Genomic DNA, 72089 nt, shown 5'->3' with positions numbered 1-72089 from the left:
TAGCTACCAGAGTTAGCCTAGCTGAGAGGTGGCCTAGCTACCAGAGTTAGCTTAGCTGAGAGGTGGTCTAGCTACCAGAGTTAGCCTAGATGAGAGGTGGCCTAGCTGCCAGTTTGTTTTTTCATTTCACCCCTTCACCTCTTTCTCTCTTTCCTTACCACTCGTTCTCATTAAGACTATGGAAAACTTGAGGAGCGGATGGGTCGATGTTTTCATTTTTCAAGTGCTTGTAGCCATTAGACGGCACCAAATCATCCATCAGGCAAATGTGTTTCTGGTTAGGGCCTGTCAATTTAACAAGTAGCGAGGCTCAATATGCAAGATGTATTACACAACCATTTCAATAACCTTCATTATTTCTTTCAAGTGTCGTTCGTTTCGTTTTCTATTTCCCTTCTTATCCACACACACACACACACACACACACACACACACACACACACACACACACACACACACACACACACACACACACACACACACACACACACACACACACACACACACACACACACACACACACACACACACACACACACACACACACACACACACACACACACACACATCCTCTTTCACCGACAGCAGCAGAATCTCCTTGCCAAATTCAGTACTTGAGCCGCACACCACTCCGAGCCAGGTGACATTTGATTTGCCTATGATCAATCAGGAGCAAAGCCTCATTCCCATTTCCAAACCATTGGCCACAGACATAAAATGATACCTGCGTGCCAATTCACCCCATCTAGACTTGAGGAAGGGTGCAATTCTATATCTTTGTGGTGCTGCAGAAAATTCCAAACGGATAAAATGTGTGGGATGTTGAATTCCAACTGAAAGCGCCCATAAACCCGAAGTCAAACACACGTAAATGAAAGCTCTCCAAAAATGGCTACCATTGCCATTAACAAACCTGGGCTCATGTGAACCCATATAAACAGTTCTGGAGTTCTCTCAATAATAATAACGAATATAAATTACCGCAGACTACAAATTGTAAAACAAAGATTGCAACAGAGATATGTGTTTTTTTATTTTATTTATAAAAACGGATTCATTCATTTAATCCATGCACACTCTCCAAAACAGCTGAGCAAAACAATTGAAATGTTGCCTAACCACACAAATCTAGTCAAAACACAATTGCGAAATAAATCTTTTCAAAACCATTTTCTCTGTAATTGCTAAAAAAAACAACCCAATCCAAGAAGATATATAAACAACTTATTCTCAACGAGAGCAAAGGACCACATCCTTCTCTCTAGGTCCCAAATGGCACCCTAGCACCTATACACAGTAGTGCACTCCTGTGGGCCCGATAGTGAAAAGTAGTGCTCTACATAGGGAATAGGGTGCCATTTGGGAGACATCCTCTAATTACACCTGCCATGATCACTTTGGCTCAACTGTAGTGGTCGGTCGTTATAACAACAACAGGGAAGGAGCACTTGAGGAAACATGTAGGGCTTGGAATTGTCAGGGATCTCACGGTACAATACTATCAGGATGCTTAGACGCCGATACGAAATGTATTACCGTTCGCTGTTTCAAACGTATTGCTCACTAGATGTCTGCTGCAGAGAGACGAGAGACTATGAGAAAACAAGTTTTTGTCAGTCGGGGAAATAAAAGTGCTGAAAACACGTTGGTTCACTATTTAAAAAGAAGATGGAGAACAAGTCATGAAGGAAAAATACTGTAATTGTGGTGCAGGTACAGCCGACTACGGCAAAAATAATATTGCAATATTGCAAAAACGATACAATATATTATTTTTCAATAAGTAACTGTATGCCCATCACTAGAAACATGTAGTCTGGATAGTGGATAGGTTCTGTGTGTGTGTGTGTGTGTGTGTGTGTGTGTGTGTGTGTGTGTGTGTGTGTGTGTGGGGGGGGGGGGTGGGGGGGGGACTGTGTCTGTGTGAGAAAGCGAGGGGGAAATCCCCCCAGTCTGCTGTCGCTTTAATGAACATATCTGTCCCTGGCTGGCTGGCGGGCTCGGCTTTAAGAGGTTACAGCGTCTCAGTCTCAGCCTCTACCTCATTCTGGTCACAAAGCTGGACTTTGTAGGAATGTTGATCTCTCTCCAAAAAGCGAGGGTGGGTTAGCCTCAGCTCCGGCCTTGGCTCTCACTGAACTGAATGGCTGAATCAGTCCCAGGCTCAGCCACAAAGAAAAGAGAAGAATGATAGCTTGATCAAGACTGCTTCACCGAGAAACACGTCTGCTTCACCGTTCTGTGAACTACCCCCCCCCCCCCCCACCCCCCCGACCGTAAGAACGCCATGGGGGGAAACGCGGTTCATATGTGTTCATGACCAACCGTTTATTTACTGCAGCGGTCATACAAAACACAGCGCAGAAGAAATCACACAGGTCAAACACATATCTGCTGTGAAAAGGAAAAGGTCAGAGTTCAGAGAGATTAAAAGCAGGCATAAATAAAAGAAGCTACGCTTCAAGGCATCAGGTCTCCACAAGACTACTGTAATATCAGCCGTGCTGAAAGGGAAATCGCCATTTTCAATAACTGAATGTCAGAGGAATTTCTCCGGCCTATTTTTAAATACGGTATTATAGGTCAATTCTTCTAGCCTACCTGAACACATTCAAATCAACAACACCATATATCAAAGTACGTGCGGTCTATCTGGTGTCTGAAACTAAGACATTACATTCAAATTACAGAGAGAATAATCACTACATTACCTTCAAGCTGAGCTCTTGTCCAAAGCGTTTTTTAATCAGTCACTCACACAGTTTTTTCATATACAGTATTGCCAAGACTGTAGGCTACTCATATTCAGTACAGTACTCCTGTGACTGTACACAAGTTGCTCAGCCGGGTTCCTCTGTGAACGAGCAGCGCCCACATTTTAAACAGGTACGGCAGAATAGGGGCTAGGGCACATGGTGTTGAGCTGACGTACCCTACACGCCTGACGGAACATTGGGCAGGCGGCACACCAGCAGCCAATCAGAAATGGTTACGGAGGGAGCATGGTAAGCGAAAGGAGCAGGGCGGTGTGAGGAAAGCACACTTCACATACCGTGCTATGAGGAAACATCCGTCACGAAAATACAGGAGTCAATCATTGAGAGGTCTAAAAAGCCATACTAGCGAAGCCATACCAGTTCTTTAGAACACAGACAAAGCTGACACAGAAACATCACTTCAACCATAACACAAAAAAACTAAGAAATTCCTTTACATTTTTCAATTATTATTATAATTATGATTATTGTTTATCTTACTGTACATCTCAGACACTTGGGAGAGATACACCACTAGACCTTTCAGTAAAGGATGTACATGTCGTACATCTTTAATCATTGGGATTTATAAATGCAACAGCTGGGGAATGGAACATTTTCTGCTTGATGCTGGAGGGTCAATTAATAATGGCGGAACTCGCGCTATCTCACGGATGATACTCATGAACGCACACACAACCAAGAGACCAGACCGGTGTGTTGGCCCATTTGGCAGACACAACTCATCACCAACCCTGAAGCAACTGAGCAGCAGTGGGACACAAACACACACAAACAGTGGAGTGACACACACACACACACACAGTGGAGTGACACACACACACACACACAGTGGAGTGACACACACACACACACACACACACACACACACACAGTGGAGCAATACACACACACACAGTGGAGTGACACACACACACAGTGGAGTGACACACACACACACACACAGTGGAGCAATACACACACACAGTGAAGTGACACACACACACACAGTGGAGCAATACACACACACAGTGGAGTGACACACACACACACAGTGGAGCAATACACACACACACACAGTGGAGCGATACACACACACTGTGGAGTGACACACACACACACACACACACACACACAGTGGAGCAATACACACACACACAGTGGAGTGACACACACACACAGTGGAGTGACACACACACAGTGGAGTGACACACACACACACAGTGGAGCAATACACACACACAGTGGAGTGACACACACAGTGGAGCAATACACACACACAGTGGAGAGATACACACACACTGTGGAGTGACACACACACACACACACACACACACAGTGGAGCAATACACACACGCACAGTGGAGCAATACACACACACACTGTGGAGTGACACACACACACACACACACACACACACACAGTGGAGTGATACACACACACAGTGGAGCGATACACACACACACAGTGGAGTGACACACACACACACAGTGGAGTGACACACACACACACACAGTGGAGCAATACACACACACACAGGGGAGCAATACACACACACACTGTGGAGTGACACACACACACACACACACACACACACACACACACACACAGTGGAGTGACACACACACAGTGGAGAGATACACACACACACAGTGGAGTGACACACACACAGTGGAGCGACACACACACAGTGGAGCGACACACACACACACACACACACACACAGTGGAGCGACACACAATGCATACATTGTCTCCCCAGCTGGAGGAAGTATTGGGAGCTGGAGGTGAGATGTGTGGGGAGTCGGAGGTGAGACGTGTGGAGAGCCGGAGGTGAGACATGTGGAGAGCTGGAGGTGAGACGTGTGGAGAGCCGGAGGTGAGACGTGTGGGGAGCCGGAGGTGAGACGTGTGGAGAACCGGAGGTGAGATGTGTGGAGAACCGGAGGTGAGACGTTAGGGGAGCCGGAGGTGAGACGTGTGGGGAGCCGGCGGTGAGACGTGTGGGGAGCCGGAGGCGAGACGTTTGGGGAGCCGGAGGCGAGACGTGACTTGTGTGGAGGAAGGAAAACGGGGAAGGTTCAGGACAAATGATCCAGGGGTCGGATTCGGGGCAGCCCCATCCTGCCCCCACTGGCGTCCAGACACACACTCACGCACACTTCATTACATCCCCATCACAGGTACATGGATGGTCCACTGACATAATATGTCAATAAGTAGTGTCTTAAGAGCTGTATCACATGTTGAATATTATGTTACAGGTTTTTCATCAATGAGTTTGTATTGAAAAAGTGAATTATGAAATTGGGTTTTTAAATATTTTTAAGCAGGTTGTTACCTGAAAATAGCATTTTGCAACACTTTGTTAGTAAGCACCAAAGCAGGCATTCTGCAAGGGAGAACCAGGATGTTGTGTTCCAAACACCATCAAATTCACAGAGCGAGAGGGATTGAGTATTGTCGAGCCAACGGAAAGAGTACATATTTTATTTTTCGCACCAAACACACATTCACACCTCCAGATCTCTATTCATTGTCAGTTCACAGACCACATGTTCATTTCACATCAAACCATATGGTTCCAACTAATACAAGAGATTCGGCAAACATCTGGAAGAAACATCATTTGAACCATATTTTACACATAAAAGTTATTGTCAAACTATAATTGTCCAACCAACCACATAAATCCACAGTGAAACAACCAGTTTACAGTGGGCCTACATGTACCAGAGCCCCCAAAAATGATCCTACATATTTAGATATTGTGAAACAATGTGTGTTTACAGTGAGCCTACATGTACCAGAGATGGCAACAACAACAAAGCAATCCATCATAATTTTAGACGCTGACAGAATGCCATCATAGCCTGTAGTGCCTGGAAAGGGAGGAGTCCATTAATATTTTAGTGAGGTTCATAGGGAAAGACAATTGGCTGATGTTAGGAAGGGCAAAATAAATCTGAAGGCGGTTGGAGTCCGACACGGGGAAAAACGATAGAGCCAATAAAACCACTCTAAATAGTGTGTGTGTATGTGTATGTGTATGTGTATGTGTGTGTGTGTGTGTGTGTGTGTGTGTGTGTGTGTGTGTGTGTGTGTTTGTATTCATGTGTGTGTGTGTATTTGTGTGTATTTGTGTGTGTGTGTGTGTGTGTGTGTGTGTGTGTGTGTGTGTGTGTGTTAATCCCTTTGAAGTACTTCACATTCTATAAAGAGAGGTGGAGAGGGTTCTTAAAATGTTCTTAAAAAGGGAAAATAAAATCGAAAACATACAGAGGGTCTGGGTGTGTGTGTGTGTGTGCGTGTGTGTGTGTGTGTGTGTGTGTGTATCATTACAGAAACATACAGAGAGGTTTCCATTCTAATAATACGTTGACTCTCTGCAGTGGTGTTCATTGCATCAGCAGCCATCGGACTCGCAACAGAGCAAGACATAAATGCATCAATACAGCCTGAGTGTTTTAGCAGGTTTATTGGGGAGTGTGTGTGTGAGGGGGGGGGTTCACTGGGCCAGAATAACATCCCCACACACAGCTGCCTTTCATTAAGGTTCACATGCTGCTATCATAACAAATCGCCTCCCTCGAAGAGTGGGAGGGAGGGAGGGTTGGGGGACGGCAGGCGGGGATGTGTCGGGAGTTTTTATGTGTGTGGGGGAGGAAGTGTTTGTGTGTGTGTTTGTGGGTGGGGGGCGCGTGTGTATGAAATAAATCACAAACATTCACCTTTCCCCTCTCCAATCTCTCCCTGTGATATGTTGTGATTGACAAAGTCCCAGACAGACAGAGGAACTGTCCTCCCTTTCCCTTTCCTCGTCCCACCACGCCACCACTTCACAAGTGCACTCAACTCAGTGAGCTGGGAGCTGCTCGGAGCTTGGCTGGGGCTGGTGTGCACTGTTTGCCCGTGGCGGAAGGGAGCCTCTCCTCTAACCCCATCTCCTCCTCCCTCCCTCTCTCCTCACCCTCGACCCTCCCCCGTTTCAGCATGGCTGGGCTGCAATGAGCCCTGCTCCAATGAAACACGCTATTCCAGGCAGAGTGTGGCGCTCGGTGCCGCCGCTCCTCTCCTCTGCTGCACTGCTCACGCACCACACTTAACAAGCTGCTGGTGAATCAGCCTTGTGCATGCCCTTGGTGGCTATTCCTTTACTCCCTTCTCTTCTTTACATCTGTCGCTCTACCTTGGCCTCGCTTCCGTTTTCATGGTTGCTTTACCACTGCCACCATCTGTCTAAGGAGAGGAGGCATTCTCTTCTACAGGCCTCGACGTATCTCTCTTGCCCTATCGTTTGGCCTCTGAGGTGAAGTACTGGGTCTTCTGTTCAAACGGCATTGATCTGATAGTATTAATGAAGCAAAGGCACATTTGACAGAATTAACACTTCAATATGTCACTGAAAAATGAATTAGAGGCTATATTTACACAGAATAAACCATCTGGTGCACACAGGGAAGTAACGGTGACTCCTGAATAAGAACACACACTGTTGATGCGATCAGAATGACAAGTGGCAACCGTCTTTCAACCGGTCACACCTGGGCATGGATTTAGAGTGAGGATCACGACGGCCAAACGGGACTTTTTTTAACATCATTATAGTAACAAATGATGCATTCTCTCCTTCCAAAGTACCCCGCACAACCGCCACCAAAGGCCCTGTCATGAGGTTTTTTTTTTTTAAATCACTGGCTACGTATGAGTAACAAATGAAACCTCAGATATCCAAAGTGATCCCATCAATCATCTGAGAGTTAATGTGAACTAATAAAATCAGATTTTTTTGGACATGGGAGATCGACGTCCCCTAGTGCACCGAACTATGTCAGAAATTGATTACGACTGCACTTCAAATGAATTTGACCCGCTCCACTCCACCCCACCCGGCTCCATCCCGTCTCACTCCACCTCACCCGCTCCATCCCGTCTCACTCCACCTCACCCCGCTCCACCCCACCTCACCCGCTCCATCCCATCTCACCCCGCTCCACCCCACCTCACCCGCTCCATCCCATCTCACCCCGCTCCACTCCACCTCACTCGCCTCACTCCACCTCACCCGTCTCACTCCACCTCACCCGCCTCACTCCACCTCACCCGCTCAATCCCGTCTCACTCCACCTCACCCGCTCCATCCCGTCTCACTCCACCTCACCCCGCTCCACCCCACCTCACCCGCTCCACCCCACCTCACCCCGCTCCACTCCACCTCACCCGCTCCACTCCACCTCACCCGCTCCACTCCACCTCACCCGTCTCACTCCACCTCACCCGCTCCATCCCGCCTCACCCGCTCAATCCCGTCTCACTCCACCTCACCCGCTCCATCCCGTCTCACTCCACCTCACCCGCTTCATCCCGTCTCACTCCACCCGCTCCATCCCGTCTCACTCCACCTCACCCTGCTCTATCCCGTCTCACTCAACCTCACCCGCTCCATCCCGTCTCACTCAACCTCACCCGCTCCATCCCGCCTCACTCCACCTCACCCGCTCCATCCCGTCTCACTCAACCTCACCCTGCTCCATCCCATCTCACCCAACCTCACCCCGCTCCATCCCGTCTCACTCCACCTAACCCGCTCCATCCCATCTCATCAAACTTCACCCTGCTCCATCCCGTCTCAATCCACCTCACCCGCTCCATCCCATCTCACCCAACTTCACCCTCTCCATCCCGTCTCACTCCACCTCACCTGTCTCACTCCACCTCACCCGCCTCACTCCACCTCACCCGTCTCACTCCACCTCACCCGCTCCATCCCGTCTCACTCCACCTCACCCGCTCCATCCCGTCTCACTCCACCTCACCCGCTCCATCCCGTCTCACTCCACCTAACCCGCTCCATCCAATCTCACCAAACTTCACCCTGCTCCATCCCGTCTCACTCCACCTCACCCGCTCCATCCCATCTCACCCAACTTCACCCCGCTCCACTCCACCTCACTCGCCTCACTCCACCTCACCCGTCTCACTCCACCTCACCCGCCTCACTCCACCTCACCCGCTCAATCCCGTCTCACTCCACCTCACCCGCTCCATCCCGTCTCACTCCACCTCACCCCGCTCCACCCCACCTCACCCGCTCCACCCCACCTCACCCCGCTCCACTCCACCTCACCCGCTCCACTCCACCTCACCCGCTCCACTCCACCTCACCCGTCTCACTCCACCTCACCCGCTCCATCCCGCCTCACTCCACCTCACCCGCTCAATCCCGTCTCACTCCACCTCACCCGCTCCATCCCGTCTCACTCCACCTCACCCGCTTCATCCCGTCTCACTCCACCCGCTCCATCCCGTCTCACTCCACCTCACCCTGCTCTATCCCGTCTCACTCAACCTCACCCGCTCCATCCCGTCTCACTCAACCTCACCCGCTCCATCCCGCCTCACTCCACCTCACCCGCTCCATCCCGTCTCACTCAACCTCACCCTGCTCCATCCCATCTCACCCAACCTCACCCCGCTCCATCCCGTCTCACTCCACCTAACCCGCTCCATCCCATCTCATCAAACTTCACCCTGCTCCATCCCGTCTCAATCCACCTCACCCGCTCCATCCCATCTCACCCAACTTCACCCTCTCCATCCCGTCTCACTCCACCTCACCTGTCTCACTCCACCTCACCCGCCTCACTCCACCTCACCCGTCTCACTCCACCTCACCCGCTCCATCCCGTCTCACTCCACCTCACCCGCTCCATCCCGTCTCACTCCACCTCACCCGCTCCATCCCGTCTCACTCCACCTAACCCGCTCCATCCAATCTCACCAAACTTCACCCTGCTCCATCCCGTCTCACTCCACCTCACCCGCTCCATCCCATCTCACCCAACTTCACCCCGCTCCATTCCGTCTCACTCCACCTCACCCACTCCATCCCGTCTCACTCAACCTTACCCTGCTCCATCCCATCTCACCCCGCTCCACCCCACCTCACCCCGCTCCACCCCACCTCACCCCGCTCCACCCCACATCATCCCGCACCTTCCCACTCCACCCTCCACCCACCCGGGAAGCATTTGTTTCGCAGCGATAGAAACCTTTGTCTGATTTAGGCCTACCAGGGGCGTTTCATAAAGATAATACCTTCTGCAATGAAGGTGTGCCAAATACATCATGTTCCGATCCTCACATCTAGACCTAAATAATAGAAATGTATTTTTCGTTTTTCACAAACTAACTTTTGGTGTTTGCTTATTACCTTCAAAATAGTGGTCTTAAAAGTTATTGTTTAGGGTGCGAATTTAAATGCAGCAATTTCCTCACTAAAAGGCAATTAAATACCTTTCATTATGGTTCTTGATTACCTAGTTCCCCTTTGCAACAATTTCAGTTATATAACTGAAGGGTCACAGGATCAAATGACATCCAGCAGGCATCTAGAGGACGCATAGCAGTACTGTATGTGGATGCCAGTGCCAAACGTTATGTAGGCTGGACGTAGACTACACTAAACCAAACAGACGCGTTTACACTGTACGACAACCCAGTTGTCTGCCCAACAACAGCCCTGTGCCTGCTCAGAAGACCGGCAGGCTCCCTGTGCCTGCTCAGAAGACCGGCAGGCTCCCTGTGCCTGCTCAGAAGACCGACAGGCTCCCTGTGCCTGCTCAGAAGACCGACAGGCTCCCTGTGCCTGCTCAGAAGACCAACAGGCTCCCTGTGCCTGCTCAGAAGACCGGCAGGCTCCCTGTGCCTGCTCAGAAGACCGACAGGCTCCCTGTGCCTGCTCAGAAGACCGACAGGCTCCCTGTGCCTGCTCAGAAGACCGGCAGGTACCCTGTGCCTGCTCAGAAGACCGACAGGCTCCCTGTGCCTGCTCAGAAAACCGGCAGGCTCCCTGTGCCTGCTCAGAAGACCGGCAGGCTCCCTGTGCCTGCTCAGAAGACCGGCAGGCTCCCTGTGCCTGCTCAGAAGACCGACAGGCTCCCTGTGCCTGCTCAGAAGACCGACAGGCTCCCTGTGCCTGCTCAGAAGACCGACAGGCTCCCTGTGCCTGCTCAGAAGACCGGCTGGTCACAAACTAAAGTTAAGCTATCAAAAAGAATATAAAACTTCCTCGCACAATGAAAGTGAGCACAATCATTTGAGAAAATAGAGTAAAAATACCACAAAAGATGTATAATACTTGAGTAAAAATGAGAGACAGCTTGAACAGAGCAGAACAAATATCTGGCCTCTTTCTCTCTCAGAGAAACACACAAGACTGAACTATAATAGTTTAACTGTGTATCAAATCCCTCTATGCAGTGCCACATTATAGCCTGGTTCAACTCCATAAGACCCAGTCCCTGTTTAAACAAAAGCCTATTTAGGAGGATCCAGGAATCTTTCGTCAGGCCTCTCTCTATCTTCAGTCTCATTTTTCAGACGCAATTACAGAACATGAAGATACCTCGGCTCTTTTTTACCTACACTGGCTGTCTGCACCATGTCCAGGCTGTTTAGAGGGCACTGGTCTGAACCTACTGGAGTCAACCACTATAAATGGTTTATAATTTTTTTTATTATTATTTTTTTTTACAAGAGCGCAATCTAATTTTACAATGTTTCGAAAAAATGAATTATGTTATGTTGAATTATATGAAATGTTTTAATGGAAAATACTAGTGTGTGTGTCCCTCTATTGCTACTTTAAAAAATATGAAAAATTATTTCACCTTTATTTAGCCAGGAAGGCCAGTTGAGAACAAGTTCTCATTTACAATTGCGACCTGGCCAAGATAAAGCAAAGCAGTTCGACACATACAACACAAAGTTACACATGGAGTAAAACAAACATACAGTCAATAATAAATAAATAATGCTACTGACTAACGGTGGTGTGCTGATTCTGAGAACAAGATGCAACATAACCTTATGCACCTTTTCAATGAAATAATCTACAACTGTAAAGTGGTAGCGCTGACCTTTAAGAAAAACTGAAAACAGTCCCTATGTACTGAAATAACTACAAAATGTTTCATAGCATTACACATTTAAACTGGTGTTTCTGATGTTCAATAAAGTATCTATTGACTGTCTAATAAATAATTGTTACAGGCCTGCTGTTTCTTTAACCAATATAAACCCTTAAACAATGTTTCACCCCATATCTTAAAATAGCCTAACCTGGGTGTTACATTAAAACGAACGAATTACGGAACATTTTATTTCTGCTGTAGGCTAAAGGGACCTCCAGGTTCAGTGCCTCCGGGGAAAAGAAGGGCACAGGGTAAAGAAGTGAGCCAAATCACACACTACACACTCTGCACCATATCTATCTAAGGGACAACGACATGATTCATAGTCCTTTTTAAAATGTATGTGACCTGGAAGCTTTTCAAATATTTTGGTATACCGGTAGCGTATTCTATTATATCGCATTGTTGGCATCCCCGTTGGATAAAGACTAGGGTCTATATTCAACCCGTAACGCTGAAGAGCCGCTTTATAGCGCAATTGAAAATGAAAGGCAATGTTCCCGCGGTCGCATAGACTGCATTCACGGTAAACGCGGCATATGTTGGCTCAATGTAAATTATATGTATATCTGCAATCTGTAACGCTTCAGCGATACACATTGAACAAAGCCCTAAAACTACTTATATGGGGATAAATCTGTCAGGCTACAGCTTTAAGGACCCGAAGCCAGTCCCTTATAATAAACCAATACACGTTATTGATAACCAGCACCGTATGCCCAGAAATGATGACAAACTGAAAGCTTTACAGTGTTCTGTCATGTGTTTTGAAAGGTCCTAGATAAAACCGTAATGATACAGCCTATTAATAACACAGTGGGGCGACATATCATGTATATGTCGCCTTTGTCGAGAAGGAAGACAACGATGTATTATTTTCTACCTGTGCCCGTGTCGCCAAAGAGCACCTGATACAAACGAACACTGGCAGAACAATTAAAGGACTAAATACATCTACATGAGCAACAACAATGGCACTCATAATAGGCAGAAATGTCTCCCAAATTTGCGAAATAGCAACAATGTCAGAGAACTGAATACATTTTTTTTTAAATAACTGACATATAGTTGTGTGGATGGATTAAATACAACATAAAATTACTGTAGGCCTTCAGCTGTACGCAATCAAATGGCAATTTATATATATATACATTGTTGCTTATTTTAAGCACGTGTGCAGATACCAGGTGAACTATTGTAATGTGTCCAACAACGCGTAATCAAATAACATGCACATACGCCAGTTTATCCTGGTAAAAGTAGTTCAGAAGTTTCACAACACACAACAGACATAGACGCTACGAACGGTACCTCAAAATATTAAATGGGATTTTTCTATGGCACCTCTCATGTCAAGCGCTTGTAAAACACGGACGGCGCGTAATTTATCAACAACTCTCACAGGAAGTAAACACTAGCCATACCAATACCCGCCTAATAAATGTGTTTATCATTTGGACAATATTAAAATAAATAAATTACAACAGGACAGTACAGTTTAGGGCCCTACCTGGTGTGGATTTGTCCGATTAGAATCCCATTGTTGTTCAGTACCGGAGGGTCAAAACTTCACCAAACGATGCTCCAACTTCTAGGGAATTCGTCGCTGTTTTCTGAATGGAATAGTCGGTGGTAAAACAAAGGTTCTGGCAAACACAACTCTCACTCCAGCTATTTCAAAACGATAGGATAGTCCCGTAGCTCAATGGAAATATAAAACATACCAATGTCGCCGACGGGGTGTTGACAGGTATTCACTGCCCGGGAACAACAGTGAAGACTGTCTGATCACTCAACAGAAGAGGACAGCGCAGTGCAAGAAGCAGAGGATACGAGCATGACACCGTCCAGCAGTGACAACCACACATGTGTAACTACTGAGGACCCTACCAACCACAAACGACACAAAACGGGGGGAGATCGAGTTACGATTGTTGTAGCCTATTTGCGCCGAGAGAACCACTGCCTCCGTAAACTTCAGTCCCCTTGACGTAAACAAAACGAGCAAAAGAAAGGCACTCTCTCACACTCTTCCGACCGTCAACGGTACAAGCAAGGTGGCTATTTTGTATTTTCAAAAGAACGGAGAGGTCTCCGGGTCTACATAGATATTGTTGTCCTGCGCGCGATGGAGCCTTCTCCCCCTTCTCGCAGTCAGTCGATGTAAAGACCCAGTGTTCCCCCTGCTGCGTCCAATCAGTATGTATATCTAGCACTATATGATAATAATTTAAGGGGCATCCATGAGTTGCGTCGCGGTGTGATAAATGACTCCTCGACGGATCTCGAAGCAGATGAAGATGTCTGCGTTGGTACTGATTAGGCTGCACACTCAGATAATGGATTTAGGGCTTCGATTAGGAGAGGATGGTGTATAGGCGTAGTGTTATTTGTTTAGTACAGAGCAGCTTGCAGCCGACATCAGTTGTTATGACATGTTAAGAAATGCATCATTTTGTTGTTTTATTTTACGGTCACATATTTGTATAAGTAGGTTGCCATAATTAGGCCTGCTTAGAGATGGCATGGTAAAATGATTTGGAATTCCGTCAAACAAGCAGTACTGTACCATTTGGTGCCAGGTACAGTAATAACCGATTGTGTACTTTTTCCAGCAATATTACACGATGAAACTGAGGACAAACAGAGCATAACAGCCACCCCACTAGAAAGTAAAAATAATGACTAGAATCAGACTGTTTTTCTATTCCTGCCAACATGCAGATGCAGCCCATGGTTGCACATGTTCTTCTGCTTTGCCTTTGATACCAATGTTAATAGTCAAATGTCAGGAGGTCATGTCTGGGTCAAACAGTTGACTGAAACTGAAAATATGCACATAATTTACAGCCTTTGTACAAAACATAATGATCACCTGCTCTTTCCATGACAGACTGACCAGGTGAATCCAGGTGAAATGTAGGATTCCTTATTGATGTCACTTGTTAAATCCACTTCAATCAGTGTAGATGAAGGGGAGGAGACAGGTTAAAGAAGGATGTTTAAGCCTTGAGACATGGATTGTGTATGTGTGCCATTGGGGCTCTCGGTGCAAGAGGCGTCACTACAGTACCTGGTTCGAATCCTGGCTGCATCACATCCGGCCGTGTTTGGGAGTCCCTTAGGGCGGCGCACAACTGTCCCAGCGTCATCCAGGTTTGGCCGGAGTAGGCCGTCATTGTTAATAAGAATTTGTTCTTAACTGATTTGCCTAGTTAAATAAAGGTAAAATAAAAAAAATTGGGCAACACAAAGGCTTTAAGTGTCATTTTAGTAGGGTATGGTAGTAGGTGCCAGGCGCACCGGTTTGAGTGTGTCAAGAACTGCAACACTGCTGGCTTTTACACGCTCAACCGTGTGCATCAAGAATGGTCCACGACCCAAAGGACATCCAGCCAACTTGACACAACTGTGGGAAGCATTGGGGTCAACGTGGGCCAACATCCCTGTGGAACGCTTTCGACACCTTGTAGAGTCCATGCCCCAACAGGAGGCTGTTCTGAGGGCAAAAGGGGGTGCAACTCAATATTAGGAAAGTGTTCCTAATGTTTTTTACACTCAGTGTATAAAGCCCACAAATATTTAATAGAGACCAATATTTCTTGCAACTAACCAAACCAAACACACATTTTGAGAAGACCAAATATGGTTTAACCAGCATTGTTCTTTGACCCTCTCTCCACAATATAATGACCTGGGAAAGAGCCAAATATCAGACAGTCCACCTGTTCTACCAGTAATAGAACTTCTGCCTCTTCTTTTTAACTGTAAAAATCAGACAGACAAGCTCAGGGGGAGAGTCATAATTTTAATAAGGGTCAAGTTAGAGTTGAAACAGTTATGTTGTAACTGCCGTTTGGCTTTGCCACTGAGCCCCACCTCTGAGTCCACATACCCGTGTCTGTCTTTTCCTGATTTGAAAAACATTTGACTGAATCTCATGAAACTAAAAACCCTGTTGAGACAGACCTACACCCAGACACACAACCTGTTACAAGCCAAGCAAAAGGGATGAACTTTTAACAAGCTTTGCTCTCGTTGCCCTCGTCTGATACCTCACCTCAGACTGAGTGCATAGATAGACGTGCACAGCTCAATATCCCTACTCCCTTCCTGGTTGGGGTTGGGTGGAGTGAAGTGGAAGCCGGTGGGAGGGTGGTACTGCCTTGCACCAAAACCAAAGGAAGCATGCCATGTGTTTCTGGTTGCCATGGCGGCGTGGTGGAGAGCTAGTGCATGTGAGCGTGGTGCAGTGGTCATGACATCATTTGATTGTAACATCTCAACCTCTCTCACGTCTCCTTATACGAAACATGGTCTTGCCTTGAAAGGACCCATTTCAGGTTTAAAGGTTTAAACACGGGTTGGATTCAAAGTAATGGCCGGACTGAAAATAGCCCCACCCTGCAGTGTCGAGGTGATAGGTTAAAAGGCAGGACATTATTGCGCACATTTTTTTTTAATATCATTTGTTATAAAAAATGACAACTGGACATTATTCTGTTAAAAAAATAACTATTTAGGGAAGCAAGGAATACAAGAGGATGCAATGTAAGGACTGTACAATACAATATAGCCGTTAGCTCGTACTCAAGTCATTCTTTTTGCTATGAGTTATAAAAGTGTTTTCTCTTTTTGTCTTTCTCTTTATGTATTATTAATTTAGCTGACACTAATCTGAGGGACAAACCCGAAGAAAGGACATGTCTTTGGAAAGCAGGGCATAATGGACATCGCGCTGCTACGGCTGTGTTGCCAACCACGGGGAGAACTGCGGCATAGCAGTTAGCATTTTCACAGCAGGCCCACTCAATCTGAAACGTTTGAAGCTAGTTCAATGTTTTTCACATTGATTTGGGGGATTTAATTCAATGCCCACTTTACCTTTGAAGTCCGTTTTTGTCTGTTTAATGACATAGTGAATGAACGATGGAAGGAAACACTATAGCCCGGTAATACAAATGCTAACTGCTATTGTGGAATAATTTCACAGCAAAACTAAAAACACCAGCATAACTAGTGGAACTAACGCAGATAGAAAATGAATATTGCAGCACGTATCCCAAAATCCGGAATTCATATCTAGCGTTAATCATTTCAGAATTCTTATGTCAACTTTGTTTATTTCTTTCTAGGCCAGTGCCAGTATTTCAATTATTGCTCGATTGCTCTGAGAAACCAAACAAATCATATTTAGTATTTTCAGAGAGCACTCTATTCTCAACAAGTTACCACTATTAAAAGCCATTATCCGTAACATTGTTCTCTCTCTCTGGTCTAAAGCCTCACAATTATGGATATCAATCATTCCGTACACTCCGATATCAATCATTCCGTACACTATTCAGAATAAAAGGACACGTCCATCCACTGATTCTAACAGCCTAATCAAGAAAAAGCGCTGGGCAATGCCGGTAAATAGACATAGATGGGCTCTGGCTGAAAGAGGAGATAGATTGATAAATACATAAGTGTGAAAGTAGAATAAAGAACCCCTGGTGTTTGAGATACGGTCCAATCACACAGAAATCATTCATACCAACTGTGAGATAGAAGACACATCAACATCATCAAAGCACTTCATCTCTCTATCCCCCTCCCTCACCTTGTTCCTCCCTCACTACCACACATTAACACACACACACACACACACCTGGGGGGACATTTCTGATTTTCCAACCAAGAGAATGCAGATTTATTCCCCGTTCCCCATCACCAGAGAATAAGAGATAAGTCAAACTGAGGAACAGACGGGCAGACGGACAGAGAGACACACACTGACATGTGGAAGTGACACGTGTGCCATCACTGATCCCAGAAGCTGTGCCTCTGGGGCTGCCCAGATCCAGGGATGGAGCAGAGCTGCCTACAGCTTGGCACAAGACCTCTGGGGCCCCAGACAGGGGCAGAGACACAGCGAGAGGCACGGCTTCACGCCTGCCCAGAATGGAGTTACTGACCATAGGTCACAGGGCAAAGACCTCGGCCTGTATTTTCAGAAAGGTAGATCAGATGCACTCAAATAAGTAGCCTAAGTATATACATACTGTTACAAACACATGACCAGACATTAGACACATGTATAGTGCAGTAGGTAATGGTACAGTATACACAGCTAAATGCACATGACACACACAGAATGACGGTGTATTTGTAGCTGTGAGGCAGTGAGTCTGCCCTCCTCCTCTCTTTCCCTCCTGCAGGAGCATCTTTCACATGACTGGTGAAGTGTTAGGACAAGTCAATGTCAACAGCCTGCCCGGGCGCTCGCTCGCTCTCTCTCTCTCTCTCTCTCTCTCTCTCTCTCTCTCACACACACACACACACACACACACACACACACGCTCCCTATTTCTGTCCATCTATCTTCATCACCTCGCTCTCTTTCCCTCACCCTCAACCCTCCCTATCTATATCTCGCTGCAACCTGATCTCATAGTTTCACTTCGGGATTTGACGTAATTGGATTAACGTAGATTTTTGATTTTGACCCATTAATTCATTGTGGTTACAGGGTTTAAACATAAACAACTAGTTTGCATTCAGAGTGGTTAAGTTTAGGGCTATGGTTTGGGGAAAGCATAAAACGAAAGCATTTTTAAAAATGCACTGTCTCCATTTATATAGTGTCATCAAGTACTCTCCGTGCTTACAAGAGCATTGTGGACCGCTGTGATGCAGCTGTCTAAGCAGCATGCTCTGGCTCTGAGTGTGGTGAGTTTGAGCCCAGTGGTGTTTTGGTGAGCGCAGAGGGTGGTATGTATCGTTGTTTTGGTGAGCGCAGAGGGTGGTATGTATCGTTGTTTTGGTGTGCGCAGAGGGTGGTATGTATCGTTGTTTTGGTGAGCGCAGAGGGTGGTATGTATCGTTGTTTTGGTGAGCGCAGAGGGTGGTATGTATCATTGTTTTGGTGTGCGCAGAGGGTGGTATGTATCGTTGTTTTGGTGTGCGCAGAGGGTGGTATGTATCGTTGTTTTGGTGTGCGCAGAGGGTGGTATGTATCGTTGTTTTGGTGAGCGCAGAGGGTGGTATGCATTGTTGTTTTGGTGTGCGCAGAGGGTGGTATGTATTGTTGTTTTGGTGAGCGCAGAGGGTGGTATGTATTGTTGTTTTGGTGTGCGCAGAGGGTGGTATGTATCGTTGTTTTGGTGTGCGCAGAGTGTGGTATGTATCGTTGTTTTGGTGTGCGCAGAGGGTGGTATGTATCGTTGTTTTGGTGAGCGCAGAGGGTGGTATGTATTGTTGTTTTGGTGTGCGCAGAGGGTGGTATGTATTGTTGTTTTGGTGAGCGCAGAGGGTGGTATGTATCGTTGTTTTGGTGAGCGCAGAGGGTGGTATGTATTGTTGTTTTGGTGAGCGCAGAGGGTGGTATGTATCGTTGTTTTGGTGAGCGCAGAGGGTGGTATGTATTGTTGTTTTGGTGAGCGCAGAGGGTGGTATGCATTGTTGTTTTGGTGTGCGCAGAGGGTGGTATGTATCATTGTTTTGGTGAGCGCAGAGGGTGGTATGTATTGTTGTTTTGGTGAGCGCAGAGGGTGGTATGTATCGTTGTTTTGGTGTGCGCAGAGGGTGGTATGTATCGTTGTTTTGGTGAGCGCAGAATGTATTGTTGTTTTGGTGAGCGCAGAGGGTGGCACGTATGGACGTCCTCAGGACCTTTTCAAACATCCGAAATCAATGTGCCTTTCTAGTGACCAGGCTGCTCTCTCACCCTCGCTCTCTCCACCACACCTCTCTCTCACTCCACCACTCTGTCCATCCCTCTGGGCTTCAGGGTCCCCTCTTCTCCAGCCAACTCCCAACTAGGGCACCCACACATGCACACGAACAACACACACGCATGCACAGGCACAGGCACACACACACACACACACACACACACACACACACACACACACACACACACACACACACACACACACACACACACACACACACAGTGCTAGCCAGATGAGCATTTCACACGGCCCATGCACACACTAATGCAGGCCAGATGGAGCGCTGCACATGCAGGATATACACTTTAACATGTACTTTAAAGTGTATGTCCTGTACTGTACATGTTAAAGTGTATATCCTGTACTGTACATGTTAAAGTGTATATCCTGTACTGTACATGTTAAAGTGTATATCCTGTACTGTACATGTTAAAGTGTATATCCTGTACTGTACATGTTAAAGTGTATATCCTGTACTGTACATGTTAAAGTGTATGTCCTGTACATGTTAAAGTGTATATCCTGTACATGTTAAAGTGTATATCCTGTACTGTACATGTTAAAGTGTATATCCTGTACTGTACATATTAAAGTGTATATCCTGTACTGTACATGCTAATGTGTATATCCTGTACTGTACATGTTAAAGTGTATGTCCTGTACTGTACATGTTAAAGTGCATATCCTGTACTGTACATGTTAAGGTGTATGTCCTGTACATGTTAAAGTGTATATCCTGTACATGTTAAGGTGTATATCCTGTACATGTTAAAGTGCATATCCTGTACTGTACATGTTAAAGTGCATATCCTGTACTGTACATGTTAAGGTGTATGTCCTGTACATGTTAAAGTGTATATCCTGTACATGTTAAGGTGTATGTCCTGTACTGTACATGTTAATGTGTATATCCTGTACTGTACATGTTAAAGTGTATATCCTGTACTGTACATGTTAAAGTGTATATCCTGTACTGTACATGTTAAAGTGTATATCCTGTACTGTACATGTTAATGTGTATGTCCTGTACTGTACATGGTAAAGTGTATATCCTGTACTGTACATGTTAAGGTGTATGTCCTGTACATGTTAAAGTGTATATCCTGTACATGTTAAGGTGTATGTCCTGTACATGTTAAAGTGCATATCCTGTACTGTACATGTTAAAGTGTATATCCTGTACATGTTAAAGTGTATATCCTGTACTGTACATGTTAAAGTGTATATCCTGTACATGTTAAAGTGTATGTCCTGCACATGTTAAAGTGTATATCCTGTACTGTACATGTTAAAGTGTATATCCTGTACTGTACATGTTAAAGTGTATATCCTGTACTGTACATGTTAATGTGTATATCCTGTACTGTACATGTTAAAGTGTATATCCTGTACTGTACATGTTAAAGTGTATATAATGTACTGTACATGTTAAGGTGTATATCCTGTACTGTACATGTTAAAGTGTATATCCTGTACTGTACATGTTAATGTGTAAATCCTGTAGTGTACATGTTAAAGTGTATATCCTGTAGTGTACATGTTAAAGTGTATATCCTGTACATGTTAAAGTGTATATCCTGTACTGTACGTGTTGAAGTGTATATCCTGTACTGTACATGTTAATGTGTATATCCTGTACTGTACATGTTAAAGTGTATATCCTGTACTGTACATGTTAAAGTGTATATCCTGTACTGTACATGTTAAAGTGTATATCCTGTACTGTACATGTTAATGTGTATATCCTGTACTGTACATGCTAAAGTGTATATCCTGTACTGTACATGTTAAAGTGTATATCCTGTACATGTTAAAGTGTATATCCTGTACTGTACATGTTAAAGTGTATATCCTGTACTGTACATTTTAAAGTGTATATCCTGTACATGTTAAAGTGTATATCCTGTACTGTACATGTTGAAGTGTATATCCTGTACTGTACATGTTAATGTGTATATCCTGTACTGTACATGTTAAAGTGTATATCCTGTACATGTTAAAGTGTATATCCTGTACTGTACATGTTGAAGTGTATATCCTGTACTGTACATGTTAGTGTGTATATCCTGTACTGTACATGTTAATGTGTATATCCTGTACTGTACATGTTAAAGTGTATATCCTGTAGTGTACATGTTAAAGTGTATATCCTGTACATGTTAAAGTGTATATCCTGTACTGTACATGTTGAAGTGTATATCCTGTACTGTACATGTTAATGTGTATATCCTGTACTGTACATGTTAAAGGGTATATCCTGTACTGTACATGTTAAAGTGTATATCCTGTACTGTACATGTTAAAGTGTATATCCTGTACTGTACATGTTAATGTGTATATCCTGTACTGTACATGTTAATGTAAGACACAACACAACAGCCTTCCAGATAATACTGGAAACACATTTAGAGGTGTACTTTGCTGTACAAGTGTACTCAGAAATGACACCTGAACGTCAACCTAGTACCAATTTCACCATTGATATGATCCATACTACGTCTATGCTGTTTACTACACCTCCACACAAATAAGAAAAACAATGAAGTGGAAAACGTACACCGTCCATCAGCACTATAACTAATGGGTCCACAGCTTACTCTTGTATGTCCAATGGCCTTAAGATAAGCAATGATAGGTGTGTACTGTTGGTTTACTGTAGGACATTATAAACATTGATACTAGGTGGGCTGTACAGTTGGTTTACTGTAGGACATTATATACATTGATACTAGGTGGGCTGTACTGTTGGTTTACTGTAGGACATTATAAACATTGATACTAGGTGGGCTGTACTGTTGGTTTACTGTAGGACATTATACACATTGATACTAGGTTGGCAGTACTGTTGGTTTACTGTAGGACATTATAAACATTGATACTAGGTGGGCTGTACAGTTGGTTTACTGTAGGACATTATAAACATTGATACTAGGTGGGCTGTACTGTTGGTTTACTGTAGGACATTATAAACATTGATACTAGGTGGGCTGTACAGTTGGTTTACTGTAGGACATTATAAACATTGATACTAGGTGGGCTGTACTGTTGGTTTACTGTAGGACATTATAAATATTGATACTAGGTGGGCAGTACTGTTGGTTTACTGTAGGACATTATAAACATTGATACTAGGTGGGCTGTACAGTTGGTTTACTGTAGGACATTATTACTAGGTGTGCTGTGGCATGTCTCGAGAGAGGTTATCTACGGTGATGAATTCCTTCACTTTATTTCCCTCTAGCTCCATCACTTCAACAATAGGCCACCATATATTTCAGGCCTGACCTCATCTCTCCAGACATGTCCTGCTTGGTGCGAGAGAGTCTCTAGCTGTGTGCCATTTATAGGGAGGGAGGTGAGGGAACAAGGCCCAATGATTAATACTGTACCCCTCCCTCTCTCCCCCCTCCCTCCTTCCCCCATTCTCTTCTATTCTCTCTAGTATACTGTCTAGGTTACTGTGATCCCCTCCCTCCCTCCCCCATTCTCTTCTATTCTCTCTAGTATACTGTCTAGGTTACTGTGATCCTCCCTCTTGTCTTTAGACAATTATTGATGGGAGATGAGACACGTCACCTCCTCTGTCCTACTCTGTGACCTCAGTATGATAGAGGGAGACAGAGCTTCTATTTTAGTTCCCATTCAAATACTATTCCTTTTTTCCACCACTCTGTCTTAGTTAAGATGTACCAATCCCAGTCTTCCTGTGTTGATTTCCTTTACCCAGGATACCAGGATCTCCTCCTTGACTTTACCCAGGATACCAGGATCACCTCCTTGACTTTACCCAGGATACCAGGATTACCTCCTTGACTTTACCCAGGATACCAGGATCTCCTCCTTGACTTTACCCAGGATACCAGGATCACCTCCTTGACTTTACCCAGGATACCAGGATCACCTCCTTGACTTTACCCAGGATACCAGGATCACCTCATTGACTTTACCCAGGATACCAGGATTACCTCCTTGACTTTACCCAGGATACCAGGATCACCTCATTGACTTTACGTAGGATACCAGGATTACCTCCTTGACTTTACCCAGGATACCAGGATTACCTTGACTTTACCCAGCATACCAGGATCACCTCATTGACTTTACCCAGGATACCAGGATTACCTCCTTGACTTTACCCAGGATACCAGGATCACCTCATTGACTTTACCCAGGATACCAGGATTACCTCCTTGACTTTACCCAGGATACCAGGATTACCTCCTTGACTTTACCTAGGATATCAGGATCACCTCATTGACTTTACCCAGGATACCAGGATTACCTCCTTGACTTTACCTAGGATACCAGGATTACCTCCTTGACTTTACCCAGGATACCAGGATCACCTCCTTGACTTTACCCAGGATACCAGGATCACCTCATTGACTTTACCCAGGATACCAGGATCACCTCATTGACTTTACCCAGGATACCAGGATTACCTCCTTCACCCAGGGCAGCCTCCATAGAAAGAGACTGATGGAGGGGTATGGGTTAAACAAGTGGATTCAAGCTTTACATGTACTGTATAATGTGTAGGGGATTTACTTATTCACAGCTGTAGACTTTGAGATTGTAACATTTGTTACACGCCAAGCACACACACACACACACACACACACACACCTCAGCAGATTTTCAAAAAAGAGTCCTGCTAATGTAATTCATACTTCAGGATGGAGGGAGGGTTGGAAGGAGGGATGCTTGGGATGGAGGAAATGAAAGCGTGCTTCTGCTGCCTGGGATGTGGGGATGTGCTGAGCGCCCAGCCAGACTAAACACAGGAAATGAACTAAGGAAACACTCCCCTTCTCCTATCATACTGTACGCTCATCCCCTCATCCTCTGTTGCCCTCTTCCCTCAACTGAAGAAGGGGTTATGGACACACACACACACACACACACACACACACACACGACAATTATATGTTTGATCAATATTTTGCGTCACCGTTCTCATCCTTGGAAAACATCCGATTTGAATCAGTCTACGCTGTACTGCAGTATAATTGAGAGTAATGAGAGTATAATGTGAGTTCTCAGTAGGCCTCTGTGTAAAGTATGTCAGTCTACGCTGTACTGCAGTATAATTGAGAGTAATTAGAGTATAATGTGAGTTCTCAGTAGGCCTCTGTGTAAAGTATGTCAGTCTACGCTGTACTGCAGTATAATTGAGAGTAATTAGAGTATAATGTGAGTTCTCAGTAGGCCTCTGTGTAAAGTATGTCAGTCTACGCTGTACTGCAGTATAATTGAGAGTAATTAGAGTATAATGTGAGTTCTCAGTAGGCCTCTGTGTAAAGTATGTCAGTCTACGCTGTACTGCAGTATAATTGAGAGTAATTAGAGTATAATGTGAGTTCTCAGTAGGCCTCTGTGTAAAGTATGTCATTCTACGCTGTACTGCAGTATAATTGAGAGTAATTAGAGTATAATGTGAGTTCTCAGTAGGCCTCTGTGTAAAGTATGTCAGTCTACGCTGTACTGCAGTATAATTGAGAGTAATTAGAGTATAATGTGAGTTCTCAGTAGGCCTCTGTGTAAAGTATGTGCTTGGAAAAATGATACACCAAGAGAGGCTATGTTGATTGTGCTAAATGGCCTGGGCTTCCATCCATCCTCTTCAAAGTGGTGATGACAGATATAGTCTGTATCTCTCCTGGAAACATCCCGGAAACATTATGTGCCCGATGTGCTTCTCTACATAACGACAGTAACTAAGGAGTGTTGAGAACAGCATAGACGGACAGCTGCTTAAAGGAGCAGTCGGTGATAAAATAAAAAAATAAGCTGACACTTAGTTTGGTAAACAGCTGATGGATGTAACCACTCTCACATACATAAAATAGCAAATTCTGAACTAAGTTGTATTCTCCAAGAATAAACAGCTATATGCCCTTCATTTACATATCCAAAAACAGATGTACCAATCCCAGACTACAGCTTGAAACCAAAGTGATATAACTAAGCAGTGTTAAGAACTGCATGGCCAGTGAGCCTCTGAAACCAAAGTGATTTAACTAAGCAGTGTTTAGAACTGCATGGCCAGTGAGCCTCTGAAACCAAAGTGATTTAACTAAGCAGTGTTTAGAACTGCATGGCCAGTGAGCCTCTGAAACCAAAGTGATTTAACTAAGCAGTGTTTAGAACTGCATGGCCAGTGAGCCTCTGAAACCAAAGTGACATAACTAAGCAGTGTTTAGAACTGCATGGCCAGTGAGCCTCTGAAACCAAAGTGATTTAACTAAGCAGTGTTTAGAACTGCATGGCCAGTGAGCCTCTGAAACCAAAGTGATATAACTAAGCAGTGTTTAGAACTGCATGGCCAGTGAGCCTCTGAAACCAAAGTGATTTAACTAAGCAGTGTTTAGAACTGCATGGCCAGTGAGCCTCTGAAACTAAAGTGATTTAACTAAGCAGTGTTTAGAACTGCATGGCCAGTGAGCCTCTGAAACCAAAGTGATATAACTAAGCAGTGTTTAGAACTGCATGGCCAGTGAGCCTCTGAAACCAAAGTGATTTAACTAAGCAGTGTTTAGAACTGCATGGCCAGTGAGCCTCTGAAACCAAAGTGATATAACTAAGCAGTGTTTAGAAGTGCATGGCCAGTGAGCCTCTGAAACCAAAGTGATATAACTAAGCAGTGTTTAGAACTGCATGGCCAGTGAGCCTCTGAAACCAAAGTGATATAACTAAGCAGTGTTTAGAACTGCATGGCCAGTGAGCCTCTGAAACCAAAGTGATATAACTAAGCAGTGTTTAGAACTGCATGGCCAGTGAGCCTCTGAAACCAAAGTGATATAACTAAGCAGTGTTTAGAACTGCATGGCCAGTGAGCCTCTGAAACCAAAGTGACATAACTAAGCAGTGTTTAGAACTGCATGGCCAGTGAGCCTCTGAAACCAAAGTGATTTAATTAAGCAGTGTTTAGAACTGCATGGCCAGTGAGCCTCTGAAACCAAAGTGATTTAACTAAGCAGTGTTTAGAACTGCATGGCCAGTGAGCCTCTGAAACCAAAGTGATATAACTAAGCAGTGTTTAGAACTGCATGGCCAGTGAGCCTCTGAAACCAAAGTGATATAACTAAGCAGTGTTTAGAACTGCATGGCCAGAGAGCCTCTGAAACCAAAGTGATATAACTAAGCAGTGTTTAGAACTGCATGGCCAGTGAGCTTCTGAAACCAAAGTGATATAACTAAGCAGTGTTTAGAACTGCATGGCCAGTGAGCCTCTGAAACCAAAGTGATTTAACTAAGCAGTGTTTAGAACTGCATGGCCAGTGAGCCTCTGAAACCAAAGTGACATAACTAAGCAGTGTTTAGAACTGCATGGCCAGTGAGCCTCTGAAACCAAAGTGACATAACTAAGCAGTGTTTAGAACTGCATGGCCAGTGAGCCTCTGAAACCAAAGTGTTTGTGACGATGCTGAACATCTTCACACATGATGGGAAACATGATGAACCGCTGAGCAGAAAAACTGTAATGAAACACTGCTCTGTAAAGAAAGATTCAAAGCAAAAAGGAAGAGAATCTGTTAAATTTATAGCCTGGTCCCAGATCGGTTTGTGCTATTATTCCACTCCTTGCCACTCTTGCTTGGCATACAAGAAGGGGTGGAATGATCGCACAAACAGATCTGGTACCTAAACTAATAAATTCCTTCAAGAAGCCCAAAAAAAACGTTGAATCTCGTCAATTGTCTCGCAACTCTCAACGCCCAGCTCTCAACTCTCCACGCCCAGCTCTCAACTTTCCACGCCCAGCTCTCAACTCTCCACGCCCAGCTCTCAACTCTCCACGCCCAGCTCTCAACTCTCCACGACCAGCTCTCAACTCTCCACGACCAGCTCTTAACTCTCAACGCCCAGCTCTCAACTCAACTCCCAGCGAACATTTTAGTAATCTGTAATACAGTAACAGGTATTAAATTAAATCAAATGATTAAGACCACATTGCAACGTAATGGGAACATTTCTCTTTCTTTCCTCCAGGAATAATGATGTTATTGGGTAATAATAACACATGTCAGTGATACTTAGGAGCCAACAGGCCTCCTCCAGGACCACCTAGTGGGGCCCTGACTGCCTGGGTGTGTATGTGTGTGTGTGTGTGTGTGTGTGTGTGTGTGTGTGTGTGTGTGTGTGTGTGTGTGTGTGTGTGTGTGTGTGTGTGTGTGTGTGTGTGTGTGTGTGTGTGTGTGTGTGTGTGTGTGTGTGTGTGTGCATTTCTACCTACCAAGCCAGGAAACACCATATTTCATTCCTTTAAAAGGCAATGTATGAAGTTTCTGTTTCATTTTCCCCTTAGTGAGGGTCTCTTTCTCAAATAAGTGTGTCAAATAAGAAAAGTGAGTGGTAAAAAAAAGTGGTTTTGTACACTTTGGGCATATTATGTTTGAAAATCCAGAACACAAACACCAGAATGTTGTAGTATAGTAACAGACGATAGAAGAACAGAATTCCATTAAAGACTATTGGCCCGAGTCCGACGTATCAAAAACGAGCAATAATTCAAATCGTACGGTCCTTGGCTGCATGAAAACAGATAGCTGGAGTCACTTTAGAACACCGCTTAACAGCAGTTTAATCAATTGCAGGTATGCGCTCGAGGTGATGTCATTCATCTGTGGTTTGGGGAGGGAAACACTACGCCTGTTTTCTCTTGCTAATGCTCCAGGTTGAGTCTTAAGCTGTGTCCCTATGGTGGGGCTACACACACACACACGCACACACAAACACACACACACACACACTGAGAGAGAGTGCTTATAGTGAGGCTAAACACACACAACCATACACAGATCAGATCCACTTACTGACTAAAAGCCCTGACAGGCTGTGTTCAGTGGCTGGTGAATATGGCTGGCTAGCCAGAGGGTTTTCACCTGTTATTTTCATAGACTCTAGACTCTGTAAAGCATACAGGTCTGCTCCCACAGACCCTTGACCCCTCTAGCTCAGTCCAGGCGCATGTGAGTGAGACCAACGCGATGCTATCTCATGACAGAGGGCGTCTTTCAAAATCAGGTTATTTTTCCTCTCTGGCCGAACTCCTCGTTTACATGACATTCCTGGTCATGATTCACATGTGCTGTCACAGGCCAGATATTTCACACATGCTAACTGACCTTGCTTGTCACGTTACTGTGAGAGGTCAGAGAGTTGAACGCTTTAGGAGCCAAGTTACCCTTCAGAAGAAGAAGCCAAGACACAACTCTATTGCCCCTTTAAAAGGTTTTGATGACACTGAAGTAAACACAGACAGTGTCCTAAATTGAACCCTATTCCCTCAATATGAAATGTATATCAAACCATTTTGAAATGTTGACCCAGATGTCAGACATTGGCCCCTTTATTTATAGAAAGACCAATACAGTGCACTACTTTTCACCAGGGTCCATAGGGCTCTAGTCAAAAGTAGTGCACAAGATAGGGAATAGGGTGCTATTTAGGAAGCGCACAAATTGACTGTAGTACATCTACAGTATTTAGAGGCGTCCATTGGGACCTGACTAGTTCATCGCCAGAGCTTGACACAGGTAAATCTATCCCGGCCTATTCACTGGTTTCTGAAAGTATAGACGCTTGTTGCGGTCAATGCTGGTGCCGTTCATTCGATCCGCGATAAATACATTTCAGAAAATGCCTTGGAAAGAGAGGAGAGAGTGAAAGTGCAGATGGGCCTATCTTCAGATGTGCAAGTGCTTTTCCTGTTTTAAAACCACACGCCTATCTTCTTGAAACACTGCAAGTTCACCACGCCTTCCTCTCCCTGACACCATCAAACTCGGAGTACTAAATGCATATTTCATGAGATATAAAAAAAAAATCCCAGACAGTTTGGTACAGGGGCGACGGCACTGTTTTGTTTTTCCCAAAACGTATCAAATGTATGGATGGAGGGACTCTGAAACTAAGCCTGCTTACAAAGCGTTTTTACAGAACGGAACAAGCGATGAGAAACTCTGAAAGGGGACTATTTGCAGTTTGCAGTTCCCTGCGATATGTCTCGGCTGGATCTGGGGTTTATAGCATGAGTTAGCCTGCCTTCTCCCATAGTAATGTCTACATTAAAACAACACTGGCAGCATAACTGTATTACTCTACTTCGGCTCCCTCGCTCTCTCACACACACACACACACATACATACACACACACACGCACGCACACACACACACGCACGCATGCACGCACACACACACACACACGCTCACCTCTGAGTGTCTCAATAACATCACTGAGACTTGCTAGTCACGGCCAGCCCAGTATTACAGTCCATATATATTTCAACACCTTCTGGAAATAAACCACTGTATAATGACATGTGTATGCAACATTAGCATCCATAGGGTAATCAGCGTTTTGAGTAATGGAGTAATCTCTTGGTCTGATTGGCCTTAACATGTGGAACCAATACACACTATAATGCTTCTGGGTCTTAGTTAGCATTAGCATCACCTATTAGAAAGGGAGGGTGTGATTAGCATGTAGCACTAGCTATCAGATGTTATCAGAATAGAGGGACCTCAGGTGTGATAATGGTTGATATTTCCCTGAGACTGCTTTGGGGGATAGGGGGGGGGGTAGTTTTTCTTTTTTCTTGATGAGGGGGAGATATTTTGACGTGACACACGGAGACAGGAACTAAAGAGCTGAGGCAGCTGTATTGTGACCGCGGGTCCTGGGAGTCCCGCTCTAAAAGGTCACCTTTCAAACAGTTCTCATCCATTTCCATAACTCTGTCAGTCCCAATCACAATATTAGGCCACTTTTGGGACCACTAACTGGGATTAAAAGAAGCATAAAGGAAAATCAAGAAAGATAATTCAATTATGCAGTTTTCATTCAGCCAAGCCTATGAATGGTCCTGTGTGGTTCAGTTGGTAAGAGCCTAGCAACACCAAGACCGTGGGTTTGATTCCCGCTGGGGCCACCAGCACAAAATGGTACGCACTCACTGTTGTAGGTCGCTTTGAATGAAATCATACGCTAAATGCCATATATTATGATGTAAATATATCACTAGCCACTTTAAACAATGCTACCTTATATAAATGTTACTTACCCTACATTATTCATCTCATACGCATACGTATATACTGTACTCTATATCATCGACGGTATCCTTATGTAATACATGTATCACTAGCCACTTTATACTATACTATGCCACTTTGTTTACATACTCATCTCATTTGTACATACTGTACCCGATACCATCTACTGTATCTTGCCTATGCTGCTCTGTACCATCACTCATTCATATATCCTTATGTACATATTCTTTATCCCCTTACACTGTGTACAAGACAGTAGTTTGGAATTGTTAGTTAGATTACTTGTTATTACTGCATTGTCGGAACTAGAAGCACAAGCATTTCGCTACACTCGCATTAACATCTGCTAACCATGTGTATGTGACAAATAAAATTTGATTTGATTTGATTTGATTATTATGAATCGTGACCTTTCTGCTGTCAATATGGAGTTGATCAGTCTGAAAGTGATTCAAAAACATGGATACATATTCATGAGTATGTATCTCTATTCATACTGTTCAGATGGATTCAGACAAAATATTTAGGCTGGTCACTGGCGGGCTTGGGAAAATGGAGTCTACGATGATGAAATGACATGATATGTCTGTGGATTTTCTAAAGAATGGACGACTGGACATTGAAATGGCTCATCTTTCTAATTCATGGTTATCAACAGAAAATATATACTACTGTAATATTTGTGGTGGCTTGAGACAGTATGTGGGATCATCAGTGTTGGACTTTCAAACAGCCGAATTCGAATGACCAAATATTACAATTGAGTAACTTAAATCATTATGGTTCATTAATAAGTAAACAACCCCAATATTCAGATAGCCTTGGCCATTTCAATTTCCTGATGACCTACACAAGCACAAGAAACGACAGAGAAGGGATATGTACCATAGAAAGCCTATATGCTGGGATGACATAATTATCATTATTAAAACCATCATACAGTTGTAGCACATTACCTGTCACAATAATAGAGAATAGTCTACAGTGTGGCTGCCCACTGCCCCCCACCCCATAACAATGGTGTCTCAAGGGGGTGTTTGTGTGGCCAGCGGCCCGGGTCTAAGTCGATGATAATGTCAACGGGCTTTACCACTGACGCCAGGGAACAGTCCCAACCCTGTTCTCTCCTCTATCCTCCCAGCTTCACTATAATAGTTTGGCCTTAGCATCCAACAACGCATTTAAAGAGGTAAACAATCAATCATGACCAAAATCCTACTTCTGGGAGGCTGGGAGCCCTGAGCAGCGGGGGGATTTTCTGTGTTTTATGTTCGAAGCAATTAAAGGGAAATGTGTTTTTTTTTAAACAGTCGGCCATCTTAGAACAATAGAGTGTGGATCCCTTCCTAGCCTCCGTCTCCATTCTGAGCCTGGTATGTTCAGGAAAGGGGTGGCACTGCAGAGGACACAGTTCACTTTAGTTTAACTCCGTGCTAAATGGTCAGGTATCTTCTCTGAAGGCTCCCAGTTATTGGACAAGACCTTGTCGCTTGGGGACGGATTAACAAAGAGTTCAACGGTGACGAATAATCTATGCTAAGAGCAGTGAAAAATATGTCTTAGCATTTTTGTTTTACAACTAATCCTGTCTGCAGTCAGACAGGCGAGGGGCAGAAAGAAAACGTGAAAGACTGTTGTAATCCCTTCAAGTACATGCATTTATCTGAAAAGACAGACAGGGATATACTGTAGCAAACCACAGAATTGTACAAATGCGTACAAGTATTATTGTTTAATTCTTACAATGAATGTATTAATAATCTTAGTGGTAGTTGTAGTTGTAACCGTTGTGCGCTTGAGAGTCATACCACATTACCACAAAGACATCAACATTGTGTGCATTCGAGATCATTTTTCTTCTCTAAACGCATTAGGTGGAGAATGATTACATCTCAGACATATTATGAGACATCTGTCTGAATCTGCAGTGATGCAATTGTCTAATTGCCCATGTGGAGCTCTTTCCAGGAACACGCTATTTAGGGTTGGCAGGAGGGATCCGCAAGCCTCTCTGACCAGTCTCTAGCGGAGGGGAGAGGGACACATTGATATGAGGAGGTTTGAAAAACATTGTCCGCGCTAATCAAAAGACCGACAGGCCAATTAAGTCCTTCTCGTGGTTGGAGAGAATGTCCTCCGCTGACTGCAGACAAGGCTCAGCGAAACACGCGAAACGCTACAGAGAGTATGACAAAAAGGCCTCAAATAAAACCCAAGCAAACTGAAATGTTAGTGTTAACGTGTTGGGAGGGTTAGATGAATCCGTCAAGGAGCCACAGTTGTCTTACATTCTACTGGAAAAAGGCAAGACAAAGAGTTTAATGCATAAAGAGAAAACAAAACTCTTGTGAGACGCAACAATCAATACACAACCCAAACTAGGATATTGAACCCCGACTTACTGCACTAAACATCTTGGAGATATCATTCTTGACCTGCTGAATTTGATGGCAACTCTCCCAAAATCTCTCCAAATCTCATTCTCTCCAGGGAGAGGGAGGCGCCCCCCCTCCGCACATTACCGATGTCGTGCGAGCGTATAGCCTAAAAGGTATTGGCGTCTCCCCCTGCATGCTGGGTAAAGTGGAACCAGACGTGGTTGGACACCTGCGTGGTGTACGGTGGCGGGTGTCCTTCTACGGTCTCCTCCAGCTCGCAGTCCTGTAGTCATTTATCACCACTGTTATGTATGGAGCAGGACATGCTAGAGGAAATGACTGAACCTGACTCCCTTCCATCAAAGGACCTGACCTCCTGGCTCCCATGAAACATGCAATACCGATGCATCTACAGCTGGTGTATATCACAAGACCTATAGGATACACAAGGGGATGTCTGCTCACTGTTTGGCTGCCTCCCCAATGTGATCTTCTAATAAAGCTTTGGTGATACAATAACGTTTGGACAGGTCACGAGACCCAACCTCCAGCTGTTTAACATGCCCAATATCCATAGCCTCGTTTAAGGAGTATGAACCTCCTATTTAGGTCAATAATAGCTTTGTACGGTATGACATAATTGTATATATATATATATATATATATATACTGTATATTATGTTAATACTATGAGTGACTAACTCAAACTGAGGCTAAAAACGGAGGCTTATGAAGGAAGGAAAAATCGAAATAGAGATGTTTTATTAAAAGCTGTTAGCCAACTTCCATGCTTTCTTGTGCCGAGCCAAATATTGTAACGTGACGACATTGTAAACGTAAACTACTGCGCCATTTGATAGTCATCTTCAGCTCCCAAAAGCTCCCGCCTGCGGTGACAGTAAAAAAAAGAGTGCTTTCAGATCCCCTCTGTCCCCCAGATGGAGAAAAGGCCTTAGTCAGATAGACTCACAGAGGGCGGTTAACCCTCTTCCTCCCCTGACAAACCATTAGTTCCAATTCACAAGAGAAAGAAATGTGGCTTTTTCAAGATTTGACCCCTCCTGTAGATAATTATCTTTTAATGGCTTTTTTCTTCTTCTCTTTTTAAAAGTTGTATTTTCAACTTAAAGTTCCTCTCTTGTGAAAAAAAAGGGAGGAAGAACTGGGACCGGACACATCTACAATCGCATAGTTCATGCTCTTTGTACATGTCACTCTCTATGGCAACCGATAGGAAAATGGATTCTTCCTTGGCATCGCTGAAAAGGGGTAGAATAAGATAAATGGCCACCGGCTAATCCTTCCTCATGAAAGGGGAAGAAACTCTCTCTTCTCTTACAGAGGGGTGGGGAGGGGGAGAGAGAAAGAGAGAGAGAGAGAGAGAGAGAGAGAGAGAGAGAGAGAAAATAGAGAGAGAGAGAGAGAGAGATGGAGAGATTGAGAGAGAAGAAAGAAAGAGACAGAGAGGGAAAGGGAGCGAGAAAGACAGAGAGAGAGGACGGAGATAGGCAGGCAGACAGACAATAGAAGAACTGATCAGAAACATTAGCTTTAGTCCAAGGCACTGTGACTCAGCAGGTGGTCTCCGGGCTGAGGTTCCACACTGCAGCGCTTGCCTTTAATCCCCTTTTCCCCATGTTCTCTCTCTCTCTCTCTCTCTCTCTCTCTCTCTCTCTCTCTCTCTCTCGACTAGCGTTCTGACCCCACGCTGCGATGAAGTTATCAGAGAATACAGCCTCCCTATCGCCCTGGCTGTGGCCCGTCGGCATTCTTCTCTCCTTCGCACATCAATACAGTGCTTTCATCAACCGGTATTATCTGCATGAAAGCCCAATAATATATACTCCAACTCTTGCCATTCAATCGAGTGAAAACATCATTTGAACCATGCCCCCTCTCTTTCCCCTCAACGGCCACCACCCTCACCCGGCTCTCTTCTCTCTTTCTTTGCAGAGAAAGAAACTCTTAACCCAACAATATGTGTCGTTTCCAGAGGAGCCCTGTGAAGTGAAGACTGTTAAATAAACGTCGGTCCGGGTCACAACTTGAGGAAGATGCGCTTCTGTGGCCAGTCAGAAGAAATTGCAGTATAGAAATACGGTATATAATTACAGTACATCAATAGTGAGGAACTTAGACGCGCTATTGGTGACTTTTAAGGAATAGCCTATTCATAACACTTCAGCACAAAATGTCTTGCATTCTAAAATTCATATTCCGTGAATGCAGACCCCGCCATTTTATCCATTGCCCTACTTCGCTGAGTTACTCCTCTATTCATTGTCAAACATTTTTTTTTGAAAGAAAGAACAGAGGGGGTATACTTTCAAAGTGATATGTGGGACAATGTTATTTCAAACACTTCTAGTACACTGAAAAACTCTGTTCCCCCCCCCCCCCCCCCCCCCCCCCCGCTCTCTCAATGGCGTGATGTGCACTACGCATCCACACCAAGGTGCCGGTGTGCATAATAATATGGTAAGAAGGTGTTGGCTTTGATTCGCTTGTTGCACACACGCTGATTGGCTAGTTGAGTTTGACATCAGCATTTTATTGGGTCTCGGAGGGCTGGGGCTTTCTCAACAGGAAGTGGCGTAGGCAGAGGGCGAAGCCACCCCGGGAGTCTCAGGGATTACGAGTTGCCATGTGAGTGCAGGCAGAAATATGGATTCTACAACGACACTGCATACTACCGGGGTTTTGAAATGCATGTAGACATTTTTTCAAATGTACATTTGTTATAAGCATGAATTAGAACAATCTACTAAATAATTTTTCAAACATTGTATTGCATTTGATGTAAAGTGTCAAGGAATTACTTTAACAGGATGGAATGAATGAAATGAAATAATATAGAAACGTTCTTACCAGGGAGTCGGTATGCCGCGTAAATGGAAGTCATCTGACCAATCCGGTCCTCTTCAAAATCAAAAGAACCAATGGGAGTTATATATATTTTGAAAGAGAAAAATCCATTGGTCTCTCAGGAAAGCCCAGGATGGCTGCTTCGCTGTGCGTCTGGCGATCAGCTCTTCACCCTCCAATAAAAAAAAAGAAGATAACAAACACTTTTAGGTTTCTTTTACAACAAATCACCAGGCCAAAGTAGTAGGAGAAATGTTTGTCTACATGTACACATTCCCCTTTACCATAATAACCTGGAATAATGGGCGCAGTACAGTATTTAGTGTCAATAATGTGGGAAACAGGTACTTTGTGTTCAGAAAAATGAATGTGCAGACAGAACTGTGCTCCTTCACAGCATCCTTCACAGACGTCGTTAGAGTGTATAGTGGTCATGTGACAGTTACTGTGCAGGATAGAACCTCCCTCCCCCTGATGAGGACACACTAGAGGGAACAGATACAGCCCCCCACACAATTGTTTTTGATTAATGATCAGATTTGTGGTAGTATGCTGAAATAGTAAGTTATTTTCACAGCTCGCTCTTTTAGCACAAAATGGTATGCTATGAGGCAAACGAGGCCCTGGGATGCTACTTAGGACGGAGGACACTGGGGAGCCAATGGGGAGAGTACAGTATGAATATGTTCCCTATAGTGTGTCCTCATTAGAGGGTGTTCTATCCTCCCCAGTCTCCTCCTCACTAACTACATTCCAGGGCCTCGGCGCCCTCATGGAACGGCCATTTTGTGCCAAAAGGACAAGCTTTGAAAAGACCTTAATATTTCAACATACTGTGCAACATACTGTACATCTGATCATTCATCAAAAAATTCATCAAAAAACCATCTAATTCAATTTCAGCAAAACATTTCAGCAGCTGCGTTCTATCTGTGATGATTGCGCAGCATTTTAGAGTCCATTGATTATGGTTTGTGAGGATATCCCGATGGTGTCTTTAATGTGATGGTTATCTTGCTGACGGTAGTTTCTTCGGTGGTAAGAAAGGGAATAGATTTGGGCAACATTTACCATCCATTATATCTAAAGGGATAAAGAGAGACGGGGAAGAGATGAGACAGGGATTTATTTACATCAGTGTGCTTTTTGGGCTCTTTTTAAGGAAGGCGAGTATGAGGACAGTGGGGAAGGGGGAAGGGGGAAGGGGGTTGAAGAGTGGTGGGGTGGGGGGTGCGGGGAGGTGAGGTAGGCAGGGTTGGCTCAGAGAAACCGTTGGCACCCCATGGGGATGGGATTTGAGGTTCCATGGAGGTGGCAGGGGAAAAGGGGTAGGAAGGGGATTTGGGGGCGTTAGGAGAGAGACCCCTGCTAGGCTGAGGAGAACAGGAGAGGCACTGCTCTCTGCCTGATAAGGGAGGAGAACGATGCCTCTATTAGCAATAACCCACTATACCTACAAGGCAGATAGACTGAAAAAAACGAAATGGCCGCTAAGAGTGTGCACTGTTTTCTGGGAGAAAGGAAAGTACATGCTGTTTGCAGTGTGGGTGTTGAGGTTTTATCGTTCAGAGTCATAAAGAGAAAATATCCCCTCTATATACACTGGTTTTGAGCCGCTGAACCACAGAAGAAAGAAACGTACCTCAGGGACCAATATAAACTACGATAATAGATTATTTGACATTAAAACACATACAGCCCTGACTTCAAAATGACTGAAAATAATCAAACTTTTTAAAGTCTTATAAATCCAACTTAAATCCACAGTAAAGCAGCCATCTCAACAATTTGTCGAAAATGGTCTATTTGATACGGACCCCTAGTGTCTATGCCCTTATAGGGTGTATATGTGGCGATTATTCCTGGGTTTTCTGTAAATAGCTCTCTCTCTCTTTACACTCAGTGTTTCTCATTTGGGAAATACAACAAATTCTGACACAAGGGGCGACCGGAGCGTACCGGAGCGCTGGGAACGCAGCTTCTTGATTTTCTGCCTGGAAGAGGTATGCGGCCGTGAATCCTGCCATAAAAATGTGGATCACTTCATAAAACCGATGGGATTCGCGACCGGCCCGAGGTGTCGACATGGGAGGCACTGAGGAGGCCATTTATGGAGGAGTACTAAAATAATGCACAGGGACGGGGATACACGGTGGAACACACTCTAGAGATGATAACCGCACCGCTGAGGAGCCTGGGAGATAAGAGTGGATACATACGAACACACACACACACACACACACACACACACACACACAGGGGAGTGTTTTAACAGGCAAACAATAAACAGCTCAGGTATTTTCTAGACTAGCCTACTAATAATAGACTATTATTATGAAACCAATCGAAGTGGTAACTACAGTACCGATCAGTTATAGAGCATGGATAGAACTTTAGATGGCTCGTTGTGAGAAGTGGTGTCGGTGACATGAAATTAGATATTGTTTGCGTTCTCTGGGTAAATATTTAATGGTCCTTTTGGTATTTTGTTTGCATAAAAATATCACAACTACAGTCATAAGCGGCTCGCTGATTGTTGCCAAACGGGTTTGAGAAAGCCAAGTCCAAAACAAATATTTCCCTCCCGCAGAAAATGAAACCACAACCCCTTTAATTATCAGAGCAACGTTGCACCGCGCATAAGTCACTGTCACAAACCAATGATCATTGTTGGTGAGCTGTGTAATATATTTCCTACAGTACATTCTTAAAGGGACGCCTTCTCTTCTCCCCTGGCTGTGTCTCACCGTGGGGATAGCAAGTATCCCACCCCTTGTTATGTCCTGCTCAGCAGTTCTCAATCCAGAGACAGTTGAGAGATTGGGTGTTGGGGTGACACACACACACACACACACACACACACACACACACACACAGAATAGTAAACTCATTCACTGCTTTTAATCTGACCTGCTGTCCCCGTCTGGAAGAAAAAGAGGATGAAGGGATAGAGGGGTGGAGGGACAAAATGAGCGTGTGAGTACAAATGTGTGTGTGTGTGTGTGTGTGTGTGTGTGTGTGTGTGTTTAGTCATCAAATCAGCATGTTTGGACTGGACTGTGTAGGGGCCTGGTCAGTATCCATTCAAACTCATCAACGATATCAGACTCCCATCTCGTACCCCATCCCCTAACCAAGCTGGGGCCCATTCTTAGTAGCCAGCTCATAGTTCAGTCTGTACACTAGAAATAGACTTTGATTTCAGACATTTGAAAAGTTCCTGAAAACATCTAATTAAAAACGATTGCCCAGCACGAGGCACAAACTGGTGATGCTCAGAGCCGAACAGCACTGCTCAGACCACTGAGCTCCGGCAGTTCACAACGCTCTGAGCAAGACGCGAGAATACTAAGAATACTGATGAAACCTGATGGTAATAGCACTTTGTTTTTCATTATTTCCTTTTAGCGTTCCCCAATACATAACCATAACCTTAACCACTCGGAATGAAACTGTCAACCTTTCAGTTGTTTCTGTTCTAGCCCTGTAACCACGCAGAATTAATGTATACAAATAGACGTTCATCCATAATACGTCACATTTTTGTTGCATAGTTGCATAGTTGGCTTGGACTTAGAAACTCCTATGTTAGCACTAGCCATTAGAGCTCCAGATACCCACTGATTAGCAAGCCGTGCTAATGAATTCAATAAAGTGTCTAAAACCCATCACCGGTGTCTTTGTTTGCACTGGCCGGCGAGCTGTTGACACGGCTAAAATAAACATACACACTTCAACACTCTACGTGGGAACGCAGTCTCACACACACGCACGCACACACACACACACCCACACCCACACAGTCTGGGCCTGATCAATGTGAAAACCATCACGCCTGTGTTAGAATGTTAGAATCATTATACCCCCTCCACCTCTCCTTCCCTCCCTCCATCTCTCCCTTCATCTCTCCCTCCTTTCCGGAAGCTGTAACTTCTCAGTTCATTACGGGTTCATAACAACCTTTTCCATTACTGTCACAGCCGTTTCTACATGTTAACAAATCAGACCCCTGTGTTCCTGCCGAGAGGAGTGTGTGTGTGAAAGGGGATGTTTTATGCATCAGGGTAATGTATACAAACCCTATCCCCATGAACACGATACTGCAATGCTGTGCTGAGGTGGGACTCACAAGGTTAATCACATGAATTACAATGGGAAAGAGACTGCAGTTGGATGTGTGTGTGTGTGTGTGTGTGTGTGTGTGTGTGTGTGTGTGTGTGAGAGAGAGAGAGAGAGAGAGAGAGAGAGAGAGAGAGAGAGAGAGAGGGTGTAAGTGTGAGCGTGTGTGTGTGGGAGTGTGTGTGTGTGTGTGTGCATGCGCATGTGTGTGTGTGTGTGTGTGTGTGTTAAAATCCACTAGAAATGAAATGACAATCTACTCCTTAGATTCTCAACACAAACAATTGTTGGGAAGAACACGAGCTGCCTCTAGCAGGGAAGCATAGGGTTTCAGAGCCGTGCCTGGCCTTGGCTGTCTGTTCTCCAACTCGCCCAGTCACCACACCTGGAAGCAATACTGAGTAACCCTATTACGTAGAATAACAACAGGCTATTTACACCCGTATATCACACATACTTTATTTTTGTAATGGCGCTGGGTGTTCAGTTGCAAATTGCTTGTGTCACTTTCCCCTGCAACTTGTAAGAAGGTGTTTCTGACTTGCCCAAGAAAATAAGAGAATATCAGTGGGTGTGTGTGCATGTGTGTGTGTGTGTGTGTGTGTGTAGGGACAGAACAGGATGAAAATGTTATAAATTACATCTCCTCCTAAGCACACACACAAGGGGCCCAGGTAGGTAGGGAGAAATAGGCCAGAGGAACGAGAGAGAGAGAGAGAGAGGACGTCGAAAACTCAGACTTCATCAATCTGTTTCTCCAGTTTAGGGCCAGCTGAAGCACTCTGTTGACCCCGATCCCACCCCGTCACAAATGCCCGTTACTTCCTGTGTGGCTTATTGCAGTGTTGTAATGTTCACACATCTGTCTAGTTATTCAGTGTCAATACGTCTCTAACCCTTTATTGTGCCAAGTACACTCTGTATGAAAAAGCATTGGCAAGAACAATGTACTAATAAGTTAGGTCTATTGTAATGAACATCAACTTCAACCATTAACAAATGAACCAGCCTGCTGTACACAGCACAACTCCAGAGTCCATTTCCCTAAGGGTCTGTTTCGGTTTTGTTCCTCTGAGGCTGAATCCTCTGTCCCCAAGGAGCCGGCCGCTTGTTCTATTTCTGAGTCGAAGCATGGGGTTCTACTTTTGCTTTCATTTTTCACAGTCTTTAAGGTTTTTAGTCTGTAAATATGATAGTACATTTTTTAAGACTCTTGTCACAAACAATGCACCCTAGAGACAGCAGGCAAACAGGATTTGGGCCCTCTCGAATATAAATCACTACATTTTGTTTATTAAAAAACACTAAATAAAAACCCAAGTAATCCCCTATGTAGCTGCTGGAACGAATGTGAGGAACGCAACAAGATGCAATCAAGGTACAACATCGGTTGGTTTGCCACAGCAGTGCATAGCATGCAAAGCTCTCCAGAATGAATCTCGGTCTGATTGTATTTAGTCCTGTTATTTTCACATTTCTTAACTCCTGACTTGTATTTGTGAGTGTGTCTGAATACTCGTACTAGCTTGCTAAATAGTATGTCAAAATAGAAATCTTTATATACTGAACAAAAATATAAACGCAACATGTGAACATGCGAAGCACTCACAAACTTCTACAGATGCACAATCGAGAGCATCCTGTCGGCTGTATCACCGCCTGGTACGGCAACTGCTCCGCCCACAACCGTAAGGCTCTCCAGAGGGTAGTGAGGTCTGCACAACGCATCACCGGGGGCAAACTACCTGGCCTCCAGGATACCTACGCCACCCGATGTCACAGGAAGGCCATAAAGATCATCAAGGACATCAACCACCCGAGCCACTGCCTGTTCACCCCGCTATCATCCAGAAGGCGAGGTCAGTACAGGTGCATCAAAGCACGGACTGAGAGACTGAAAAACAGCTTCTATCTCAAGGCTATCCGAATGTTAAACAGCCACCACTAACATTGAGTGGCTGCTGCCAACATACTGACTCACCTCCAGCCACTTTAATAATATAAATTGATTTTTAAAAATGTATCACTAGCCCCTTTAAACAATGCCACTTAATATAATGTTTACATACCCTACATTACTCATCTCATATGTATATACTGTACTCTATATAATCTACTGCATATTTATGTAATACATGTATCACTAGCCACTTTAAACTATGCCACTTTGTTTACATACCCTACATTACTCTTCTCATATGTAAAGACTGTACTCGATACCATCTACTGCATCTTGCCTATGCCGCTCTGTACCATCATTCATTCATATATCATTATGTACATATTCTTTATCCCTTTACACTTGTGTGTATAAGGTAGTAGTTTTGGAATTGTTAGGTTAGATTACTCGTTGGTTATTACTGCATTGTCGGAACTAGAAGCACAAGCATTTCACTACACTCGCATTAACATCTGCTAACCATGTGTATGTGACAAAGAAAATTTGATTTTATTTGGTTCCATGTTTCATGAGCTGAAATAAATAAATAAATAAATAAAATACATATGCACAAAAATATTATTTCACCCAAATGTTGTGCCCAAATTTGTTTACATCCCTGTTAGTGAGCAATTCTCCTTTGTCAAGATCATCCATCCACCTGACAGATGTGGCATATCAAGAAGCTGATTAAACAGCATGATCATTACACAGGTCCACCTTGTGCTGGGGACAATAAAAGGCCACTCTAAAACATGTGAGTGTCTGTGATCGTTTAGATCTCTGATCACTTGATCCCAGTAAAATAAATCATTAATCATTTTAAATCATTAAAAACCCAACTTCATTCAAGAAAACGCTTTTCCCTACTAAGTCCCATGGCATACATATAGATACAGGGAGAACCAAACTCTGCTCTGCTGCGCTGTAATTGGTGGGTTTCTGAGAAAAGGAAACAATGTAATTGGAGGGATTCAGACTGCTGTGGTTTAATCGGCAGAGATGTAGACTTTGGGAGGGATTCTAGGGTAACTGGAGGGTGATTGTGTGGAGAGAGCCTGATTGCACAGTATGCTGCTCACAGATTGACCACTCTGCAAGCTCCACACACTCTCTCTATCTCAGATTCAGAGGGTTTGAGAGTCACATGTACAGGGTTGCAGGTGTGGTTGCAGTGAAAATCTTAGCATGCAGGAATAAGTGAAATAAAATAACGAAAAGGGAATAAACAACAACAATATAAACAGAAATAGCAGTATATACATCATAACTGACTAGTGGTGACTGCTCAGCAGCCTGTTGGTCTGAGGTTAGAGTAGGTATCTGACTAGTGGTGACTGCTCAGCAGCCTGTTGGTCTGAGGTTAGAGTAGGTATCTGACTAGTGGTGACTGCTCAGCAGCCTGTTGGTCTGAGGTTAGAGTAGGTATCTGACTAGTGGTGACTGCTCAGCAGCCTGTTGGTCTGAGGTTAGAGTAGGTATCTGACTAGTGGTGACTGCTCAGCAGCCTGTTGGTCTGAGGTTAGAGTAGGTATCTGACTAGTGGTGACTGCTCAGCAGCCTGTTGGTCTGAGGTTAGAGTAGGTATCTGACTAGTGGTGACTGCTCAGCAGCCTGTTGGTCTGAGGTTAGAGTAGGTATCTGACTAGTGGTGACTGCTCAGCAGCCTGTTGGTCTGAGGTTAGAGTAGGTATCTGACTAGTGGTGACTGCTCAGCAGCCTGTTGATCTGAGGTTAGAGTAGGTATCTGACTAGTGGTGACTGCTCAGCAGCCTGTTGGTCTGAGGTTAGAGTAGGTATCTGACTAGTGGTGACTGCTCAGCAGCCTGTTGGTCTGAGGTTAGAGTAGGTATCTGACTAGTGGTGACTGCTCAGCAGCCTGTTGGTCTGAGGTTAGAGTAGGTATCTGACTAGTGGTGACTGCTCAGCAGCCTGTTGGTCTGAGGTTAGAGTAGGTATCTGACTAGTGGTGACTGCTCAGCAGCCTGTTGGTCTGAGGTTAGAGTAGGTATCTGACTAGTGGTGACTGCTCAGCAGCCTGTTGGTCTGAGGTTAGAGTAGGTATCTGACTAGTGGTGACTGCTCAGCAGCCTGTTGGTCTGAGGTTAGAGTAGGTATCTGACTAGTGGTGACTGCTCAGCAGCCTGTTGGTCTGAGGTTGGAGTAGGTATCTGACTAGTGGTGACTGCTCAGCAGCCTGTTGGTCTGAGGTTAGAGTAGGTATCTGACTAGTGGTGACTGCTCAGCAGCCTGTTGGTCTGAGGTTAGAGTAGGTATCTGACTAGTGGTGACTGCTCAGCAGCCTGTTGGTCTGAGGTTAGAGTAGGTATCTGACTAGTGGTGACTGCTCAGCAGCCTGTTGGTCTGAGGTTAGAGTAGGTATCTGACTAGTGGTGACTGCTCAGCAGCCTGTTGGTCTGAGGTTAGAGTAGGTATCTGACTAGTGGTGACTGCTCAGCAGCCTGTTGGTCTGAGGTTAGAGTAGGTATCTGACTAGTGGTGACTGCTCAGCAGCCTGTTGGTCTGAGGTTAGAGTAGGTATCTGACTAGTGGTGACTGCTCAGCAGCCTGTTGGTCTGAGGTTAGGGTAGGTATCTGACTAGTGGTGACTGCTCAGCAGCCTGTTGGTCTGAGGTTAGAGTAGGTATCTGACTAGTGGTGACTGCTCAGCAGCCTGTTGGTCTGAGGTTAGAAACTATTGGCCAGTCTTCCAGTTTTTGCCATGACTCTCTCCCTCCCTCCCCAGGCTGGATGAGTCACTATAGCACACTTTGACTGCTTTACACCCTCTACCCATAATCCAACAGTTTAATTCAACCCCAGGCAGTACCAATCAGATCTGCTGCTCGTTGAGTTTTGGCAAACATGCCACTGACTGAAACAAACATGTTAACTATGCAGGCAGAGTAGGGTAAGAATGATGGCATTCATCCCTGCTGCCAGCATGAGGAGCTGTGTCCTGTCAACCCATGCCATGGTGATGCCATGGTGATGAATCGCAGATGCTGTAGGGGGGCAAGAGCAACCTGCTGCTCAGCTCACACACGAGTGGGCGCTATGTGTGTGTAAGAGGAAGGGATGTGTGTGAGGAGTTTGGTACAGTCTGATCATGCTACATTCAGCCAAGGGCTCAGGGCAAATCTGATCAATCAGACGGACCATTGTCACAAGTGATCCAACAGGTAAATAATGAGCAGACCATCTCGCCCGTCAGATGATTTCATGTTTCAACAGCCATATGGAATTGAGTCACAGAGCCTAGAACGAACTGCAAAAAACATATTGGAATGACCGGAATAACTATCACACTTGCTTCTCTGAAGTAATACCACATTAACACCAATATGAACACTATTATTCCCTCATTAACACAAATATTAACACTAGGATTACTCCATTAACACCAATATGAACACTATGACTACCTCATTAACACAAATATTAACACTATGATTACCTCATCAACACCAATATGAACACTATGACTACCTCATTAACACCAATATTAACACTAGTAATATATCTCATTAACACCAATATTAACACGATGATTACCTCATTAACACCAATATTAACACTAGTAATATCTCATTAACACCAATATGAACACTATTATCCCCTCATTAACACCAATATGAACACTATGACTACCTCATTAACATCAATATGAACACTATGACTACCTCATTAACACCAATATGAACACTATTATTCCTTCATTAACACCAATATTAACACTATGACTACCTCATTAACACCAATATGAACACTATGATTTCCTCATTAACACCAATATTAACACTATGATTACCTCATTAACACCAATATGAACACTATGATTTCCTCATTAACACCAATATTAACACTATGATTACCTCATTAACACCAATATTAACACTATGACTACCGCATTAACACCAATATGAACACTATTATTCCTTCATTAACACCAATATTAACACTATGACTACCTCATTAACACCAGTATGAACACTATGATTACCTCATTAACAACAATATTAACACTATGATTACCTCATTAACACCAATATTAACACTATGATTACCTCATTAACACCAATATGAACACTATGACTACCTCATTAACACCAATATGAACACTATTATTCCTTCATTAACACAAATATTAACACTATGATTACCTCATCAACACCAATATGAACACTATGACTACCTCATTAACACCAATATTAACACTAGTAATATCTCATTAACACCAATATGAACACTATTATTCCCTCATTAACACCAATATGAACACTATGATTACCTCACTAACACCAATATGAACACTATGACTACCTCATTAACACCAATATTAACACTAGTAATATCTCATTAACACCAATATGAACACTATTATCCCCTCATTAACACCAATATTAACACTATGACTACCTCATTAACACCAATATAAACACTATTATTCCTCCATTAACACCAATATTAACACTATGACTACCTCATTAACACCAATATTAACACTAGTAATATCTCATTAACACCAGTATGAACACTATGATTACCTCATTAACACCAATATTAACACAATGATTACCTCATTAACACCAATATGAACACTATGATTACCTCAATAACACCAATATGAACACTATGACTACCTCATTAACACCAATATGAACACTATTATTCCTTCATTAACACAAATATTAACACTATGATTCCCTCATCAACACCAATATGAACACTATGACTACCTCATTAACACCAATATTAACACTAGTAATATCTCATTAACACCAATATTAACACGATGATTACCTCATTAACACCAATATTAACACTAGTAATATCTCATTAACACCAATATGAACACTATGACTACCTCATTAACACCAATATCAACACTAGTAATATCTCATTAACACAAATATGAACACTATTATTCCCTCTTTAACACCAATATTAACACTATGATTACCTCATTAACACCAATAAGAACACTAGTAACACCTCATTAACACCAATATGAACACTATGATTACCTCATTAATACCACTATGGACACCAGTAATACTTCATTAACACCAATATGAACACTATTATTACCTAATTAACACCACTATGAAAACTAGTAATACCTCATTATCACCAATATGAACACTATGATTACCTCATTAACACCACTATGGACACTAGTAACACCTCATTTACACCAATATTAACACTATTATTCCCTCATTAACACCAATATTAACACTATGATTGCCTCATTAACACTAATATAAACACTATGATTACCTCATTAACACCAATATTAACACGAGTAAAATCTCATTAACACCAATATGAACACTACTAACACCTCATTAACACCAATATGAACACTATGATAACCTCATTAACACCAATATGAACACTATGATTACTTTATTAACACCACTATGGACACTAGTAACACCTCATTAACACCAATATGAACACTATTATTACCTAATTAACACCACTATGAACACTATTAATATCTCATTAACACCAATATTAACACTAATAATACATTATTAACACCAATATTCACACTAGTAATACATCATTAACACCAATATTAACACTATGATTCCCTCATCAACACCAATATGAACACTATGACTACCTCATTAACACCAATATTAACACTAGTAATATCTCATTAACACCAATATGAACACTATTATTCCCTCATTAACACCAATATGAACACTATGATTACCTCATTTACACCAATATGAACACTATGACTACCTCATTAACACCAATATTAACACTAGTAATATCTCATTAACACAAATATGAACACTATTATTCCCTCTTTAACACCAATATTAACACTATGATTACCTCATTAACACCAATAAGAACACTAGTAACACCTCATTAACACCAATATGAACACTATGATTACCTCATTAATACCACTATGGACACCAGTAATACTTCATTAACACCAATATGAACACTATTATTACCTAATTAACACCACTATGAAAACTAGTAATACCTCATTATCACCAATATGAACACTATGATTACCTCATTAACACCACTATGGACACTAGTAACACCTCATTTACACCAATATGAACACTATGATTACCTCATTAACACTAATATAAACACTATGATTACCTCATTAACACCAATATTAACACAAGTAAAATCTCATTAACACCAATATGAACAATACTAACACCTCATTAACACCAATATGAACACTATGATAACCTCATTAACACCAATATGAACACTATTAAACCCACTCCTCTCTCTCACCCCAGTCTCTCCCTAAACCCCGCTCCTCTCTCTCTCTCACCCCAGTCTCTCCCTAAACCCCGCTCCTCTCTCCTTCTCTCCCCAGACTCTCTCTGAACCCCTCTCCTCTCTCTCTCACACCCCAGTCTCTCCCTAAACTCCACTCCTCTCCTCTCTCTCTCTCCCCAGGCTCTCTCTAAACCCCGCTCCCCTCTCTCGCTCTCTCTCACCCCAGTCTCTCTCTAAACCCCTCTCTCATCTCTCTCTCCCCCCAGTCTCTCTCTAAACCCCTCTCTCCTCTCTCTCTCCCCCCAGTCTCTCTCTAAACCCTTCTCCTCTCTCTCCCCCCAGTCTCTCTCTAAACCCCTCTCATCTCTCTCCCCCCAGTCTCTCTCTAAACCCAGCTCCTCTCTCTCTCTCCCTAGTCTCTTTCTAAACCCCGCTCCTCTGTCTCTCTCTCTCTCCCCAGGCTCTCCCTAAACCCCGCTCCTCTCTCTCACCCCAGTCTCTCCCTAAACCCCGCTCCTCTCTCTCTCACCCCAGTCTCTCCCTAAACCCCGCTCCTCTCTCCTTCTCTCCCCAGACTCTCTCTGAACCCCTCTCCTCTCTCTCACACCCCAGTCTCTCCCTAAACTCCACTCCTCTCCTCTCTCTCTCTCCCCAGGCTCTCTCTAAACCCTGCTCCCCTCTCTCGCTCTCTCTCACCCCAGTCTCTCTCTAAACCCCTCTCTCCTCTCTCTCTCCCCCAGTCTCTCTCTAAACCCCTCTCTCCTCTCTCTCTCCCCCCAGTCTCTCTCTAAACCCCTCTCCTCTCTCTCCCCCAGTCTCTCTCTAAACCCCGCTCCTCTCTCTCTCTCCCTAGTCTCTTTCTAAACCCCGCTCCTCTGTCTCTCTCTCTCTCCCCAGGCTCTCCCTAAACCCCGCTCCTCTCTCTCACCCCAGTCTCTCCCTAAACCCCGCTCCTCTCTCTCTCACCCCAGTCTCTCCCTAAACCCTGCTCCTCTCTCCTTCTCTCCCCAGACTCTCTCTGAACCCCTCTCCTCTCTCTCTCTCACCCCAGTCTCTCCCTAAACCCCGCTCCTCTCTCTCTCTCTCACCCCAGTCTCTCCCTAAACCCCGCTTCTCTCTCTCTCTCCCCAGACTCTCTAAACCCTTCTCCTCTCTCTCTCTCTCCAGACTCTCTTTAAACCCCTCTCCTCTCTCTCTCTCACCCCAGTCTCTCTCTAAACCCATCTCTCTCTAGCCCCAGTCTCTCTCCAAACCCCCCTCTCTCGCCCACTCTCGTCTTTTGGGGGGCTGAAACATACGTTGCCAATTTGTCTGCAGTTTAAGTGAATGGAGAGACAGGTTCTTGGGGTTGACTATAGAGAAGCAGAGGGAGAGTAAACCTAACAATTTACAAAGCAAAGAGAGAGCGAGAGAGAGAGAGACAGAGAGAGAGTTTGTGTGTGTGTATGTGCGTGTGTATAGACAGGAGGGGAGTGAATGTCTGTCTCAAGAAGTCCACACGCGGGGTGTAAATTGGGTTTGCTTTTGCTCCCCTCTCTCGCTCTCTCTCACCCCAGTCTCTCTCTAAACCCCTCTCTCCTCTCTCTCTCCCCCCAGTCTCTCTCTAAACCCCTCTCTCCTCTCTCTCTCCCCCCAGTCTCTCTCTAAACCCCTCTCCTCTCTCTCCCCCCAGTCTCTCTCTAAACCCCGCTCCTCTCTCTCTCTCCCTAGTCTCTTTCTAAACCCCGCTCCTCTGTCTCTCTCTCTCTCCCCAGGCTCTCCCTAAACCCCGCTCCTCTCTCTCACCACAGTCTCTCCCTAAACCCCGCTCCTCTCTCTCTCACCCCAGTCTCTCCCTAAACCCCGCTCCTCTCTCCTTCTCTCCCCAGACTCTCTCTGAACCCCTCTCCTCTCTCTCACACCCCAGTCTCTCCCTAAACTCCACTCCTCTCCTCTCTCTCTCTCCCCAGGCTCTCTCTAAACCCTGCTCCCCTCTCTCGCTCTCTCTCACCCCAGTCTCTCTCTAAACCCCTCTCTCCTCTCTCTCTCCCCCCAGTCTCTCTCTAAACCCCTCTCTCCTCTCTCTCTCCCCCCAGTCTCTCTCTAAACCCCTCTCCTCTCTCTCCCCCAGTCTCTCTCTAAACCCCGCTCCTCTCTCTCTCTCCCTAGTCTCTTTCTAAACCCCGCTCCTCTGTCTCTCTCTCTCTCCCCAGGCTCTCCCTAAACCCCGCTCCTCTCTCTCACCCCAGTCTCTCCCTAAACCCCGCTCCTCTCTCTCTCACCCCAGTCTCTCCCTAAACCCCGCTCCTCTCTCCTTCTCTCCCCAGACTCTCTCTGAACCCCTCTCCTCTCTCTCTCTCACCCCAGTCTCTCCCGAAACCCCGCTCCTCTCTCTCTCTCACCCCAGTCTCTCCCTAAACCCCGCTTCTCTCTCTCTCTCCCCAGACTCTCTAAACCCCTCTCCTCTCTCTCTCTCTCCAGACTCTCTTTAAACCCCTCTCCTCTCTCTCTCTCCCCCCAGTCTCTCTCTAAACCCATCTCTCTCTAGCCCCAGTCTCTCTCCAAACCCCCCTCTCTCGCCCACTCTCGTCTTTTGGGGGGCTGAAACATACGTTGCCAATTTGTCTGCAGTTTAAGTGAATGGAGAGACAGGTTCTTGGGGTTGACTATAGAGAAGCAGAGGGAGAGTAAACCTAACGATTTACAAAGCAAAGAGAGAGCGAGAGAGAGAGAGACAGAGAGAGAGTTTGTGTGTGTGTATGTGCGTGTGTATAGACAGAAGGGGAGTGAATGTCTGTCTCAAGAAGTCCACACGCGGGGTGTAAATTGGGTTTGCTTTAGTGAACAGTAAACAAGTCTTTGCGTGGTGAGCTGAACGGTCTGGTCCTTGGTAACACAAACATGCGACCCTCCACTCAGCACAGTGTGGTGTAGATTAGAGCAAAGGAGACATTCCAGACGCGTCATGTAAACACAAAATCATATCTGGCTGAATCTCTCTCTCTCTCTCCCTCTCTCTCCCCCCTCTCTCCCTCTCTCCCTCCCCCTCTCTCCCTCTCTCCCCCTCCCTCCCTCCCTCTCTCTCTCTCTCTCTCCAGACAACCCCCCATTCACTTAAACAGCAGACAAATTGGCGACGTATGTTTCCATTGAAAAGACGAGTTATTATTATTATAGACTAGTCATTATTATTTATGTATAGAGAAGAGGCCCTCTTGAGAGAGACACCTACACCCCCCTCCCACACACACACACACACACACACACACAGGCTTACACACACCACGTAAGCTACGCTGGCATCAGGACTCCCGCTGTGCCAGAACGACAATGCCCTCTAATGGTTGGAACTCAGAGAACTAAACAGAAAACAACATGCAGATTGAAAACATGTAGTTATATATATATATATATATATGTGTATATATTGATGGAAGGAATGCACATCAAACACAGCAGTTATACAAAGGAATAATACAAATGTGTCCCTTCGCCAAATAGACAATCGCCCTGAGTCAGAGACTGATAGAAATTGTCTGCGGAAATGAATAACAAAACAATCTTGATTTATCAGTTCTCAGATAATTCATTCAAGGTTCTAGAGCAATGTTAATGTGATATTTCATTGGGAAACACTGATTTAGGGTTTGGACAACGGTATTTCTGGAGGTGAAATGAAATAAGATACTCACAGTCTAAGGGCATTGATGCATATTTCCCCAGATATGAGATGTGTGTTTTTGGCTCAGGGTAATGGTCTGTGATATGTGCTTAGTGGGCATGAGACAGGCTGTGTGTGCGTGTGTGTGTTTGTGTGTGTGTTTGTGTGCGCGCTCTCTCAGGACAGTTACACAACGGCATCCTGGGAAATCAACCACTGAGCACCTGACCTGGAAAAGCTGGCGCTAACTCTCAGCTATCAGATACACAGAGAGAGAGAGAGAGAGAGAGAGAGAGAGAGAGGAAGGGATAGAGAGTGAGAGAGAGAGAGAGAGGAAGGGATAGAGTGAGAGAGAGAGAGAGAGAGAGAGAGAGAGAGAGAGAGAGAGAGAGAGCGCATGAGAGAGAGAGGAAGGGATAGAGAGAGAGAGGAAGGGATAGAGAGGAAGGGATAGAGAGAGAGAGAGAGAGAGAGAGAGAGAGAGAGAGAGAGAGAGCGCGTGAGAGAGAGAGGAAGGGATAGAGAGAGAGAGGAAGGGATAGAGAGGAAGGGATAGAGAGAGAGAGAGAGAGAGAGAGAGAGAGAGAGAGAGAGAGAGAGGAAGGGATAGAGAGAGAGAGAGAGAGAGAGAGAGAGAGAGAGGGATAGAGAGAGAGCGAGAAAGAGAGAGAAAAAGGGAGCGAGAGAGAGAGAGAGACAGAGAGGAAGGGATAGAGAGAGAGAGAGAGAGAGAGAGAGAGAGAGAGAGAGTGAGAGAGAGAGACAGAGAGTAAGGGATAGAGAGAGTGAGAGAGAGAGACAGAGAGACAGAGAGGAAGGGATAGAGAGAGGTGTTAGTTCTCTACACAACTGGAGATACTGTACATAATAAATGCGGAATGTTTTTTTTCTCAGAAAAGGCTTTTCTCTGGTAAAAGGCTTTTGTACTAAAGCTACATACTGCGTACTAATCATACTACATACTATTTACAAGGCAATGTTTAGTAAAACTATCACTTGATGCTTTCATTTCAGAGAGACAAATAATCCCGTTTTTTACTAAACTCTATATATTCGCCTCAGAGAAATCAGTAGTACTGCTATATATATATATATATATATATATATATAGAACATATACAGTGGGGCAAAAAAGTATTTAGTCAGCCACCAATTGTGCAAGTTCTCCCACTTAAAAAGATGAGAGGCCTGTAATTTTCATCATAGGTACACTTCAACTATGACAGACAAAATGAGAAAAAAAATCCAGAAAATCACATTGTAGGATTTTTAATGAATTTATTTGCAAATGATGGTGGAAAATAAGTATTTGGTCACCTACAAACAAGCAAGATTTACACAGTCAAATGTGACAACAACATTATTAATAAAGAAATGTACAAATGATACATTTGTGACATCAATATTTAATAAAGAAACAATAGTCTAATACAGTACAATTAGATATGTAAAACATGCACATTTACATGTGAGTCATTCAGCAGATGCTCTTATCCAGAGCGACTTACAGTAAGAATACTGTGTCACAGTCCAATATACAGGATACCAACATTCCATTCCAGCTAAACAATGGAAATACACAGAGTGTACAAAACATTAAGGACACCTTCCCCGTATTGAGTTGGGTCACGTTGGCTGGACGTCATTTGGGCGGTCGACCCTTCTTGATACACACGGGAAACTGTTGAGCGTGAAAAACCCAGCAGCGTTGCAGTTCTTGACACAAACCCGTGTGCCTGGCACCTACCATCATACGCTGTTCAAGGGAACTTAAAACTTTTGTCTTGTCCCTTCACCCTCTGAACGGCACACATACACACTCCATGTCTCAAATGTCTCAAGGCTTAAACATCCTTCTTTACCCTGTCTCCTCCTCTTCATCTACACTGATTGAAGTGGATTTAACAAGTGACATCAATAAGGGATCACAGCTCCTTCACCTGGATTCTCCTGGTCCATATCATGGACAGAGCAGGTGTTCTTAATGTTTTGTACCCTCAGTGTACAGCACTAAGCCACCAAACATATTTTCAAACGCATCGGAAACCTATGAATAGAATATCTGAGAACAGTAATGTTTTACACACACATTAAGGTACCCATAAGCAATACTTTGTGATGCAAAAACAGACATTTGAACAGTTGGCGGATATAGCGTTTTGGAAATAAACACTTGACGCTGTATACTTCTACTTGCTGTGACGAGAGCATGGGTTCTAGGGATGAGGACGTGTCAACCTGTAAAAGAACAGAACCTTCTCCATGGTAACACATTATTGTTGTCACCGTTGTCCCCTATTGGTTGGTTGACCTGCAGGGTGCCACAGCTGACAACACTGATACCAAGGACACACATATGATGACAAACCGCCAATATGTCGCCAGGGGAAGGATGCCATTCACAGGCTTGTGTCATCACTCAGACTGAGAAGGGCAAGGGGTTTCAAAGTGGGACACATCTTGAATGACAACGGGGCCATCCTCAACGGGTAGGTCCCTGTACATAACAAGACTACTCAAAGGGCCGACCCTATAAAGAAATCCCCAACCTGCAAGCCAAAACCAAGATGAGGTGACAAGGTCTCAGACACACTGCACTCTGTACTGTCCCTTTAACCAGACCCTCCATGTCTACCACACCTGTACACTACTCTCTCTCACCCTGTCAACCTCCCTACTGTCTCTCACCCTGTCAACCTCCCTACTGTCTCTCACCCTGTCAACCTCCCTACTGTCTCTCACCCTGTCAACCTCCCTACTGTCTCTCACCCTGTCAACCTCCCGACTGTCTCTCACCCTGTCAACCTCCCTACTGTCTCTCACCCTGTCAACCTCCCTACTGTCTCTCACCCTGTCAACCTCCCTACTGTCTCTCACCCTGTCAACCTCCCTACTGTCTCTCACCCTGTCAACCTCCCTACTGTCTCTCACCCTGTCAACCTCCCTACTGTCTCTCACCCTGTCATCCTCCCTACTGTCTCTCACCCTGTCAACCTCCCGACTGTCTCTCACCCTGTCAACCTCCCTACTGTCTCTCACCCTGTCAACCTCCCGACTGTCTCTCACCCTGTCAACCTCCCGACTGTCTCTCACCCTGTCAACCTCCCTACTGTCTCTCACCCTGTCAACCTCCCTACTGTCTCTCACCCTGTCAACCTCCCTACTGTCTCTCACCCTGTCAACCTCCCTACTCTCTCTCACCCTGTCAACCTCCCTACTGTCTCTCACCCTGTCAAACTCCCTACTGTCTCTCACCCTGTCAACCTCCCGACTGTCTCTCACCCTGTCAACCTCCCGACTGTCTCTCACCCTGTCAACCTCCCGACTGTCTCTCACCCTGTCAACCTCCCTACTGTCTCTCACCCTGTCAACCTCCCTACTGTCTCTCACCCTGTCAACCTCCCTACTGTCTCTCATCCTGTCAAACTCCCTTCTCTCTCTCACCCTGTCTCCCTTCCTTCTGTCTCTCACCCTGTCAACCTCCCTACTGTCTCTCCCTGTCAACCTCCCTACTGTCTCTCACCCTGTCAACCTCCCTACTGTCTCTCACCCTGTCAACCTCCCTGCTGTCTCCCACCCTGTCAACCTCCCTACTGTCTCTCACCTTGTCAACCTCCCTACTGTCTCTCACCCTGTCAACCTCCCTACTGTCTCTCACCCTGTCAACCTCCATTCTCTCTCTCACCCTGTCTCCTTTCCTTCTCTCTCTCACCCCGTCTCCCTTCCTTCTCTCTCTCACCCTGTCAAACTCCCGTCTCTCTCTCACTCTTTCTCCCTTCCTTCTGTCTCTCACCCTGTCAAACTCCCTTCTCTCTTTCACCCTGTCTCCCTTCCTTCTCTCTCTCACCCTGTCAAACTCCCTTCTCTCTCTCACCCTGTCTCCCTTCCTTCTCTCTCTCACCCTGTCAAACTTCCTTCTCTCTCTTACCCTGTCTCCCTTCCTTCCTCAGACAGTCTGCACTTTCACATTCATATTTAAGTGGTTTTTAGCAGGGCCCTGAACCTAACTGCCACTGAGGTTAAGTTGTATCTCTCAGAGTCAAGAGGGAAGGGATGTTTTAGTCCTGAAGAGAGAGAGAGGGGGAGAGAGAGAGAGAGAGAGAGAGAGAGAGAGAGAGAGAGAGAGAGAGAGAGAGAGAGAGAGGGTAAAAAGCGGACGTTTTCTACTTCTTTACCATTCCAGGGTGGCTGAAAGTACATAGCACTCAGCCCGGCCCTGTTCCGAGAGACCGAGACCGAGAGAGAGAAAACTGTCAGAGGCTGGCAAAAATAATATTTATCTAAAAGATTAAAATGTTACTCAACGAGGAACCCTCATGATTCCCATCTTACCTCTCTCTCAGGTTTCAACTGGTTCAGGCTTCTGCAAGTTGGAGTACACACACACACACACAACCACACACACACACACACACACTATCAACCCTGTACACTCTCGCCCCTCGACACACACACACACAACCACACACACACAACCACACACACATGCCCATCTTAGAATGACAGTAGTGCATGTGTGTGTGTGTGTGTGTGTGGTGTGTATGAGTGTGTGTGCGCGCAAGTATGTGTTTGTGTGATGTGCACGCCCATCTTAGCACGACAGAACTCAGGGTCGAAGTCACAGCCAAGAGGTTTTGTTTCCTACAACAAGCACAACAAATGCAAAAGAGATTGGATCATTATAAACCACTGTTATCTGTCGAGAAACACACCGCACACCAATGCAAAAGAGATTGGATCATTATAAACCACTGTTATCTGTCGAGAAACACACCGCACACCAATGCAAAAGAGATTGGATCATTATAAACCACTGTTATCTGTCGAGAAACACACCGCACACCATTGCAAAAGAGATTGGATCATTATAAACCACTGTTATCTGTCGAGAAACACACCGCACACCAATGCAAAAGAGATTGGATCATTATAAACCACTGTTATCTGTCGAGAAACACACCGCACACCATTGCAAAAGAGATTGGATCATTATAAACCACTGTTATCTGTCGAGAAACACACCGCACACCATTGCAAAAGAGATTGGATCATTATAAACCACTGTTATCTGTCGAGAAACACACCGCACACCAATGCAAAAGAGATTGGATCATTATAAACCACTGTTATCTGTCGAGAAACACACCGCACACCAATGCAAAAGAGATTGGATCATTATAAACCACTGTTATCTGTCGAGAAACACACCGCACACCAATGCAAAAGAGATTGGATCATTATAAACCACTGTTATCTGTCGAGAAACACACCGCACACCAATGCAAAAGAGATTGGATCATTATAAACCACTGTTATCTGTCGAGAAACACACCGCACACCAATGCAAAAGAGATTGGATCATTATAAACCACTGTTATCTGTCGAGAAACACACCGCACACCATTGCAAAAGAGATTGGATCATTATAAACCACTGTTATCTGTCGAGAAACACACCGCACACCAATGCAAAAGAGATTGGATCATTATAAACCACTGTTATCTGTCGAGAAACACACCGCACACCATTGCAAAAGAGATTGGATCATTATAAACCACTGTTATCTGTCGAGAAACACACCGCACACCAATGCAAAAGAGATTGGATCATTATAAACCACTGTTATCTGTCGAGAAACACACCGCACACCAATGCAAAAGAGATTGGATCATTATAAACCACTGTTATCTGTCGAGAAACACACCGCACACCAATGCAAAAGAGATTGGATCATTATAAACCACTGTTATCTGTCGAGAAACACACCGCACACCAATGCAAAAGAGATTGGATCATTATAAACCACTGTTATCTGTCGAGAAACACACCGCACACCAATGCAAAAGAGATTGGATCATTATAAACCACTGTTATCTGTCGAGAAACACACCGCACACCAATGCAAAAGAGATTGGATCATTATAAACCACTGTTATCTGTCGAGAAACACACCGCACACCATTGCAAAAGAGATTGGATCATTATAAACCACTGTTATCTGTCGAGAAACACACCGCACACCAATGCAAAAGAGATTGGATCATTATAAACCACTGTTATCTGTCGAGAAACACACCGCACACCAATGCAAAAGAGATTGGATCATTATAAACCACTGTTATCTGTCGAGAAACACACCGCACACCATTGCAAAAGAGATTGGATCATTATAAACCACTGTTATCTGTCGAGAAACACACCGCACACCATTGCAAAAGAGATTGGATCATTATAAACCACTGTTATCTGTCGAGAAACACACCGCACACCAATGCAAAAGAGATTGGATCATTATAAACCACTGTTATCTGTCGAGAAACACACCGCACACCATTGCAAAAGAGATTGGATCATTATAAACCACTGTTATCTGTCGAGAAACACACCGCACACCAATGCAAAAGAGATTGGATCATTATAAACCACTGTTATCTGTCGAGAAACACACCGCACACCAATGCAAAAGAGATTGGATCATTATAAACCACTGTTATCTGTCGAGAAACACACCGCACACCAATGCAAAAGAGATTGGATCATTATAAACCACTGTTATCTGTCGAGAAACACACCGCACACCATTGCAAAAGAGATTGGATCATTATAAACCACTGTTATCTGTCGAGAAACACACCGCACACCAATGCAAAAGAGATTGGATCATTATAAACCACTGTTATCTGTCGAGAAACACACCGCACACCATTGCAAAAGAGATTGGATCATTATAAACCACTGTTATCTGTCGAGAAACACACCGCACACCAATGCAAAAGAGATTGGATCATTATAAACCACTGTTATCTGTCGAGAAACACACCGCACACCATTGCAAAAGAGATTGGATCATTATAAACCACTGTTATCTGTCGAGAAACACACCGCACACCAATGCAAAAGAGATTGGATCATTATAAACCACTGTTATCTGTCGAGAAACACACCGCACACCAATGCAAAAGAGATTGGATCATTATAAACCACTGTTATCTGTCGAGAAACACACCGCACACCAATGCAAAAGAGATTGGATCATTATAAACCACTGTTATCTGTCGAGAAACACACCGCACACCAATGCAAAAGAGATTGGATCATTATAAACCACTGTTATCTGTCGAGAAACACACCGCACACCATTGCAAAAGAGATTGGATCATTATAAACCACTGTTATCTGTCGAGAAACACACCGCACACCAATGCAAAAGAGATTGGATCATTATAAACCACTGTTATCTGTCGAGAAACACACCGCACACCATTGCAAAAGAGATTGGATCATTATAAACCACTGTTATCTGTCGAGAAACACACCGCACACCAATGCAAAAGAGATTGGATCATTATAAACCACTGTTATCTGTCGAGAAACACACCGCACAACAAATGCAAAAGAGATTGGATCATTATAAACCACTGTTATCTGTCGAGAAACACACCGCACACCATTGCAAAAGAGATTGGATCATTATAAACCACTGTTATCTGTCGAGAAACACACCGCACACCAATGCAAAAGAGATTGGATCATTATAAACCACTGTTATCTGTCGAGAAACACACCGCACACCAATGCAAAAGAGATTGGATCATTATAAACCACTGTTATCTGTCGAGAAACACACCGCACACCAATGCAAAAGAGATTGGATCATTATAAACCACTGTTATCTGTCGAGAAACACACCGCACACCAATGCAAAAGAGATTGGATCATTATAAACCACTGTTATCTGTCGAGAAACACACCGCACACCAATGCAAAAGAGATTGGATCATTATAAACCACTGTTATCTGTCGAGAAACACACCGCACACCAATGCAAAAGAGATTGGATCATTATAAACCACTGTTATCTGTCGAGAAACACACCGCACACCATTGCAAAAGAGATTGGATCATTATAAACCACTGTTATCTGTCGAGAAACACACCGCACACCAATGCAAAAGAGATTGGATCATTATAAACCACTGTTATCTGTCGAGAAACACACCGCACACCAATGCAAAAGAGATTGGATCATTATAAACCACTGTTATCTGTCGAGAAACACACCGCACACCATTGCAAAAGAGATTGGATCATTATAAACCACTGTTATCTGTCGAGAAACACACCGCACACCATTGCAAAAGAGATTGGATCATTATAAACCACTGTTATCTGTCGAGAAACACACCGCACACCAATGCAAAAGAGATTGGATCATTATAAACCACTGTTATCTGTCGAGAAACACACCGCACACCATTGCAAAAGAGATTGGATCATTATAAACCACTGTTATCTGTCGAGAAACACACCGCACACCAATGCAAAAGAGATTGGATCATTATAAACCACTGTTATCTGTCGAGAAACACACCGCACACCAATGCAAAAGAGATTGGATCATTATAAACCACTGTTATCTGTCGAGAAACACACCGCACACCATTGCAAAAGAGATTGGATCATTATAAACCACTGTTATCTGTCGAGAAACACTCCGCACACCAATGCAAAACAGCATAGAAAACTGCAGCCTAGACTGTGAATGAACACACTATGTTTATGCACGTGCAATGACACCTGTGGTTTATAAAAGCCATATTATAACGACAACCAATTAGATATAAACATATGGGTGAATTGCAAAGTTGAAATAGTATTTAGAGTAGAGTATTAAAACATGAGGGATGCAAACAACATGCCTCATTGACTAGTGCAGTGTGGCGCTTAGAGGTTGCTTATAGCATCCACACAGGGTCATTTAATCCCATCTAAATTAGTGTTTTCTTTACATTTTGTGAGAAGCAAAGCTAGTCAGATGTATACCTAATTAGTATATCTTGGCAACATGGAGGCAGAATGCACTTAGGGAGGCCTCCCTCGCTCTGTAGAGTGTAGAGAGAGGAAGGGGGGAGAACGCTGGGGGGGACATATGTGCGTATTGAAACGGACAGCATTTTGGGGAGAGATATTATTTGAGTAATCGGGACAGAGTCAAGTTAAAACACAGGCTTGCACGACTGCACAGTGGCACGGAAGGATGAATGGACGGAGGGACGGACGGACACACACACGCACGCAATCACTCATTTGAGTTGACTTTACACTATGTTTTCCCCTGATGGTGCAGGTTTTGGCCTTCCACTTCCTGGAGCTGCTTCTCCAATGAGCTCCCGGCTCACAGCACTGCAGTCCAATGGAACTGCCCACATGAAGGCCTGTTTGGCCTGGTTCCCAGAACGGGTTATATCAGGTCTTACTGGAAGTTACATAAACATCATCATATTTAGAGCCAATTCAACAAGAATAAGAATCATGGAAATATGTATTAAAACAACACTAAATGATGAATATTATAATTATAATGACTACCACCAGACCATAACAATCTTTAGAATTTGTAATAGTGCTTAGTTAATCATTATATATTTTGTATGCAATTTGGCAATTATTTTCTTCTTGAGATGACACACGACAGGAATAATATTTTATGATTTGATCAATTGTAAAATACATTTCTTAAATCACATATAATAAAACAAATATTGCATCAATAAGATACATGTATTTCCAAGTATAGGGCATCTTTAAGTATATTTGAATCAAAATATAAATGCAAAAGTACATTTTACAAAGAAGGAAACATGTTGGCTTATCAAAATATTGACCACATTTAATGATTTACAAGGTACTGATCAAATTGATAATACAACAATTATACATTTCATTGTAATATTTAGGTAAATTCAAATTAAATCCCCTAGTATTTTAATGATATTCATTTATACACAAATCACCTCTGTTTAAATATGCTATAATAATAATCATATGATAATAATCATCATGTAAATACCATACCAATGTTTGCATTGGTATTATAATTTAGGGGTAACTTCAATGCATTTGCTGTCTAGTAATTCAGCACTTTAGTCTGTGATGAAATAGCTACTGGCTCTGATTGCATTCCCTTATTTGGTCAGATTTCTAGCTTTCCTCCTCCTCCTCTCCTCCTCTCATCCAACCATTTACCCCAATCTCTCCCGTGTGTCTTTGACCACTCACTAAAAGGCTGGGTTAGACTGAGCCATAAATCTTCAGTTCTCTCTCCCTCAAATCTCTCAACCCCTTGCCATGACATCAGCTGTTCATCAATATTAATGTGTGCTAATACACTGTAAGGTCAGCCTTCTCCCTGGTCGCGCCAGGCGCCGCCATGCCTGAGCCCCATTATGTGCTGAGGTATGGTGGTATTGTTGAGCTCTACGTCTCCAGTGGTATCTCTATGGCTGGGGCTGTGCTTGACAGTGGATGGGGCTGGGGTTTGGGATTGGTCTGGGGATGAGGCTGGGACTGGAGCTGGAGCTGGGGACGGGGATAGGGCTGGTGCTGGGGGTTGGGATTGGTCTGGGGATGAGGCTGGGACTGGAGCTGGAGACGGGGATAGGGCTGGTGCTGGGGGTTGGGATTGGTCTGGGGATGAGGCTGGGACTGGAGCTGGAGCTGGGGACGGGGATAGGGCTGGTGCTGGGGGTTGGGATTGGTCTGGGGATGAGGCTGGGACTGGAGCTGGAGCTGGGGACGGGGATAGGGCTGGTGCTGGGGGTTGGGATTGGTCTGGGGATGAGGCTGGGACTGGCGCTGGAGCTGGGGACTTGGATAGGGCTGGTTAAAATGGTTAAACACTCCAGTCACCCAAGTCATAGACTGTTCTCTCTGCTACCGCACGGCAAACGGTACCGGAGCTCCAAGTCTAGGACCAAAAGGCTCCTTAACAGCTTCTAACACCAAGCCATAAGACTGTTGAACAACTAATCAAATGGCCACCGGATTATTTACATTGACCCCCCCCCCCCTTTGTTTTTTACACTGCTGCTGCTCGCTGTTTATTGTCTATGCATGGTCACTTCACCCCTACCTACATGTACAAATTACCTCAACAAACCTGTATCCCCGCACATTGACTCGGTACCGGTACCCCCAAAATATAGTCTCGTTATTGTTATTTTATTGTGCTACTTTAAAAAAAAATGTTATTACTTTAGTTATTTAGTCAATATTTTCTTTACTCTTGAACTGCATTGTTGGTTAAGGTCTTGTAAGTAAGCATTTCCCGGTAAGGACTACACCTGTTGTATTCGGGATATGTGACAAATGAAATTGGATTTCATTTGATTTGAGATAGATACTGTAGATAGATAGATCGATTGATAGACAGAGATTGCAACACTGAACCATACTTTCCCCTTGCTAAACCATCTGTCACTGTTGCAGAAAAATCAGCTCAGCAACCAAGTACGCTAATGTTGGCATTTTGGAGGCCATTTTGTTTTCGGTGAAGTCGAGGGGGCTGAATCAGAATAACAGACCGTTTCCATTCTAAACAGAGAGCTCACTTGGCAGAAAGGAGAGGATAAAGGGCTGGTGGGGAAGAGGAGAATAAAAGAGGAAGGTTGTCCCTGAGAGAAAGAAAGAGAGAGAGAGAGAGGGAGAGTGAAGAAAGAGAGAGAGCGAGGTGAGAGAAGAGAGAGAAGAAAGAGAGAGAGAGAGGGAGAGTGAAGAAAGAGAGAGAGAGAGGGAGAGTGAAGAAAGAGAGAGCGAGGAGAGAGAAGAAAGAGAGAGAGGGAGAGAGAGAAAGAGCGAGAGAGAGAGAGAGAGAGAGAGAGAGGAAGCTTCTCCACAGGAGTTGGAATCCAGGAGAGCTGGTCTTCATTCAGCTGACTTGCCCTTCGCCACCCAACGCCATAATAGCTCTCTGTTAACCCACTGACTTCAATACTCTGAATGCGAGCAACGCTGTTGCGATCCTTTTCTCGTTTCATCACCATGGCGACCCTGACGTAACCTTGGAGACCCCCGACTTAACCTTCACAGGTCAGAGTGGCGACATCGAGATGTCGGCCCTCGCCGAGGTTAAAGTGGCTGGAGATCATCCGATTGCCTTTTAACTGACTATAACACAACCACTAGTGACAAAGTCAAGACTGGGGTTTGACTTCATTCTATAGATAAATACTAGTCTGTGGAGTGTTTTGATCTGATGTAAAGCATGTATCATCTAGCGTAATTAATGCTCCGCCGCTGATCCATCTATCTCACAGAAAGAGGTTATCACACCATCGCTGATCCATCTATCTCACAGAAAGAGGTTATCACACCATCGCTGATCCATCTATCTCACAGAAAGAGGTTATCACACCATCGCTGATCCATCTATCTCACAGAAAGAGGTTATCACACCATCGCTGAATCCATCTATCTCACAGAAAGAGGTTATCACACCATCGCTGAATCCATCTATCTCACAGAAAGAGGTTATCACACCATCGCTGATCCATCTATCTCACAGAAAGAGGTTATCACACCATCGCTGAATCCATCTATCTCACAGAAAGAGGTTATCACACCATCGCTGATCCATCTATCTCACAGAAAGAGGTTATCACACCATCGCTGATCCATCTATCTCACAGAAAGAGGTTATCACACTATCTATTGTTAAAAGGTGAAAAGAGTGAGGGGGGGGGAACAGCTATTCCGTCAGCAATGTCTCCCTATCTCCATTCCATTTGCAGAACAAACATAAAGTACGTCCATCCAGTGGTAACTTTGAATCAATATTTCCTTTCACACACAAACAACTTTTTAGATATGTAGAGGATGAATAGAATAACTTGCATCCCAAGGACATCTCAGTCATGGTTCACCTTTTCCTTTGATGACAGGAAATGAAATTGATTTCAGAGAGATGGGTTGATTAACTTTCCTAGGCAGACCATTGTGCGTATGAATGAGTCGATGGATCTGTCTCAAAAGGGTGCTACCCGTTCGTCCTTGATCCCTCTATTCCACTCCAAGCTCATTGGAGAAGGAGTACCAGGAAGTGAGAGTTGAGGAATTGAGTGTCACAAGGACAGGACAAATAAATTATTTTCAGCTTGTCCACTTTTCAGACAGTGCCACAAACGACTCAACATACTCCGGAATAGAGTCCAAAAGAGAGAGATGTGACCAGTTCTGGGGGAAATGAAGAAGACGGCTCGCAAAATGACAAGGGGCAGCCGCTCAGCATTAACAGACAGCCTTTTCTTAAGATAGCGTAAAGACATAACCCAATGTGGCACTGCTCCTTTTAAAAGTGCAGGCTCTGAGGTCAAACACGAACAGAGACTGTCTGTATACGTTACGTGGTCTCCAGTCAGAGATGCCTGCCCACAACTTGGCTCGCATGCACGCCCAACTTGGCTCGCATGCACGCCCTGCTGTCAGAAAGCAGTTTGAGAAAGTCAAAGGCCAAGCTTTCCGCAAAACCAGCAGACAAACCTGAGTACAGTCGTGTTTTGATTTCTGTCAGAATAGTGAATGGAATTGTATAGACATCTATATGGTTATTAGTACTACTATTAATCTCATTATAAAAATACCTTGAATTACTTGATACAGGAGCTTAGGTGCATTCATCCATCCAATACTCACTGTACTAACTAATACGGCAGTAGGTGAAGCTGAATCGTGACTTCTTTGACAATCATCTGTTGTTTGTGATGTGGCTTGCGTCCTAAATTGCACCCCATTCCCTATGTGGTGCACTACTTTTGACCAAAATCCCTTTGGAACACATGCGTAGTGTTTGATGTGGCAGGGTGCCGGGCGTTCCGTCAAAGATTCCCCGCCTGGTGCTGATGAGAGCGGACAGAGCTCAAACCAACGCCAAGCTACACTCGACACGGTGGCTATCACAGTAGAGGGCTCACGGAGACACCTGGCTTGAGAGAGAGACACACACACACACATGTGCACAGATGCGCATGCGTGCACACACACACACACACACACAAGGGCACGTACACGTGCACACACACAAGGGCACGCACACACAAATGCACACACAGACACAAATGCGCACACACACACACACACACACACACACACACACACACACACACACGAAGAGAGGAGTGTGTCCTTCTGGCAAGGTCTCACTAAAGCTGCCAGTGTGGTGTCTTAGTTCTGAAGTGAAGTGTTCTGTTCAGTATCTGTGTTGACGGTTAAGAGCGTCAATGTTCAAACCTAATAAAGATTTAAGGAATGATGGTATTGATATATTGTCTTTCATCCTGAAATAAAGTCTTCTACATGGTGTAGTTGGCTGTTATGACAGGAAACAAGTTCAAATTCAACTCTATGACAATGTTCTTGAACTTTGACAACTATATACGCAAAGTGTCACTAGTTTGACTGGGTTAATTGGAATTAATGAAAGTAAATATAAAGTCCTATGACACAACAGCATCTGAGTTGAGGTAAAATAACTGTCTTCAGATGCTTCAGAATGGAGGCTGAACTAAAATAGCTGAAGAATTTAATTAAATCAAATTAAACGTGAATTAACTGAAATTATACCGAATGACTATAAATGTAGATTAAGTCGTGATCAAAATATACATTTTTCAAAAGTGAAACTTTATCAATATTGACTGTTTTAACAAGTAGCTAAAAAAAGAAAGGTGTTTATTTCACTCTCTTGACAAGCCTACAAATCAAATCAAATGTTATTTGTCACATGCGCCAAATACCTCAAGCGTAGACCGCGAAATGCTCACTTACAATCCCTTAACCAACAACGCTGTTTTAAGAAAATAGAGTTAAGAAAAGATAGACTAATTAAAGCAAACAAAGTAACACAATAAAATAACAATAACGAGGCTATATATACAGGGGGTACCGGTACCGAGTCAATGTGCAGGGGTACAGGTTAGTCAAGGTAACTGAGGTAATATGTACATGTAGGTAGGGGTAAAGTGACTATGCATAGATAATACACAGCGGGAAGCAGCAGCATAAAATATGAATTAAAAAATGTAATAAAATAAAATAAACAGCAACCAAACAAACCAACAAAACTATCATTTGTTTGACTTTTTCTCAGCTCTCACTTCTCATGTCTGGTGTGAGGGGACGCGGTGGTGGGTGGAGGTGATGGAGGTTGAGGGGGAGGTGATGATATGGTGTATGGGCGATAAGGCTCTCTATCCCTGGGTAGGGGCTCAGCAGGGGTGGTAACAAGGACAGACCTAGGAGTGTGTGTGTGTGTGTGTGTGTGTGTGTGTGTGTGTGTGTGTGTGTGTGTGTGTGTGTGTGTGTGTGTGTGTGTGTGTGTGTGGGGGGGGGGGCAGAATAGAACTTAGTTCACTTGTTAGACCACACGTTTCTATCTGGACATTTAGTCGCTAATCAGAGACTATCTCAGCCCTAACTTAACGTCAGCTGCTATTCTAGAAGAGAGACACACGTTTCTATCTGGACATTTAGTCGCTACTCAGAGACTATCTCAGCCCTAACTTAACGTCAGCTGCTATTCTAGAAGAGAGACACACGTTTCTATCTGGACATTTAGTCGCTACTCAGAGACTATCTCAGCCCTAACTTAACGTCAGCTGCTATTCTAGAAGAGAGACACACGTTTCTATCTGGACATTTAGTCGCTACTCAGAGACCATCTCAGCCCTAACTTAACGTCAGCTGCTATTCTAGAAGAGAGACACATGGCATGACAGTTAGCAGGACATTTACATGACAGTCAAAAGCACAGACAATGTCTGCTCGCTCACAGAGGGACAGCAAGGCTTGCTGCGAGGTGTTGATGTGTTGAGGGGCCCGAACTGTCTGTTCAAGGAGTTGGCACACAGTTCGGACACTCATCGGCACAACACAAGACATGCAACATGAGTTTTTTTCACAGTCCCCAGGTCCAGAACAGAAGCTGGGAAACGCACAGTATTAAATAGAGCCATGACTACATGGAACTCTCTGCCCCCCCAGGTAATTCAAGCTAGTAACAAAACCACATTTAAAAACCAGAGGATTGTGAAGAGACACAGACATTTTTATGCATGTTGTGTTGTATTTTGCGTTGTATTATGCATAGTATTATATATTGTAGTGTATTCTGTAGTGTATGATGTGTTGTATTATGTATTGTAGTATATATTGTATTATGCAGTGTATTATGTATTGTATTATGTCTTATGTATTGTATTAAGTATTGCATTGATAATTGTATCATGTATTGCAGTATGTACTGTATTATGTATTATATTATGTATTGTATTATGTTGTGTATTATGTAGTGTATTATGTAGTGTATTATGTATTGTATTATGTATTGTATTATGTACTGCATTATGTAGTATATTATGTATTGTATTATGTTGTGTATTATGTACTGCATTATGTAGTGTATTATGTATTGTATTATGCATTGTATTATGTACTGCATTATGTAGTATATTATGTATTGTATTATGTTGTGTATTATGTACTGCATTATGTAGTGTATTATGTATTGTATTATGCATTGTATTATGTACTGCATTATGTAGTATATTATGTATTGTATTATGTTGTGTATTATGTACTGTATTATGTAGTGCATTATATAATGTAGTATGTATTGTAGTATGTATTGTATTATGTATTGCATCGTTTATTGTATTATGTACTGTATTATGTACTGTATTATGTATTATATTATGTAGTATATGATATATTGTAGTATGTATTGTAGTATGTATTGTATTATGTATTGTTTTATGTATTGTAATATCTATTGTGTTTGGCATTGTATTATGTATTGTATTATGTATTGTATTATATATAACATTATACTATGTATTGTATGATGTATTGTATTATGTATTGTAGTATGTATTGTATTACGTATTGTATTATGTATTGTATTATGTAGTGCATTATATATTGTAGTATGTATTGTATTATGTATTGTAGTATGTACTGTATTATGTATTGTATTGTGTACTGTATTATGTAATGTATTATGTACTGTATTATGTAATGTATTATGTACTGTATTATGTAATGTATTATGTACTGTATTATGTATTATATTATGTATTGTATTATGTAGTGTTTTATGTATTGTATTATGTTGTGTATTATGTACTGCATTATGTAGTCTATTATGTATTGTATTATATATAACATTATACTATGTATTGTATTATGTATTGTATTATGTAGTGTATTATGTATTGTATTATGTATTGCATTGTTTATTGTATCATGTATTGTATTATGTTGTGTAGTATGTACTGCATTATGTAGTCTATTATGTATTGTATTATATATAACATTATACTATGTATTGTATTATGTATTGTATTATGTAGTGTATTATGTATTGTATTATGTATAGCATTGTTTATTGTATCATGTATTGTATTATGTACTGTATTATGTATTATATTATGTATTGTATTATGTAGTGTTTTATGTATTGTATTATGTTGTGTAATATGTACTGCATTATGTAGTCTATTATGTATTGTATTATGTAGTGCATTATATATTGTAGTATGTATTGTATTATGTATTGTAGTATGTACTGTATTATGTATGGTATTATGTACTGCATTATGTAGTCTATTATGTATTGTATTATGTAGTGCATTATATATTGTATTATGTATTGTATTATGTATTGTAGTATGTACTGTATTATGTATTGTATTATGTATTGTAGTATGTACTGTATTATGTATGGTATTATGTACTGTATTATGTAGTGCATGATATATTGTAGTATGTATTGTATTATAGTATGTACTGTATTATGTATTGTATTTTGTAGTGTATTATGTATTGTACTATGTGTGAGACAGAGACAGACAGACAGACAGACAGACACACACAGAGAGACACACAGACACAAAAAAACAGAGACAGAGACAGGGACAGACAGACAGGGACACACACACACACAGAGAGACACACAGACACAAAAAAACAGAGACAGAGACAGGGACAGACACAGAGAGAGAAAAGCAGCTACTGTAACTACAAACACTCCTTGCATGTGACAAATAGAGATGAAATTAACCACAGCATTTTAGGAAAGCCACCTGTTTGTGTGTGTGCGCGTGTGTTTATCTGTGTGTGTATATCTGTGTGTAATAAACAGCCAGGCAGCACACCTAGTAGTGTGATGAGTTACTTCCTGGAACAGGAGTCTGCACCATAATAACTGATGTTAATGGGAGCTGACGACACCACTTAATTATTCTCTGACTCAGTGAACCAGCCTTGTTTTAATTGGACAGACAGGTAGCAGGAGACGTCACCCAGACTGAACCAAACCGGCTGCATTTTCTTTAACAGAAAACAAAAATACCACGGTCCACAGCCGGTGTTTCTGACAACGCTGTTCGGTGCCCGGACGGAAAGACGGATGACGGAGGAACGAGGGAGGAGAGAGGGATAACACTGGCTCATCACAAAGGTGGGGAAGAGACAGAGACGGATGAGGGGGAGAATGTGCGTAGGCCAGCATCTTTCCCCTCCATCCCTCCATCTCTCTGTCCTCCCTCCCTCCTCCCTCCATCCTCCCAGAACCACATCTATCCTCCTTCCATCTCTCTGTCCTCCCTCCCTCCCACCTCCCTCCATCCCACCATCTCTCTGTCCTCCCTCCCTCCAACCTCCCTCCATCCCTCTGTCCTCCCTCCCTCCCTGCCACCTCCCTCCATCCCTCCATCTCTCTGTCCTCCCTCCCTCCTCCCTCCCTCCATCCTCCCTCCATCTCTCTGTCCTCCCTCCCTCCCACCCACCTCCCTCCATCCCACCCACCTCCCTCCATCCCACCATCTCTCTGTCCTCCCTCCCACCTCCCTCCATCCCTCTGTCCTCCCTCCCTCCCTGCCACCTCCCTCCATCCCTCCATCTCTCTGTCCTTCCTCCCTCCCACCTCCCTCCCTCCCTCCATCCTACCAGAACCACATCTATCCTCCCTCCCTCTCTCTGTCCTCTGCCCTCCCTCCCTCCCTCCCTCCCTCCCTCCCTCCCTCCCTCCCTCCCTCCCTCCCTCCCTCCCTCCCTCCCTCCCTCCCTCCCTCCCTCCCTCCCTCCCTCCCTCCCAGAACCACATCCCTCCATCCTCCCAGAACCACATCTATCCTCCCTCCCTCCCTCCCTCCCTCCCTCCCTCCCTCCCTCCCTCCCTCCCTCCCTCCCTCCCTCCCTCCCTCCCTCCCTCCCTCCCTCCCACACATCCCTCCATCCTCCCAGAACCACATCTATCCTCCCTCCATCCCCCCACCCTCTCTCCCTTCCTCCCTCCCTCTCTCTCCTTCCTTCCTCTCTTCCCCAATCCCTAGCTCCCCGGGATCTAGCGTGTCTGTTGGCACTACCAGAGCCACAACAGCCGGTTGCCGTGTACTTGACTCAGTGCTGTTCATGGTACACCCGGACACTGAGAAGGACCATTCATTGGAGTTGTTTCACATGGCAACAAGCTTTCAACAGAGAGCTAATAAGGAAGAGACAGGGCGAGCAGGCTTGGCTATAGGGCCACTCAGGCTGGAGAAAGTCATGCAGGGGAGACTGAGAAGGAAACGGTCGCCTTGGTGATCTCGTTTTAACACCAATCATTCGCTAAGCACAATGCTTTCTCAGAGAAGGAGAACTACCTGAATCGTTTACTTGTGTACAATAGATTTGAAAGGGCATTTATTCAAATGAATGTTCTCTGAAATAATTGAACAACACACCATTATGAACCCACTTGTGCTCGTCTGAACAGTGGAGCAGCAGTCTAATGCACTTTGTGTTATAGATTTAAATGTGTATAAGATTCCTATTGCCCAAGTTCTCTTAGATGGGACAGTCTCCAGGGCCACAAATGGTGCGTGTTTGTTTGTTTGTTTCTGTCCTCAAGTATCTCCTCAATTCAACAACCTTGCCAAGGTGCAGTCTAAAATAAAAACATCAGCATTGAGACTGTCCCATCGATACAACACAGAACATATGCATTTTCCCTTATACAACTAAATGTATATAAGATTCCTATTACCCAAGCTGTCTTAGACAGGACTTCCTCTTCAGGGTCACCAATGCTGTGTGTGTTTGTTTGTACCTAACGGATAGACAAGTCAACAACCTTCTCACGGTGCAGTCTAACAAAACAGTCCCATCAATAGAAAACAGAAAACACGTTTCCGACTGAAACTATTCAATGTGATACTCTAGGAGACGTTTATTTACCAACACTGGTTAAGACGTGGCCTAGGAGGCATGAAACGCAACAAAACCTAGTATTCTCTAATCACTATTTCAAACCATCCCAAACCGTAAGAACGTATTTCGTCGGCTGACAATTTGAAACATAACAACTCGTCTATGACGAGCGACTCAACAATTAAACTTGAGAGACGAATGGACAAAAGCAAAATGATTCAGAGTCATCTGAATAAATACCCTTGTGCTGGGGCAATCCTCAACCCATTGTGAGTCTGCTGCACTTAAATGTGTCACTGTGGGGTCAGGACTGCTGTAATGGATGTGATGGGCTAACG

Source organism: Oncorhynchus clarkii, chromosome 19 (genome assembly GCF_045791955.1).
Source record: "Oncorhynchus clarkii lewisi isolate Uvic-CL-2024 chromosome 19, UVic_Ocla_1.0, whole genome shotgun sequence".
In the NCBI taxonomy this organism is placed as follows: Eukaryota; Metazoa; Chordata; class Actinopteri; order Salmoniformes; family Salmonidae; genus Oncorhynchus; species Oncorhynchus clarkii.
Note: the sequence above shows the minus strand (reverse complement) of the source record.